Below are 72,089 nucleotides of genomic sequence, written 5' to 3' on the forward strand. Positions count from 1 at the left end.
GCTGTGAATCCATCTGGTCCTGGACTTTTTTTGGTGGGTAGGCTATTATTGTTGCCTCAATTTCAGAGCCTGTTATTGGTCTATTCAGGGATTCAACTTCTTCCTGGTTAGTCTTGGGAGAGTGTAAGTGTCCAGGAAATTATCCATTTCTTCTAGATTTTCTAGTCGATTTGCGTAGAGGCATTTATAGTATTCTCTGATGGTTGTTTGTATTTCTGTGGGGTCGGTGGTGATATCCCCTTTATCATTTTTTATTGCATCTATTTGATTCCTCTCTCTTTTCTTCTTTATTAGTCTTGCTAGCGGTCTGTCAATTTTGTTGATCTTTTCAAAAAACCAACTCCTGGATTCATTGATTTTTTGGAGGGTTTTTTGTGACTCTATCTCCTTCAGTTCTGCTCTGATCTTAGTTATTTCTTGCCTTCTGCTAGCTTTTGAATGTGTTTGCTCTTGCCTCTCTAGTTCTTTTAATTGTGATGTTAAAGTGTCAATTTTAGATCTTTCCTGCTTTCTCTTGTGGGCATTTAGTGCTATAAATTTCCCTCTACACACTGCTTTAAATGTGTCCCAGAGATTCTGGTATGTTGTATCTTTGTTCTCATTGGTTTCAAAGAACATCTTTATTTCTGCTTTCATTTCGTTATGTACCCAGTAGTCATTCAGGAGCAGGTTTTCAGTTTCCATGTAGTTGAGCGGTTTTGATTGAGTTTCTTAGTCCTGAGTTCTAGTTTGATTGCACTGTGGTCTGAGAGACAGTTTGTTATAATTTCTGTTCTTGTACATTTGCTGAGGAGTGCTTTACTTCCAATTATGTGGTCAATTTTGGAATAAGTGCGATGTGGTGCTGAGAAGAATGTATATTCTGTTGATTTGGGGTGGAGAGTTCTATAGATGTCTATTAGGTCCGCTTGGTGCAGAGATGAGTTCAATTCCTGGATATCCTTGTTAACTTTCTGTCTCGTTGATCTGTCTAATGTTGACAGTGGAGTGTTGAAATCTCCCATTATTATTGTATGGGAGTCTAAGTCTCTTTGTAGGTCTCTAAGGACTTGCTTTATGAATCTGGGTGCTCCTGTATTGGGTGCATATATATTTAGGAGAGTTAGCTCTTCCTGTTGAATTGATCCCTTTACCATTATGTAATGGCCTTCTTTGTCTCTTTTGATCTTTGATGGTTTAAAGTCTGTTTTATCAGAGACTAGGATTGCAACCCCTGCTTTTTTTTGTTCTCCATTTGCTTGGTAGATCTTTCTCCATCCCTTTATTTTGAGCCTATGTATGTCTCTGCATGTGAGATGGGTCTCCTGAATACAGCAGACTGATGGGTCTTGACTCTTGATCCAGTTTGCCAGTCTGTGTCTTTTAATTGGAGCATTTAGTCCATTTACATTTAAGGTTAATATTGTTATGTGTGAACTTGATCCTGTCATTATGATATTAACTGGTTATTTTGCTCATTAGTTGATGCAGTTTCTTCCTAGCCTCGATGGTCTTTACATTTTGGCATGTTTTTGCAATGGCTGGTACCGGTTGTTCCTTTCCATGTTTAGGGCTTCCTTCAGGGTCTCTTGTAAGGCAGGCCTGGTGGTGACAAAATCTCTAAGCATTTGCTTATCTGTAAAGGATTTTATTTCTCCTTCACTGATGAAACTTAGTTTGGCTGGATATGAAATTCTGGGTTGAAAATTCTTTTCTTTAAGAACGTTGAATATTGGCCCCCACTCTCTTCTGGCTTGTAGAGTTTCTGCCGAGAGATCTGCTGTTAGTCTGATGGGCTTCCCTTTGTGGGTAACCCGACCTTTCTCTCTGGCTGCCCTTAAGATTTTTTCCTTCATTTCAACTTTGGTGAATCTGGCAATTATGTGTCTTGGAGTTGCTCTTCTGGAGGAGTATCTTTGTGGCGTTCTCTGTATTTCCTGAATTTGAATGTTGGCCTGCCCTACTAGGTTGGGGAAGTTCTCCTGGATGATATCCTGAAGAGTGTTTTCCAACTTGGTTCCATTTTCCCCCTCACTTTCAGGCACCCCAATCAGACGTAGATTTGGTCTTTTTACATAATCCCATACTTCTTGCAGGCTTTGTTCATTTCTTTTTCTTCTTTTTTCTTTTGGTTTCTCTTCTCGCTTCATTTCATTCATTTGATCCTCAATCGCTGATACTCTTTCTTCCAGTTGATCGAGTCGGTTACTGAAGCTTGTGCATTTGTCACGTATTTCTCGTGTCATGGTTTTCATCTCTGTCATTTCGTTTATGATCTTCTCTGCATTAATTAGTCTAGCTGTCAATTCTTCCACTTTTTTTCAAGATTTTTAGTTTCTTTGCGCTGGGTACGTAATTCCTCCTTTAGCTCTGAGAAGTTTGATGGACTGAAGCCTTCTTCTCTCATCTCGTCAAAGTCATTCTCTGACCAGCTTTGATCCGTTGCTGGCGATGGGCTGCGCTCCTTTGCAGGGGGAGATGCGCTCTTATTTTTTGAATTTCCAGCTTTTCTGCCCTGCTTTTTCCCCATCTTTGTGGTTTTATCTGTCTCTGGTCTTTGATGATGGTGACGTACCGATGGGGTTTTGGTATAGGTGTCCTTCCTGTTTGATAGTTTTCCGTCTGACAGTCAGAAGGACTGTCTGTTGGTCTGTTGGAGATTGCTTGAGGTCCACTCCAGACCCTGTTTGCCTGGGTATCAGCAGCAGAGGTTGCCGAAGATAGAATATTGCTGAGCAGCGAGTGTACCTGTCTGATTCTTCCTTTGGAAGTTTCCTCTCAGGGATGACTCCACCTGTGAGGTGTGGGGTGTCAGACTGCCCCTAGTGGGGGATGTCTCCCAGCTAGGCTACTCAGGGGTCAGGGACCCACCTGAGCAGGCAGTCTGTCCGTTCTCGGATCTCAACCTCCGCGTTGGGAGATCCACGGCTCTCCCCAAAGCTGTCAGACAGAGTCGTTCGCCTCTGCACCGCCCCCGCTGCTTTCCCTATTGGACCTCAGCTGTGGGCTGTCCCCAGAGGTGGAGTCTACAGAGACAGGCAGGTTTCCTTGAGCTGCTGTGAGCTCCACCCAGTTCGAGCTTCCCAGCGGCTTTGTTTACCTACTTAAGCCTCAGCAATGGCGGGCGCCCCTCCCCCAGCCTCGCTGCTGCCTTGCGGATAGATCGCCGCAGACGGCTGTGTTAGCAGTGAGGGAGGCTCCGTGGGCGTGGGACCCTCCCGGCCAGGTGTGGGATATATTCCTGGTGTGCCTGTTTCCTTAAAGCGCAGTATTGGGGTGGGAGTTACGCGATTTTCCAGGTGTTATGTGTCTCAGTTCCCCTGGCTAGGAAAACGGATTTCCTTCCCCTTGCGCTTCCAGGTGAGGCGATGCCTCGCCCTGCTTCAGCTCACGCTGGTCAGGCTGCAGCAGCTGACCAGCACCGATTGTCCGGCACTCCCTAGAGAGATGACCCCAGTACCTCAGTTGAAAATGCAGAAATCACCGGTCTTCTGTGTTACTCGCGCTGGGAGTTGGAGACTGGAGCTGTTCCTATTCGGCCATCTTGCTCCGCCGCAATATTTATTTCTTAACCACACATTCTCTTCTTTTGTTTTTGAGAAAATACACATTTTAGCATTTGGTTATAGGTCAAACAATTCAAATGTGCTCAGGAAGTTTTCCTGCACACCAACTCTCTTTTTACTCACCAGAGGGTACATTTTTGTATCTGTTGTTAGTTTTATTGGTTATACCCATAATTTTAAATAACATGGTTATTCTTCTCTCTCTTGATTTTAACATACTACAGTGTCCAGTGATGACCCACTATGAGATAAAAATTTCACTCATATAAACTGTCTACATGGTAAATAGAGTTGGGAGTAATTTGCATTTCTCATACAATGTACTTGATAGTTATGTTACACGAATATTATTTATGGATTGGGAAACATTCCCCCTTTTTCTGTTTTACGATAGAACAACATAACATTATGAAAGACAGTATCTACCTTAAAATGTGGTGGTAGAATTAACTTACACAACTGTCTGTACTTTTATTGTGTGAGGATTTTAAACATCTATTTCAACCTCCTTAATAGTTACAGGATTTTTCAAGCTTTCTCATTCTTTCTAAGTCTTTTTCATATTATATATGTCTAAGTCTTTGTCTATTTCATCAAAAGTTTCAAATTGTGATATGCTGGCAAAAGCACATCATAGTTTTTTCTTACAGATGATTATATTTGCAATTCTTGTCTTATTGGCACCAATTCAATTCTAATATAGTTTCTTCTTTTTTTTTTTTTTTTTTTGAGATGGAGTCTCACTCTGTCACCCAGGCTGGAGTGCACTGGTGCAATCTTGGCTCACTGCAACCTCCACCTCCCAGGCTCAAGTGATTCTTCTGCCCCAGCCTCCCGAGTAGCTGGGACTACTGACATGCACCACCACGCGTGGCTAATTTTTGTATTTTTAATAGAGACGGGGTTTCACCGTATTGACTAGGCTGGTCTCGAACTCCTGACCTCGTGATCTTGCCGCCTTGGCCTCCCAAGCTGCTGGCATTACAGGCGTGAGTCACCATGCCCAGCCTAGTTTATTCATTTATAAAAATCTTTTCTCCCCTTGAACAGTCTAGCTAACATTTTTTTCTACTTTATTAGCACTTAAAAATTTTGTTTTGATTGATTTTTTTTCTAGGGTTTTAAAAATATTTATGGATTAGTACCCTTAATTTTATTTGCCCCTCTTTTTAATTTATCTGAATTTATTTTATGTCTTATAACTTTTAAAATTGGATACCTATTAATTTTTAGCTTTTTCTCTTTTCCAAAGTAAGAATTTTAAAACTCTAAATTTTCCTGTAAATACTGTTTTTACTATCTTGCAAACTTTTCATATTCTTATTATTACCTTTTAGTAATAAAATTTAATTATAGTTTATTATAATTTATGTTTCCATCATTATTTCTTCTTTGACTCCTGAGTTATTTAATGAAGTGCCTGTTTGTCTTTTAATTTCCAAATATATAGTGTTTTAAAATTTACTGACTTAATAAAATTGTGATCAGAATATATGGTTAGTCTGACGATAATTCTGTGATTTTTTTTGTGTGTTGCTTTATAATCTTAATAATAATCAAGTACTGTAAATGCTTTAGATTTTCTTGAGAAAACATGTATGTATTCTCTATTTGTTGTATATAGTTAGATCAAACTTGTTTATTATGTTGACATCTCCCTCTACTCTAGACAAACCAGAATGATTAGACATCTTAGATAAAAGGAAAAACAGCAGTTACATGAAGAAATGAGATGGCCTACAGGGAATAAGCATTCAAGTGCTATTTTTAAAAAAACATGAAATAAAAGGGCATATAGTATTTTATTTAAAAAATAAAATAAGCTTCAGATTGAGTCCTCTGTCTTCAAATTAGAATGCAAATATTTATAATACAAATGTAAGTTATAATGTAAGACAGTCTATGACAAAATAATAATAGCTTCCTACTATTTACCATACTACACTAAACTTTTAAATTTCTAGTTTTTGAGTTATTTTATTCAATTCCCTCAACAAATAACTGAGGTTAGAAAGTACTCTGTCCCTTTTACAGATGAGACTTAACAACTTATACCACATAAACTATCTGGTAAGTGATAAATGATTAGAATAGTATCTGATCCAATCTCTGTGCTCTACTATAAATCATTACACTCTTCTGCCAAGTTCTTACTAGGGTCTTTGCATGATACAAAAGAAGTGTGATTTGTTCTTGCCCTCAATGATGCTGTACTCTTATTAGGGTGACAAGTCTCATGTACTAAAAATAATTAGAAGATGGTACTAGTTAGTGAAATAATAAAATTCTAACATCAAATTAGTATGTCAAGTATATGCTACAATGTATATGGTATTATGAGACTGTCAGGGAGGAGAGGTCATTATCACTTGAGTTTTTAGAAAAACTTTCAAGAAAGAGGTGGGATTTTAGACGGAAATAAAAATACTGATAGGATTCAGATAGAGGAAATATGTTCAACTGCACTGTCTAACTGGAGGAAGAAGCATTGGTTTATATGATATATTCTATATAATGTTAGTATGTAGACTTGCTAAAATATGATGAGATTTGCATAATTAGAGAAAAGAAGAAAGGGCCATCTAAGCTAAAGCTGCAGTGGATAGGAATAGATGCAGTGTCTATGTCAGAGAAAGAGTGGAGGGGGAATAGGAAGGGATGTTCGAATGGGTTAGGTGGCATCAATGCTATAGGACTGGACTTGTTTCAGAGGAAAAATGGAGAACCATTGCGATGTTTCTTTTTTCATAGGGGAGTGATACAAAAACTAATCCCCCTCGTTTCTAAATTCTGATGGAAAGGAAATAATATCAGAAGAAAAAAAATATTTTCTACTATCTCACTCTATCTAATGCATTTCATTATTTCCTAACTCTCAAAGATTGGAAGATTTGGTTTTGATGTGATTTAAATTTATTTTATTAGAATGTAAGTCTATTTCTTCTCTTGTCTTTTCTCCAAGAAAATAGGCAAAAAATTGTGATATTTTTCAATGCAGTCATAGTTTGACTTTTAATCTGTTCTTAATTTCTGAATGGTCTTATTGGAAACTAGTTTTATTTATCACTTGAACAGAAATTTTAGCTCCCTTGTTACCTGAACTCATCCTTCGTTTTGGGACGAGGAGTGACACACATACTACATGTCAATTTAATTAAGAAATCCGTCAAATTGATTTGACTTCTGGTAAATTTATTCATTGTACTGAATTGTATACATTTTTAAAAACCAGTTACACTGGCGGCATGCAAAATCAGTCCAAATTTTGGTCTCAGAACCGTTGAGTTCAGCAAAGTCTTCTGAAAGCTGAGAGGCCTAATCATGAATTTGCTTTCAACTGTTGAACCTGTGAAGATTCATTCCGAATAAAAGTATGTGACATTGTGCTGAGAGTTATATGACAATTAAAATGAAAAAATGATATTGATCTTAAAATTCCTAGCATTGTCCAGAGTTAATTATAGGCTTCTGATTGGTCAGCATTAAACTACTCCAAAATTAAAAAAGAAACAGTGCATTTCTCCACCTCCTCACTTCTTAACACCAAGCTGCACCTCAAGAACACAGAGTTTATGTATAGTTGGGTTTACATTCAGCAAAAATGTTTGCATGTCAGGAGTTGATAAGTACATGAAGTGTTTGTTATTTCTCAACTGACAAAGATACTGAAGGATTTTTGTCTTCCTAAATTTTGTTGGATTTAGAAGAAAATTAAATCAATGTACACTTAAGATATCATATAGCACTTTTATATATGCTGCTTTCGAATTTGAGAAATTTTCTAAACTTTTTTATTGTTTTCTTCAAACTGACAATGAGACAAACTGTCCAGGTTTTGCACCTGATGTCATCTGTAGGGGCTAGGCTGAAATAAACTTGGAAAGCTTTCCCATAGTGCTTCAATAGCAAGGCTTGGTCACTAATATATTTTTTTCTTCAAATGTCAATATTGAACTTTACCTGACATCAAAACTCATATGGCTGGGTATTTTAGGTTGTTTATCCAGAATCTGACATACTTTAACCTACATGGTGCTGGTGATAATTGCTGAATTTCCAAATTAATAGGAAAACTGGCACAATACTAGATAATATCAGAGTTTGTTATTTGTGAAGTGCCAATTTTCTGTAATTAGGGAAAATTGCTAATTATCACTGGAACTATTCATTAATATTTGGAGGAAGATAAAAATTAATAGAAATGCATTTTTAGTGGTTAAAATTTTGAAAGACCACCTGCTATCATCACTTTGATGAATCCAGCTTTTTGTGTCTTATCAAACAGTTGAGCAGTTGTGAGTGAAGTGGAAGTACGATTATTTTCCCAAATGTTATGATGGAATGTTTAAGGTGAAAGAGTTACACGTCACCTTACTAGTACTTCCAGTCTTCAAATGAAGTTGGGAAAGCCCCATATTTAATCATTTAATATCAATATCTTTTTAAAAGGTCAAAGTGGCCTTGGTTTGATTAAATGAAGGGGGCAGAGCTCTACATTTATTTTATATTATAAAAAGAAGCTTTGTCTACAGCAGTGCTAATTATCACCATTATATCACATAATTTTAGGAATATGATAGATTTATAGACAATGGCATTGAGAAATGAACTATCATTTTGAAAGTTTATAGAATGTTTACCCTAGACAGCATTTTAAGCCGGACTTCTAAGCATGTTCTTTGACTCAGAATTAAACAGTACAAATGTAATATTTGAAAGCTCCAAAACTAATACATTTTGCCTTATCAATAAGAGTTTAAAATTACATTCATTAAAATATAGAAAATATCCAAAAGATGATAATTGTTTTAAGCTAATGGATGCTAAAATCTTTATAAGATAGTAAATTATTAATTTATTCAACAAATAGCCCCTGAGCCTTTACCCTAATAAAGGTACTTGGGCAGCCGTAGGAGACTCCTGGGTCACTGTACTAGATGAACTGAAAGGGAAGAAAACAAAGCTGGCAAAGAAAGCTGGTGATCCAGGGTCAGGAGGAAGCTGAAACGAGCTTGTCTGCAGGGGATAGACCAAGAAGACTGAGTGATTAAAGCGGTGCCAGTGAACTTAGGGTCAGGAAGAGAGTGAACACAGAGTCAGGGAACCAGTGAGGGTGATAAACTGAGAAATTGGAAAAGATGGTCTTTCCTGAATGCAGCTGTGGACATGATTCAGTTCAATTCAGTGCAGTATTGATTGAGTTCCTACTGGATGTTCAATGTATTATAGTCCACTCATAACTTTGAAAAATTAAAAAATAAACACTGGTGAATGGACATGAAAATTCACCTGTATTGTCAAATATTCTTCCTCCTTTATAGCAGATAGTAATACTGATGATTAAATGTAATTTCTACTGGGCAGTAGATAGTGTTTTGCAACTTAGGTCTTCCAAAGCACACACAGCCTTTCAGAATGAGAAGGGATCTCAGATGTAACCTAACTTAACTTGCTACTCCACGCTGAAATCTGAGATCATTTGCTCTAGGGAGATGATCTTTTGAAGATTATGTTGTATGATCAAAGAAGGGAGATTTGCAGTTACTCTTTTATTTCAGCCTGGAAACACTGCTCTAGAGAAATATCCTCAGTAGCTTCCTTATCGGTACTGTTTCTAGTACTGTTATTTTAGCTTTGCCCCATTGGTATCAAGTTCTAGCATGATGATATTTTGTGCAAAACCTGACACTCAGGATTAATGCAATTTCCAGATGTGCCCTGATCAGGAAGGGACCAGGGAATGTTGCCGAGGCTTTATGAATGAATGTGTCTGGCTTGAAATAGATCCCATTTGGCCACGTTATCAATCAGAGTCCTTAGCCATAAGTAGCAGAAACTCATTGCGACTGATACATGGAGAAAAAAAAAAAGTTGTTCAAAAGATACTGGGTAGGTTACAAGGGCCAGAGAACTAGGCTCAGAGTTTACATGACCAAGAATGGAGCCCCAGATTGCGTTTCAAGAGGGATTCTGGTGGAGCGACCACTGCCACTGGGCATTGGGTTCCATAGCTTTACTTCCTACACCACAGAACTCGGAACTTGGAGCTTTGCCTGGAGTCATAGCTGCTGCTGTCTGGATGCTGCAGAGCAGCTATCCAATTTTTCCCATTCACGAACTGGGTATGGCTAGGACTCATGCTTATGCTGTGACTGCGAGAATGGCACATTGTGCCAAATAAGGGGAAGATTCTCTAAACACAGGCAGGGATTTCAGAACCTGGAACGATGACAAGATTAGCAAAATGACCCACAGCACATCTTGACCACCTTAATTCATACTTTCTTATTCTTAGACTCATGCAAAGACCAAAAACTCAATAAATGTGTTGCTTTTCTAAGATGTCCTGCGATAGGTAGGAAATTAAGTGTTTTAGTTTCTTAGTAATGCTTTTTATTGCAAGTTTATAGAAAGACTGCATGTAGGAGCAAGACTATCAAGGATGTTATTTTTTAAAGTTATTCACGATGAATAAGTCCTGGAGATCTACAGCATAGTGCCTGAACTTAACAATACTGGATAGTATACTAAAAAATTTGCTAAGAGGGTAGATCTTATATTAAGTACTGTTTTCATAAAAATAATTATAATAAAGGAAGTTTTGGAGGTGATAGGTTTGTGGCATAGATAGTAGTGATAGTTTCATGGGTATATATTCATCTCCAAAATCCCTGAGTTGTATAGGTTAAATATGAACAGCTTTTTGTATGTCAATCATACCTCAATAAAATGGTTTTCAAGAAGTACATAAGTGATAATACAATACAATGTGAAAGATGTACTACCTTTAGCCTATGTGGATAACCAATGATCCTCTTTTGTTCAAGTGCTTGTAAATCATTGGCATTAATAGAAGAGTACGTGGAATTGTCATGGTTTGTACTGTGTTTCATGACAGAACTTCATTTATTTGGGAGTTGAGAGTTCAGAACCTCTTCCTCTCCACCCCCAACTGTGCATTATTAGATTGGATTATGATATGAGGTATGGAATGTGCTTAATCATACAATTTCTTTACACCCCATCACAGTGTCTAATGATGGACCTGGGTAATAATCATAGCACAAAATTCATCGAGTGCTCTCTGTGCTGCTAGACAGCATTCTGAATGCGTTATGTTAGTTATTCATGCAGTCTTTACCACAGTCCTAGGAGGAAGGCACTGTTATTATCCCATTTTGCAGATGAGAACATGAAAGGGGAGAGATTCAGTTTATCTTCCCAGGATTCTGCTTATTCTTCGTGGCCAGAGGCAGGGTTGGAACCCAGATAGTCTGATCCCAAATCCTACAGTCAGACCCAGTTAGTCCGGCTGCTAGCTGGAAAATTAGAGACAGTGATTATATCGTGTTTTTCCATGGTGGGTCAGAAGCAGAATTCCTGCTGTAAAGGTGCTTTTGCTCTGGTAGATGGTACTTCTCAGTTGAAACGAGAAGCCATTTTACTGCCACCGGTACAGAAAAATATGTCGACCTTTTTTTCTTTCAGTTCAATCTCAACTGCAGGGAGTGATGTGATTACCCAGTGTGACAAATATTCCAAGCATCTCAGCTGATAAATTCTAATGGAGCTCTGATGCCTTTTGTGACTTTGTTCAGATTCGTTTAGTGCACCAAGCATAAACTGCTGAAATCTTTTACATACAACCATTGTATTGCCTATTAATTAGAACCGTCTTTTAATTGCACTGGTGCTCCAGAATTAAGTCAATATGGTGCTCCAGAATCAAGTTACAGGGATAGAATCCCCTGGGGGGAAAAATTCTTTATAGGAAGCTAGTGATGTTAAAAACAACAGAAGTAGCAAACAATAAAACTCCCAATAACATGTACAAAACACCCCCACAAAAATCTTCATAAATCATTTATGGGTAAAACTCCCTTTTCCTGGCTGCAGAGTATGATACACTTGGTGCTTAGCTCCTTCCACAACCCCACTGTGAGTCGTGATGCTACTGAAACTTTCATTCTGTGTCTTCGTGTCCCTCTTTTTAAAACCTTATTCCTTCTTCTCCCCTAAATGAGGTAGCTGGTATCCTTCTGTTTCCAGATTCTCTCCTTTAGTCAAAACAGGAAATGATCACACCTCAGTCTTTTCCCTTTGATGGATTTGTTCTATTTTTTATTTCCACTAAGGGACCATTGTCTTTTCCAAGCCTTTGCATCTTAGGCCATTTTAATTCTCAGTATCTAAAGGAATGTCAGCTATTGATAAATGTTGGGGAAATTTGGGGTAAGGGAGGAAGAACTAAAATCATTCAAATGCAGGATCTGAAGGGAAACTTAACATTTTTGGGTGACATCGAAGTTGAGCTGGGGCAGAAGAAAGGTTCATGGTCCTTCTCCCAGACCCTCCAGTCCTCCTCGCAACTCAGACCTGGGCTGTTGGCAGATCCTGGCCTCAGCTCCCCTCCCTCAATGGCCTCCAGAAGTCCTTGCCCTCCACAGCACCCACCCTTCTTTCTTTGAGTCCCTCTCCCTTCCCACACCTCCAACCTCAGCCGTACCTCTACGTCCCTCTCTCTCACCAAAAATGCCCGGAAGTACGTTTGCTAATTGTTATCAGAAGCTATTTTGGTTAATGTCATGGCACATATTCATTAATGGATGTATGACTACGTCGAATGCTGCTTTGAATAATGCTGCCTTGAGAAATAACTCTACAAACGTCGTTATACCACAGTCTATGGCCTATATTTCAAATAGTATTAGCTCCTTACTCTCTAGAGTTCTGAGTCAGACTTTTTATAGTTCACATAACCTAGATTTGTGAGTCACTATGTACAATAAGTAGCATTCCCACGGCAACCACGTGTCTTGGAATCAGTTCCAGGTGTCATCATGGCCATTGACACCACTGCCTTCTGACAGGAAATGTATTGTAGAATTCATGTTGTTCTCAGGCCTCAGTTTCCTCATCTCTAAAATGAGAGGATTGGATAAGTTAGTAGTTCTAATGTTTACTTTTAATCCGTGGCATCTCCCATTTATTTTTCATTTGAAATAAAACTTTTGAATTTTATCTTCTACCTAAATAACATATTTTGTTTTGTGTTTCAAGATGAAGCTCATACTGAGTAGGAAAAAAGGAAAAAGCAAAGGATCAAAGCTGGGGAAAATACTGGACCATGTGCTTCACCTCATGGTGCCAAATAAAGAGAAAATGGGGAGAAGATAGGGACAGATAAATATCAATTTGCTCACATTGTGCTCTCATCCTTGGCAGCATGTTGACAATGCCCTGGAAATAACTTATTTTTCTTGCAACCTTTCTCCAGCCTGATTGGTCAGCCTCCAGAAGATGCGGCATTTTGTAACTACTAGTGTTCTCGTGTGGATTTAGAAGAAATTAAAAATGAAGCCAGTACCCAAGGAACAAATGAAAGCTGGCCATCGGCAGCAGATCTTTCCAGCAGAGTGAGGGCAGCCACTGGGATAATGCATGGTCTAGGATTACACAGGCTGACCTTGCCAGGCCCTTGTTTCTCTGACTCTGTGATAGTCAGCAAAGCACAATCCATATTCATTGGCTGTATTTTCTTGGTTCTGTTTTGTTTAGTCTGGTCTCCTGACCTCTTCTTTCCCCATGTTGTAGCTCCAAGGTTTTGAGGATTACTCTGCTGTGCATGCCTTCTTTCCTATCACCTCTGCTCCCATTCAGTCTCATTTGTTTACCTGTTTCTTTCTTTCTTCTTCTAGCTTTTAAGAAGCCTGTCAAATGTCAATCCCTGGAGTCCCAAGTGGTAGCTTCCTCAATTCATTGACTGACTAATTTTGCTCATTACTTTGGAGATGGGGCTAAGGTTTCTTTTAAAAAGAAACATCAAACTGCCTGTTTATGTCCCTAAGCCTCAAATAATTAAAAAGCATATTGTTTGAGAAAAGATCACTTCTATCGAGCAATCCACAAGCAAGAAAATCCAATTTTCCCAAGTGAAATTTCTGACAAACCACAGATTCTTTCTAAAGAAGCAGAACACCCCTCTCTGGTGACCAGGCTACCATGTTCCTACATTGACATCAAAGAAGAGTCTTTCTGCATAAATAGACTCTGTGTTAATAAAATAATATTTATGATTCAGGTTTTTTTTTTTCTTTCCAATATCAAGCTGTATCCTGCAGGAATAAAAATAAAAGAAGTTGGTGTCTACAATATAACTATTAAGGGGAAATTTGCTCCACTGTTATTTGGATGTAATTGGTACTGAGCACCACAATGCACTTGTAATTGGGTCTGTACTTGTTCACTTCAAGGGTTCCATGCTATTTCTACTTGAACCCATTTTTTTGACACCGTTCAGCTCAGCAGTGCCAGCTAACTCTTGTTATGCAGTTGAAAAACTGTGGCCATTAAAAATAGGATACGGTGTGATTTTGTTTTGCAGCACTGCATGGAAAATCAGTTGCTGTTCATAACAGCTCTGTGGTTGGTTGATTTAAAGCAGGGGGGTGACTTGGAATTGACAAGCAGACAGTTTGTGAAAAGGGATATTGTATCTTTAAGGCTTTCTGACTGATTGTGTTTAACTGCGCCACACAGCAGGCAGTAATTAGGCTGTAGCTTCACCAAGAGACTTAAAGCACTGGCTCTGGTTCTCAGTTCTCCAGACTTTTTTTTTTAAGCACAAACATTTTTTTTTTTATTTGGATTTGAATACATGATAATTTTTTAAAATTGTGAGTGAGTGTGTGAGTGAGCACATTAAAACCCAACCCAGCGGCTTCCTGTGCAGGCCGCCTCAGGGACCACCCTGTGCTGATGGCTCTTGGGCTCTAGGGAGACCAGGCAGCCGCACTGGGAAGTAGTAAGAACTCTGATAGGACAACATGATGCCACTGCTGGAGAAGGTCAAGGTGCTCTTGAAATGAAAGGATGTCAGCTCTTAAAACGCAACACAGTATCTTCTGGCCCAGTTCACAATGTTAATGAGACTCTAGTTGAAGTATGCTACTAAGATTAATAGACAAAATGCCTAATAATTTTTATTTAGGGGAAAGAGGAACTTTCTTTACCTAAAGCTGTTAAGTAGAAAAAGGTGTATTTTAGAAGTAAATTGAGCAAATCATTAGCTTAAGGAGTATTTTCTATCTACCACCCTGCCTTCCTTGCTCCATATCCCCTCCCATTAAAATACCTCATTGCTGTTTTGGAAATCAGTGAACATCATCAATTTGTTATTATTTGTTAAAGATGGAGTTTTAAGCTTTTTATGCATTTGTTATCACAAAGGTGCAGTTGACATATTTTACATTGACTTTATGAAAAATAAACGTTCAATTACAGTTGGGTTGACCACGGTGACTGTCTTCATTATCAATCAGGCAACAGAGGCTGAGTCCCAACTCTGTGCATGACACTAAGTTGGACACTGTGGGAGAGAAACATTGTTCTTAGAACATAGTTGTGATATTTTCCAGAGCTATGTATGAAGTTTTCTGCCTCTTGTTTTTTATATAGGTGAGTTATTCCAATTAGATTTGACTACCACTTAATTCTTAAATTTCTATGTTGTTATTTTTTCTTATTACATGATTTTTTTACCTTTCTTACTTTATTATTTATGTACATAAATATCTTTGCTTATTCATTCTTACACTTCTGTCCATTAAAGATATGTATGGACTATAGATGATGGTGGTTTTAAATTATAATTCCCCATATTTGGGGACGACGTCAGAGTTTTTGATGTTTTACCTCCCAGTATGTCATCTACGTCTTCCTACAACATCCTGAGGGTGACTGGGGAGGTGATATCATTATCTTTTTAAAGGCTTCGGGGCTGGACAGTGAAAGGGACTTTGCTTAGGAATCAGGTTCGCTGACTGTCTGTTCTTGTCATAGTAATAGGATCGTATATTCAACCCCCAAATGAACCATTTTCTAATTCACGAGGTCAGGAGATCGAGACCATCCTGGCAAATACGGTGAAACCCTGTCTCTACTTAAAAATACAAAAAACTAGCCGGGCGAGGTGGCGGGCGCCTGTAGTCCCAGCTACTCGGGAGGCTGAGGCAGGAGAATGGTGTAAACCCGGGAGGCAGAGCTTGCAGTGAGCTGAGATCCGGCCACTGCACTCCAGCCTGGGCGACAGAGCGAGATTCCGTCTCAAAAAAAAAAGAGTAATGAAAACATTTTAGTATGGCTTTACCATTTTAAAACATAGTTTAAAAATCAAACATAGGCTATCATAAGGAGATTCTGATTTTTAGAAGTTGCTTCTACTAATTTTGAGTTGATGTTTGTCCTTTCTCTGTAGAGTTAAAAACTTTTGGAAGCTCTCTATTCTCTTGGTTTTGATATTTTGGGGCTGCCTTGAAGATAAATTACTTTAATCTGTGGGCTAAGTTGCATTGATGTGTTTATCTTTCTCAACATGCTTTGTCCTAAGGTCAGTACTTTGAAAGATTTGATCTAAATAAATTATAAATGTGTATCAAAATCTATTTGCTATTAGAGCAAATTAGAAATATGTCCCACTATTGCTTTGAATGTAACAAAGATGAATTCCATTCTATAGTTCAAATTTCAAATGTGTGTACTTATATATATGCCTACATCTAAATGTCGAGGTCAGTAATTCTATAAATTTCTAAGGTTGGTTTGTTCCATAGTGCTGATAAATGTACCTTGGAATTAGGATGTACAGAAGATCAAAGATTAAATTGCAATTTTTTCCCAAAGTGACAATGAGCCTAATTCACTGTCAGTTAAAGCCAGGTGTTTCTCCCCCTAGTATTAAGTTCTTCAAAACCGTGGCTGCATAGGACACCATTCACAGAGGCTTAGCGCTGGTGAGAAAATGATTACATTAAATCGAATGATATGAATAATTCATGACATCACATTTTGTAATCCTGGTGCTAAGCATAAAACCAGTGGTTTATTTTTTAGCAAAATGTTTTTGTATCATTTTAGATAGTGCATAATGCAAAACAATAACTGCATACATAATGCAAGAAGGATGGTGGTGAATAGGGTCTTTAATAGTGCTTGCAGCATCATCTGGGGTGTGATCACAATAAACATGTTTGGATCCAATGCCCATGGGTGCCCAACGTTTGCTGGAATCTTCTGAGTCCAATAGAATGGCTGCCTTTTAATTTGTTTTTGAATATTACACATGACCTTTACCATGGATCTGAAAGTCAGTCCTTGTATATTGCTAACACTACAAATCCTTTCGTCCCCTCTCCTTTCAGTTTACTTGGTGGGCAATCCTATTGGGGGTAAACTGCTGATTTTTTAAATGGCATTTTATTTTCCAGTATAGAGTTGGAAATACCAGAAAAATCCGTAGAATTTGAACTTTTATTTTTCTATAAAGAACTTAAATGTTCTGGGGTAAAATGTCAGTTACTTAACAATTCATCCAAGTACTTATTAGAAATGTCATTTATATCTCTAAGACTAAATAAATGATGCCTTGTATTTGAATCTTCTCCTTATTTTCTAGAGAAAGCATCTTTTCTTTATAATTATCAAAGGAAATCTAGGATGTCTCTGCAACCTTCATAAAACAGTTTCCAGGTCATGTACACTGTAGCAATACTTTAACACTAGTCTGATTATTCTGCTGCATTTCAGGCTGAAATAATTGTGTACCTGGACCATCTGCGGCTGCCTTTTCCAGCACCTTCCCGTGGACCGCTTCAGGGCACTCTCTGGAAGCCAGAATGGACTCCTGCTGATTCTCCCACATATTTGTCTTGAATGAAGGAATGGCGTATGCCAGTGGATTTCAAAGCTTCTCACAAAACATCTCCACATCTGAAGTCTCAAGAGTTTATGTCAAGCATTTGTATTACTTACAACTAATTAAATATACCATTCCTGTTTTACAACATGAACACATCTGCTGATAATGTTGTAACTTATATTATTATTATTTATTTGAAACAATACATTAATAATTAATGACTAGGTCAGTAATATAAAACTAATATCTTGACCTATTTAGAATAGACATTAATTATCACATGTATAGAAAATAGTGTGATTTTAAATATTTTTTCACAAAAAATAATTTGGAAGCATGTTAAAATACCTCATTTCCATATTATTTATTTACTGTGATTTGGAGACTATTGTTTAAAGTTTTATTTTACAAGACTAAGCAGACTGTCAAAAAAGAATAGGTTATGAATATTAAAGAAAAGGCAAGAGAGTTGGCATTTGGAAGTTAATTGTAGTGATTTGTTGAGGTTATCTAAGGGAAAATACCAGATGACCCCATTATTGGATTTGAATATAAAAATGCTGGATGTATGATACATGGTAGCCTGAGATCTATTGTTCTTATCAGAGAGATATAAAATTACCTAGATTTAACTGAAGGCAGATATCAAACTTGCAAAAGAACTGATATTCTTCAGAAGAGTGCAAATTCTATGTTAAAGACACAAAACAGATTCTTATTGCTTAATACTCTGCCACAGTTCGATAGTGACAGAAATTGGTTTCCTTTTTCCTCCCTACCCCTACTGTCTTATTTCTACAATTCTCTGTAAAGTTACCAGTTTTTGGATGACTGATTCTGGTTTTTACTATATGATCACTTGATCAATGGAGACCTGCCCATCCTGCTTCTGACTATTGTGATGTCATAGTAGAGCTGCTTTAGACAAATCCAAAGTACTCACTTCTTCCTCCAATTTATTCTTACCTGGTTTAAGAAAACAGTAACTTATTTTTGGCAGAGTCGATCAAAAATGAGAGGAACTGTCCATAGTAGTATAATTTTAGTTTGAGTACAGAGAATGATAAAAGATATTGCTAAAATAAAATCCTATGTATCTAAGTAGCAACTCTTTTTACCTTTTTCTTTGATAACATAGCTATTTTATGCTGCATAAAACAGAATACAGGTTTCAGTGCCTGTTTGGCCACTTAGAACCTCCTCTTCTTTATTTATAAAATGGAAGTACAGAAACTGTGCTGGGTTTAATAAGGAAAATAAAATAATGTACAGGAGAATATCTTGTAATAATGTTTTATAGAAAAAATTATTTTATCTGTTAGAAGATTATTTTTTTTCTTGTCAGTTAATGCATTACTAATGATTTACTTTTAAAAAATTAAATGTGCTAAAAAAGCAAGTAAGTCAAAGCCATTGGGAGGTGCACCTATATTTTGAAACACTCTTTTAAGCATGCCAAATTAGTGACATGGGCTTTCATGTGTATCTTGCCTTCACACACTTAAATGCATAACCTTGAAAGTAATAAAATTTGCTGAGTTGGCTATTTCCCTGCCTCCTCAGAACGTATGTCAACGGAGCAACAGAGAATTTGCTGTAGCAAAAAAGAAAGATTGCTCAGTGAAAGCTTGTTTAATAATTAATCCGCTGAGTAAGTGTCTGAATATTTGATAAATATTTAGTCACCATGTGTATCACGCAGCACTGGTTGCATACCAAAGAATTTGCAAAGGTAAAAACTGCCAGTCATAGGCATCAAAGATTAGGAGATTTCATGATCACAAGCCAGAGATGTGCAAATTATTCCACAGAACATAAATCCAGAACTATAAATCCATGACTAGCCACTCAGTGTTATTCAAGGAGAGTAACAAGAGGCCACTGCTTTGTCCCCAAAGTTCTTCTATAGTGTATTTGGTATCACATTTTAATTAATAGCTGCTTGTCTGCCCATGTGTATAAAGTAAATATTCTGGTGCATACACGAAATAGAATGCTCAAATATACACCCCATGTCCTCTTGAAATTCATACTATTGTACTAGGAAAGGAATGGGGAGTGGGGGCAGTGATCCATTGATGTACCCTGAATGGAAACAGACCTTGCTTCAGCATCTAGAAACAAGGAATCGAAACTCATCTTGATAAACATTTATTACCTCCCTAGGATGTTCAATGCACTGTGCAGCAGGAGGGGAGAAGCTAATGTGTGGATCTTTTTAGTTCAGAAAATGTAAAAATTAATTATTGTATAGTGAAAATAAGAAGTTTTGCTATCTACAAGGTAATCACTTATAAATCATGTTCTGACATGAATTCCTAGCAAAATCCTCACAAATTCATGCAAACCTCTCCAGAGAACTCATGGTCTCCTTCTTGCAACAGCACACAGGCCACCTCTCAGTCAGTTTCAGGTCCTGGGCTTTCACCTGGGAATGGGGGGTGTGGGTGTGGGTGTGGGGTGAATAGTCACAAATAGAAGATGGGAGTGACTGCCCTTCTTGGCACCCCCTGCTGGCCAGAGTACCACTAATGATGGCTCCAGAGAGGATTCATCTCTCTTCCAGCCCATGTGAACTGTTGCCATGGCAGCCACAGTAGTAAAAAGGAAGGGAGTCCAGGGGCTGCAGCATGTGGAAAAAAGAGATGACCCCAAATGAGGCACTGGAATGGGGCCTTGAGGATTTCCCCCAAAACAACAAACAAAGATTGATCTTACAGGGAACTGTTCTACTTGAATTTACTCACAGGCACCACGTTCTGTTTTTTAAACTAGGGTTCTGTTCTCCATACCACTATACTTAAATTCTCTATTTCCCTATTATACTCCTCTTTCACACATGACTGATAAAGTGAAAATGGGTTAAATAAAGCAAAGAGGCAGTAAAAATGTATTTTGCAATATTAAAAGCAGTTTATGGATCAGAAGACTTAATATTTTTAAGATAGCAGTGCTCTCCAAATTGACCTACAGATACAAGGCAATGGTTATCAGAATCCCAGCTGTCTTCCTTATAGAAATTGGCAGACCAATTCTAAAACTCATATGTAATTGCAAGGAACTCAAAATCGTGACACAATCTTGAAAAAGATTGTCTGAAAAAGTTGGAGAACTCATACTTTCTGATTTCAAGACTTAACTACAAAGCAATAGTAATCAAGACAGTGTGGAACTGGCACAATGACAGACATAAAGAATGATGAAATAGAATTGTGAGTTTAGAAATAAACTGACATATTTATACGCAACTGATTTTCAAGAAGGGTAGCAAGGCCATTCAATGGGCAAAAAGTAGTGTTTTCAACAAATGGATAGGCACACGAAAATAAAAGACTCTTACCTCACACCACATTCAAAAGTTAATTCAAAATAAATAAAAAACCTAAATGTAAGAGCTAAAATCATAAAACTCTCACAGAATAAAAGATAGTGGTTTATTTGTGGTGGTTTATTTAGATTTGGCAATGCTTTTTTTAGATACGACACCAAAAGTGTGAACAACAAAATGAAAACAATAGACAAAATGAACATCAATAAAATTGAAAAATGTTTGTACTTCAAAGGAAGCTAGAAATAAAGTGAAAAGACAATCCAAAGAATGGGTAAAAATATTTTAAAATCATATATCTAATAAGAGACTTGCAATTATAATATGCAAGAACATTTACAACTTACTAATAAAAAGACAAATAACCCAAATAATAACGGACAAAGGATCTGAATAGACATTTATTCAAAGAATATGTAAAAATGACCAACAAACACATGAAAAGATACTTAACAGCATTAGTAAACAGAAAAATGCAAATGAAAGCCACAGTGAGATATCATTTTACACCCAGTAGGTTGGGTAGAATAAAAAAGTGAGATAACAAGTGTTGGCGAGAATGCAGAGAAATCAGAACTCTTATACATGGCTATGAAAATGTAAAATGGTACAGCCACTGTAGAAAGCACTCTGACAATTTCTGGAATGGTTAACATAAGATTACCAGATGACCTATAAATTCCATTCCTAGATATATTCTCAAGAGAAATAAAAACATATGTCCTCACAAAAACTTGTATGCAAATGTTTATGGCAGCATTATTCACAATAGCCAAAAGGCAGAAACAACCCAAATGTCCATCAACTAATGAACAGATAAACAAAGCATAGGGTATTCATATAATGGAATATTATTCAAACATATAAAGAAATGAAGTAATAATGTGTATTATCTCGTGGATGAACCTTGAAAACGTTGTACCAAATGAAAGAAGTTAGACCCAAAAGGCCACATATTGTATGACTTCATTTATATGAAATGTCCAGAATAAGCAAATTTATAGAGACAGAAAGTAGATTGGTGGGTGCTTAGGACTTTATATCCCCCCCCACCTTAAGAGAGGTTGGGGGGGATATAAAGGCGATAGCTCAAGGGTACAATGTTTCTTTTTGAGATGATGACAATGTTCCAAAATTGGCTGTGGAAATGTTTGCAACATGTCCATGAATATGCTAAAAAATCATTGAAATGCACACTTTAAATATGCGAATTGTATGGTATTTAAATTATCTCAATAAAATCATTACAAGATAAAGTGATTTTTGTCATATTAGAAGTGGTTTTTCATGGAAAGAGGGAAAGCTTCCATCCAAATTGTGTCCTCATGTTTCCACCATCTAGTGGCAGCCCTTTTCTTTGGAGCGCTTTATTTTTGAGCCTCTGCCTCCCTGGCTCCCCATGATAAGAACTGAAATCCTCAAACTTTTTTGGTGCTTCCAGTACCTAGAGCTACTATTGACCTTTGACATTTTGCCTAAAAACTCCTGGTTTCCTTCATTGGGAAGCTCTGTGCTTTCCAAAAAAACATTCAGCTTATTTAATAAACTAATCCAAACAGACAAGGTAAGGCTATAAACCCTTAGGGTTCACCTCCCCTCACAAGTACAGTACATTTTGAACATGGGTTCTAAAGACTGTGTGACTTAGAGCCTATAAGTTGTCTAAGCAAATAACCATTATGAACTTATTCTCTTATGCTTAATTCTAAAGATGCAACAAAAGCTAAAAACACCATTTCTAAGTCTCTCTTGTAGCTAGGGATGACCATGTAGCACAGTTTACATTTGATACAAGCCGAAGTAAACTGGAGTTTCAGGGTACATTTTTCTTTCTTAACACAGCTGGACACTTGTTTTTCTTTTGTCTTGCCTTGGATGCAGATGTAAGTGATGATGCTGCAGCAGCCATTTTATCACTACTCATGAGAATTACAGAGATACTGGCTCTGATATCTGTGAGCCACTGAACCAATGTCAATGGCCACCTCTCTTTAGACTTCTTGGTAGGAAAAAGCTGATTTACTTAAGCTCCTCTTAATAAGCATTCCGTAACTGGTGATAGTAATTCCTGCCAAAGCATCATCATTTTACGTTTGATGTCTATTTTAAAACAGTAGTGGGAATTTCAGGCTTTATATTGGAAGAAAATTAGAATAGATAGATAAGTAGGAAAATGTTTTGGATTAAATGGTGTCATATTGTGCCCTTGAAATCACAAAATACTTACTGTATGTACTTCATGTTTGCCTAGGCAACCTCAGGATTATAGAAACCTTCCTGTAGTAATTTTAGGTTCATAAATATACTTTGTATCAGTGTAAGGGAGCAGAAAGAGGACTGAATCTAGGCTTAAAAGGGTGAATTGAAACCCTGACTTTTTTTTTTTTTTTACATTTTTCAAAATTATTATTATACTTTAAGTTCTAGGGTACATGTGCACAACGTGCAGGTTTGTTACATATGTATACTTGTGCCATTGGTGTGTGCTGCACCATCAACTCGTCAACACCCATCAACTCATCATTTCATCAGGTATAACTCTCAATGCAATCCCTCCCCTCCTCCCCTCTCCCCATAATAGGCCCTGGTGTGTGATGTTCCCCTTCCCAAGTCCAAGTGATCTCATTGTTCAGTCCCCACCTATGAGTGAGAACATGCAGTGTTTGGTTTTCTGTTCTTGCGATAGTTTGCTGAGAATGATGGTTTCCAGCTGCATCCATGTCCCTACAAAGGACACAGACTCATCCTTTTTTATGGCTGTGTAGTATTCCATGGTGTATATGTGCCACATTTTCTTAATCCAGTCTGTCACAGATGGACATTTGGGTTGATTCCAAGTCTTTGCTACTGTAATAGTGCCGCAATGAACATACGTGTGCATGTGTCTTTATAGCAGCATGATTTATAATCATTTGGGTATATACCCGGTAATGGGATGGCTGGGTCATACGGTACTTCTAGTTCTAAATCCTTGAGGAATTGCCATACTGTTTTCCATAATGGTTGAACTAGTTTACAGTCCTACCAACAGTGTAAAAGTGTTCCTATTTCTCCACATCCTCTCCAGCACCTGTTGTTTCCTGACTTTTTAATGATTGCCATTCTAACTGGTGTGAGATGGTATCTTATTGTGCTTTTGATTTGCATTTCTCTGATGGCCAGTGATGACGAGCATTCAGGGGTTGCAATACTACTCTCTGATAAAACAGACTTTAAACCATCAAAGATCAAAAGAGATAAAGAAGGCCATTACATAATGGTAAAGGGATCAATTCAACAAGATGAGCTAACTATCCTAAATATATATGCATCCAATAGAGGAGCACCCAAATTCATAAAGCAAGTCCTTAGAGACCTACAAAGAGACTTAGACTCCCATACAATAATAATGGGAGACTTCAACACCACAGTCAACATTAGACAGATCAATGAGACAGAAAGTTAACAAGGATATCCAGGAATTGAACTCAACTCTACACCAAGTGGACCTAATAGACATCTACAGAACTCTCCACCCCAAATCAACACAGTATACATTCTTCTCAGCACCACATCACACTTCTTCCAAAATTGACCACATAATTGGAAGTAAAGCACTCCTCAGCAAATGTACAAGAACAGAAATTATAACAAACTGTCTCTCAGACCACAGTGCAATCAAACTAGAACTCAGGACTAAGAAACTCAATCAAAACCACTCAACTACATGGAAACTGAACAACCTGCTCCTGAATGACTACTGGGTACATAATGAAATGAAGGCAGAAATAAGATGTTCTTTGAAACCAATGAGAACAAGATACAACATACCAGAACCTCTGGGACACATTTAAAGCAGTGTGTGGAGGGAAATTTATAGCACTAAATGCCCACAAGAGAAAGCTGGAAAGATCTAAAATTGACACTCTAACATCACAATTAGAAGAACCAGAGAAGCAAGAGCAAACACATTCAAAAGCTAGCAGAAGGCAAGAAATAACTAAGATCAGAGCAGAACTGAAGGAGATAGAGACACAGAAAAGCCTCCAAAAAATCAGTGAATCCAGGAGTTGGTTTTTTTGAAAAGATCAATAAAATTGATAGACTGCTAGCAAAAGAAGAGAGAGAAGAATCAAACAGATGCAATAAAAAATGATAAAGGGGATATAACTACTGACCCCACAGAAAGACACACTACCATCAGAGAATACTATAAACACCTCCACGCAAATAAACTAGAAAATCTAGAAGAAATGGATAGTTTCCTGGACACTTACACTCTTCCAAGACTAAACCAGGAAGAAGTTGAATTCCTGAATAGATCACTAGCAGGCTCTGAAATTGAGGCAATAATTAATAGCCTACCAACCAAAAAAAGTCCAGGGCCAGATGGATTCAAAGCTGAATTCTACCAGAGTTACAAGGAGGAGCTGGTACCATTCCTTCTGAAACTATTCCAATCAATAGAAAAAGAGGGAATCCTCCCTAATTCATTTTATGAAGCCCAAATCATCCTGATACCAAAGCCTGGCAGAGACACAACAATAAAAGATAATTTTAGACCAATATCCCTGATGAACATCATTGCAAAAATCCTCAGTAAAATACTGGAAAACCAAATCCAGCAGCACATCAAAAAGCTTATCCACCATGATCAAGTGGGCTTCATCCCTGGGATGCAAGGCTGGTTCAACATACGCAAATCAATAAATGTAGTCCAGCATATAAGCAGAATCAAAGACAAAATCCACTTGATTATCTCAATAGATGCAGAAAAGGCCTTTGACAAAATTCAACAGCCCTTCATGCTAAAAACTCTCAATAAATTCAGTATTGATGGAACATATCTCAAAATAATAAGAGCTATTTATGACAAACCCAAAGCCAATGTGATACTGAATGGGCAAAAACTGGAAGCATTCCCTTTGAAAACTGGCACAAGACAGGAATGCCCTCTCTGAACACTCCTATTCAACATAGTGTTGGAAGTTTTGGCTAGGGCAATCAGGCAAGAGAAAGAAATAAAGGGTATTCAATTAGGAAAAGAAGAAGTCAAATTGTCCCTGTTTGCAGATGACATGATTGAATATTTAGGAAACCTCATTGTCTCAGCCCAAAATCTCCTTAAGCTGATAAGCAACTTCAGCAAAGTCTCAGGATACAAAATTAATGTGCAAAAATCACAAGCATTCTTATACACCAGTAACAGACAAACAGAGAGCCAAATCAGGAATGAACTTCCATTCACAATTGCTTCAAAGAGAATAAAATACCTAGGAATTCAACTTACAAGGGATGTAAAGGACCTCTTCAAGGAGAACTACAAACCACTACTCGGTGAAATAAAAGAGGACACAAACAAATGGAAGAACATACCATGCTCATGGATAGGAAGAATCAATATCATGAAAATGGCCATACTGCCCAAGGTTATTTATAGATTCAATGCCATCCCCATCAAGCTACCAATGACTTTCTTCACAGAATTGGAAAAAAACTGCTTTAAAGTTCCTATGGAACCAAAAAAGAGCCCGCATTGCCAAGATAATCCTAAGAGAAAAGAACAAAGCTGGAGGCATCATACTACCTGACTTCAAACTATACTACAAGGCTACAGTAACCAAAACAGCATGGTACTGGAACCAAAACAGAGATATAGACCAATGGAACAGAACAGAGCCCTCAGAAATAATACCACACATCTACAGTCATCTGATCTTTGATAAACTGACAAAAACAAGAAATGGGGAAGGATTCCCTATTTAATAAACAGTGCTGGGAAAATTGGCTAGCCATAAGTAGAAAGCTGAAACTGGATCCTTTCATTACTCCTTATACGAAAATTAATTCAAGATGGATTAGAGACTTAAATATTAGACCTAATACCACAAAAACCCTAGAAGAAAACCTAGGTAATACCATTCAGGACATAGGCATGGGCAAGGACTTCATGTCTAAAACACCAAAAGCAATGGCAACAAAAGCCAAAATTGACAAATGGGATCTAATTAAACTAAAGAGCTTCTGCACAGCAAAAGAAACTACCATCATAGTGAACAGGAAACCTACAGAATGGGAGAAATTTTTTGTAATCTACTCATCTGACAAAGGGCTAATATCCAGAACCTACAAAGAACTCAAACAAATTTACAAGAAAAAAACAAAAAACCCCATCAAAAAATGGGCAAAGGATGTGAACAGACATTTCTCAAAAGAAGACATGCATACAGCCAACAGACACATGAAATCCTGACTTTTTGATAACCTGTGTTACCTTTTCCCCACCATATCTTTAGCTTCCAAAACAGTGTTTAAAAAATAGTGGGTATATTATCAGTGTTTTCTAAGAATAATGAATATAATGTTTATAATAAACATATATATATAACTCAACTTAGATTTAAAATAAAAGACATCTTGTAAATACTGATCACAGAATCATAAACTCTCAGCTAAAATGGATAATTATGGATGAGAAAATCAGGAATTTAAAAATGTAAGATCCCTAAGAAATACTTTTTGCTCTTCTTGTCCAGAGAAAACATTGGTTAAAAAAAGAAAGAAAGAAAGAAAGAAACAGACTGACTTTGAGGAAGTCAGATAAAAACAGAGGGAAGAAAAGAGGACTGAAATATAGGAGCTTGGTGTAAGAAAGTGAAACTCAGTCATAACTACATATTAGGATCTCTTAGGAAGATTATTAAACATACAGATGCCAGCTCCACATGTACACACATTCTGGTTTAATTGGTCTGTGATGAGGCCCAGGCATTGATACATTTTGAAACTTCTCTACATTATTCTAATATGCAACCAAGATTGAGTGTCACTAGTTTAGGGAGAAAAATTACAGGCTTTGGAAAAAGATGAAGCTGTTTGAATCTGTGCTTGAGCACTTACGGTTTAGTCATCTTAGTGAGTTATATAGCCTTTCTTACCTCAGTTTTTCACCTGTAAAATGGAGATGAGGTTGGGCATGGTGGCTCGTGACTGTAATCCCAGCACCTTGGGAGGCCGAGGCAGGTGGATCACTTGATACCAGAAGTTCAAGACCAGCGTGGACAACATGGAGAAACCCCATCTCTACTAAAAATACAAAACAAAAAAAACAAAACAAAGCAAAAGCCAGGCATAGTAGCACACATGTGTAATCCCAGCTATTTGGGAGGTTGAGGCATAAGAATCTCTTGAAACTGGGAGGGGGAGGTTGCAGTGAGCCAAGATCATGCCACTGGACTGCAGCCTGGGGCAACAGAGCCAGACTGTGTCTCAAAAAAATAATAAAATAAAATAAATGTAAAACATGGAGATGATAGTAATATCTGTCTTGGGTGTTACTGATATAATAGATTAAATGAGATGACCTGAAACTGTTCATAATGCAGTAGGCATTTTATATGTGTTAACTATTGTAGAATAGCATTTCAGTGTGTTCCCTGTTGATGCTTTGTTGCAGGCCATAAGGAAACCTACAGCCACTGGGGTTAGTGAAAGAAGGAAATAGGCCAGTAATAGGCCCACACGATATCACTCTGGCTTTTGGTGACACAATAGCATTATTAGTAGTAGAATCTTAATTTATCTGATCCTCCACTTTTAAATTTTCTTTTTCTTCTTTTTTCTTTGCTGGAAATGTAGAATTCTATCAAAAAGCTAATATAGAAAAAATAAAGGGATCATCTGAGGTCAGGCGCATGCGATCTTGAGTCATCCTTTTTAGAGTGTGTTCATTTTTATAGTTTTAAGAAATTAGCACAAATGTTTTAAAATTTTATTTTTTGCACCCTTCCAGGTTCTAGAAGTCCATTATAATTTCCTTGCTAATAGCTCATATAGTGCCTGGTATGCAATCAACACTCAAGAAATGTATTTTGAATTGAGTTGTAAGATGTTCCTTTTTTTTTTTTTTTTTTTTTTTTTTTTTTTTTTTTTTGGCTGACAGTTCTGTTTGCTTCACTGTTTCTATTTGACAGTCTTCCATGGTTTGTAGATGAAAGCTTAACTAAGGAGTAAAAATCCTGGTGACTATTGTTCACACGAGCAATATTAGGTCCCTGCCACTTCACTTTTCAATCCTAATTTCCCCTTTTGGCCTCGTTTAGTTGGTTCTTTAAAGTCTGCTTTACACACTCATTTTTTTTCCCCCTAGTTTGAAACCATCTGGCATGTATTTCTTCTTCTTCCCTACTTATATATTTGGGTATATACCCTCTTCAAACCTCAAAATATATCTGGATCATCATCTATTTTCTCTTCTTTCCTTTTCAGAAGAAGAAGTTCCCCATTTCCAGGTCTAAAGTCCTTCTGGGACACTCCCGACTTCCCATCCTTATCCCTCTCCTCTGGTGTTTGCTGTATCAACTAATGCTTCTCACAGTAGAACATTTCATCTGTCTTTTGCCAGTGTTGTCCCTTATTCTTTTAAATGTGCATCATTTTTGTTTTATTTTACACATAGACACACAGACACACACCACACACACACACACTCTCTCTCTCTCTCTGTCTCTCTCTCTCTCTTAATGCCACCAGGACTTCTTTCAGCTTTGATACCCATCTTAGGCTATATTCAATTTTTATCTTTCTTTGACATCCTATTGTCTTTGTTCTCCTTTGATTTTTGTGACTCCTCCCATTTCCTTTTTTTCTCTTATTTTACTCCTTCCCTTGTCCATAGATGGATGAAAATCATAAGATTCAATTCTTATTTACACATTTTTCTCTTTTCACATTTTCTTGTAGAATTTATTCATTCTTGTGGTGTCAAATATCATAGCATGTCTACAGTTCAGTCCTTTTCATTCATTCATATCCATTCACCTATTTGCTCATCTGAAAAACAAAACAATAACTACATGTATGACCATGAGAATAAAAATTAATGATTTCTCTCAAGATAGTTTTTGGATCTTCAGTCTTACTACCTGCAGGCTTTTACTATCATCTCAAACAATGTATTGAAAGTCAACCTAGTTCTCTTACCCCCAAAACACATTTCCAGAATGCCTCATCATTCTATTTATGACTTTGCCTTGTTTAGTTAGACCCATCATCTCTCCTCACAAACTGTGTTCAATTTATTTATCTTTCATTATGCTCATTTCTTTTTTCCTTTCACTGTGAACAATGTGGTATAAACCACCTGCCTGTAGTAGTGTAATAGTCTCTAACTACTTTCTTAGCCAAGGACTTCCCTCATTTTAGGCCCTGGCACATGACTTCCAAGTTATTTTTCCTCAAAGTGTAATCTACATCTCCCAATAAAAATATTGTTAATGACTTCCTATTAACAATAGAATAATGGAATAATATTCAAACTCCTTAATCTATCGATCAATACACCTTGTCTCTTTAACGGTTGGGTACCCATGCACTGTCCCTGGAACAGAAGGTAAGCTCCTTGCCAGCAGGGAACACATGTGTGCCATATATGCTGTAGGTGGACTATCCAAGGAATTCTTCCTATCAGCAAGACATAAACAAACATTTGTGTATAATGGCTATTTTTTGTTTTTAAACTCCAAGTAGCATAAAAACTAAAATAAATTGTAAGTATTGCTAATTAGCCTCCTTAAATGACTATTTTTCAGAGTGAATAATAATGAATGCTTTGCTCATGCACTGATACAGTGAGAGAGAGAGAGAGAGAGAGAGAACTATATTCTTTATATGTGTAAATAGGAAAAACTAAGGTGCCTGAATTTTTGTGTTACTCAAGCATAATGAAATGACACACAGGGGCTGTGAAAAATAAACACATTAAAGTGCTTTGATCTCTTCTTGTATAGTAATCATATTTTATCTACTACGGGAGAAGCTCTTTTATCGTCTTAATTTTTGCAGCCCAGTTCTGCCCCGAATCATAGTGCTTATATAGACATGGGAATTGACAGTTAAAAGGCACACATTTGCCTATGTTAAATGTACAAGGAAGAAAATCAGCAAAGAAGGGGATTAGAAGAAATCAAGTAGGTTGAGTTTTTTGTTGTTGTTGTTTGTGGCTGCTGCTAAGGTGAGTCTTCTCTTGTTTCTCTTCCTGTACTTTTCTCCTCAGAATGCCCTCCTTCAGTTGGTGCAGAATCCATTTTCTTTTATCTGACTCTACTCTGTGACCATTAGGCTATTTCCTAACGGGGAAGAAAGCCATCTATCTCCTTTCCTGATTTCCAGTAATTAAACTGGAAAAGGACTCATTGCCCAAGGGTCCCTGAATAACAAACCTCAGAGACAACGTTATCTTCTCACTTCACCCTTGACACTCAAGGAGGGGTAGCCTGGACTGGCCCCTCTGTCCAGGGCCTGGACAGCAGTGGTCTGGAGAAATGACCCGTGGGGTTAGCACCAATGCCCAAGGCCTGCCGTGTGGGTTTGTGAGCCCCCTGTGCCACTGACCAGCCTTCTCAAAGGAACCCGTTCGCTGCTGAGGGAGATCGCAACTCACTGATGTCTTTTCACCTATCCTATAAGAATCAAAAAGCAAGAATTTAGATGTTCTCTAGTTGACTAGACATTTTCCTTAGTGGCAAAGTAGTGCAAATAAATATGAATCCTAAAACATTTCAGTTTGATGGATAGTCATGGTACAGCTACTGGATTTTTGTCACTAGGAGTTGCTTTTATTGGTTCTCTCCTCTGGGATTTTAACATCCAACCGTGAATGATAAGTCATCTTTCCCCCACCACCCAAAAAGAAAATTTGAGCACTTAATGCTCACTGGGTGGGGGCGGAATATAATTAATTCATAGTTTTGCCATGCAGGGACCTAACTTGACTCTATCTCTAGGAAATAAATGAAATCCCAGGTGGTAGTATGCCTGCTGCTTGAACGCCGTACTTTCTCTGCTTTCTTTGCCTAATCACCCTCGTGACCCTAACATATGACCCCCATATAAATCCCTGAGGATTCACTAACCTAACAGTGATCTTTAGGTATTCTCTAAAAGCACACGCCAGGTTCCGCTTGCTTTCAGAATCTTTTATTGTCACTTTTAAGGCTTATTTATCAAGTGTATGAAATTTTGGCCCTAGTAGCATTATTCTCCTCATAGAGTTCTTTTACTCATCAAGAAATGTTAGTGTAGTTTCTGCCTACTTATGTATTTTAGTAGAGTTTATCAATCTATGTATATATTTGCCTAGTTATAAATGTATGAATAGGCTCTAGAGATTTTTTAAAAAGGTTGGTGAATTGAGTTGAAAAACTAATTGATTATTATGGGAGTAAAAGCATAAACAAGGTGAAAAATACAATGTTTATTGTTGAAGTTTAGTTTAATTTTTACAGTTAAGTAAAAAAATGTAGATATAGTTGAATTATTTTGAATAACCAATGTCTGAATATGGGGAGGATACTAATTTTAATGTGAAATAAATATAATTAATTTCCAGACTGTACACATATATGTAATAATATATGCATGTACCGATGAATGGGTTTTTAAAAGTATCTAACTCAATTTACTCCTAATCTACTTTAAATTTCCTATTTAGTAGTAAATCTACTTTTCTCTAATGCTAACAGCTACATAAGAGCTGTGAACAAAAGGCTTTGATCCGTTCTCTGTTTTTTTTTTTTTTTTAAAGAGTTTGAACTTAAACATGCAAATGTCTGTATCTTTTGTTGCTTATACAATTTGATTTATTCCTAATTGGCGGGGAGTTGCTATGGATGTTGGTGGTTTGGGCTTGTAATATGAAAAAAATGGTTACCTAACATGTGCTGTTGTTTTTTAATGTGGGCATACATTTAAAATTCTGTGGCTTTCCCTCTCCTCCCCCAACCTCGAAAAGCAAAATGCATTTAGCTTTGAGCTGAAGAAAGCTGCTGCTGGAGCAAGCATCTCTCAGCTCACACAGGCATTAACATATACGGTCATTGTCTCTGCTGCTTCCCACTGCAGCTTTATATAATAAAACAAGCCGCGTCAAATAGGCTAGGCTGTAATATTAGGTAAAATCTAATTTCAGTTTGGTTATCACATAGCGTTCATTTCCCTAAGGGAGGAAAAAAAATTAAATTTGTAAGCTTAAGATTCCAGCTGAAGTAGTAAGTATGAAAGGCTTTCCTCTGCCTTTTATTATTCACTTTATGAATTAGCCTTAGTTTACTTGTTTCGATCGGTGTCGACATATTTCTGAATACTATTAGCATAGCAATCAGGGCTGTTCTCAGGTTATTGAATGGTGTGTTGACTTCCGAAATAAATAGATATGCAGTGTGAAGGGCGAGCTGTCACTTTAGGAGAGCTTTCCTGATCTAAATTAAAAGGCACTTCTAATTGAAAACTATAATAGCAGGAGGGTTAGAGAGACAATGAAACTGCTTGGTCCCTTTCAATTTTCACAGGATTCTGTTAGTGAATGTAGAAGAAAAAGTAAAATGAAAATATTAAATTACAAATCGCAATTTAAGCAGCAATATTAAATTATACTTAAATAGCCATATTGCTCTGAAGCAATTTTAGATGCTTGATTTAAAGACTCTCAGTGCATTTGAGTTCTCACTATTATATTCTGATTTATCTGTTTTATCAGTTAACATATAATTCTATGTTTACACCAGCAAATGTGTCTTTATCTACGAAATAAAGAATCGGTCCTGAAAGACTTTTCATTTTGCACTTTGTGCTCACTAATTCAGTGTTGCATGAGTTTTTGTGTATCTTTTATCATACTTGAGGGTGTATATCAAGGATAGGGGACCTCAAAGTCAGCGCAATTCTATAAAATCTGAGGTGATTATTCATGAGTTGTCTAAGTGAAAGAGTTTCAGAAATTAATAACAGCAAATCAATTATAAATTTAAGTAATAGGTAAAATTATTAGCTATTTCAGTTTCATGAATAGCTTACCAGCTGTCTGAGTCTATATATTTTGGTTCTTTAAGGGTTAACAATTGAGGCCTGTCTATAGCTCATTTCTATAGTAACAGCAAGACTGAGACTTTTTATGGGCACCTAATAATTAGAAAGTGCTAGAAGGTATAACAATATAATGAATCAAAACTGATAGACTTGTGGGTTTCCATAGAAACATGTATAATTATGATAATCGGTCCCTGGCGTACCCTCAGAATCGTATACATTCAGTTAAATGCAATAAACATTAGGCACTATTTAGTGAGCTGTGATGCAGATTAACAGTGTGAGATACAGGGAACCTATGAATAAAATTGCTGTACAGTTTATCTCAAACTAATTTCCCAGATTGCTTTAATAGATGTAGTGTGTGGATGTGAAAAATTGGAAGTGTATTTTTGTTAGTGGTAAAGCTAACAAAGATAATATTTCATAAAGTGGTGGACTGATTGTTAATTTCAGTGCACATCAAAATGGGCCATGGCACATTATTCAATGTGGAATCCCAGAGCCCTTGGAGTAAATGGCAGATTGGGCCTCCCTTTGCTGATTTATTTCAAAAGTAAATTATAAATCTTTCTATGGTTGTCCATTTTTCTTTAACCTTTTCTTGCCCCTCTTCTACCTCCCCATTTTAGGGATAATTTTCACAGCCCTGTTATGGGGAAGGAATTACATGCTTGTTCTCCCTGACTCTGATCTGGGAAAAGGCAATGGTTCTTTCTGGCTCCTTTGCACACCTAGTATTTATTTTACCCTCAGCTTGTAGATTTCAGATGTACTGGGCCTTAGCATCTGCAAAGGCCTAGGAAACAGCCAGAATTTCATTGTAAGGTGGGGTAAAAATTCGGGTGTGTGCATGTTTATGTGTGTATGGGGGTAAGGAGATATTGTGGGGGAGGCAGTGTGTAACAGGATGTTAAATATTATTTTATTGGATTTTTCCTGTTTCCTTACTGAGGAGGTAACATACCAAGTTGAAAGATGTCAATCTGTTCTCCGGGGCGGGGGTTGGGGCAAGAGGAAGATTAGGGGACCAGGATAAGGTGATGTGGGATTGGAGTTACATGAGATAACAGACAGAGCAAGGGGATGAGAAGCTTCTAAGCTTGTGTATAGAGTGTGTGTGTGTTTGTGTATGTGTGCGCGCCCAAGCAAACTTATAGGTCTGAATTATCTATCAATATTACCCTCGTCTGCCAATGCCCATGATAATCTCTCAAGCACATTTCACAAGAGAAGCGTGAGTCTCCCCTGAAGCGGGTGGGATGAGAACTGAGACATGCACGTGTGAGATCTGAGAGCCCTTAGCGATTGAGAGTGTCAAGCTTCAGGATGAAATTACACAAATGTGCTGCATTATCTCTTGTACTGCCTTTAAAAAGTAAAATAAATAAAAGCCTTTTGGGGGAGGAATGTTTTTTCTCACCAGCTTCAGAGCTGCTCTTAGGCCTGACAGTTGAGCTGGGCAGGCCTTTCCTTCGACTCCGCGCTGCCGCGATATTCCGATATTCGGCACAGGGGGCCTTTTAGAGTCACAAGGCGATGTACATGAAGCCTTTCTTCTCTCCTTCATGGTTATGTTACTTTCTAATACTATAATGGTGTTCTACAAAAGATTCTAGTTCCTGCCTGGCAGGAGTTGAAGTGCTGGGAGTGTCGGGGAGGGAGGTTGGCCATGTTCTCTCTATAAGCAGAACTTCTCACTCTCTGTTTCTAGTCTCCCATTTTCCAAAGATCCATAGCTAAGGGGAGCATGCTCATAGGTTTTCATTTTGAATGACAACACAAATCTATTAAGAATTTTTTTCAGGAAATCTTTTTCATTCCTCCCTGTTTCTCTGCTTCTGTCTCTCTCTTTCTCATACCTATGGCAAAAAATTACATTAATAGGATGATAAATAAAAACATGATAGACAGCCTTTCTTCTTTTAAGCTTATTTCACATGGTTTATCTAATATTTTGATTAAACTTCAGCGTTCTTTTTCCCTCATAATCCATTCCAGTGACATTTGGCATATAACATTTACCCCAGCATTTATGATATTATTCCGTAATGTCTAAACATTTTTATAGCTTGTTTTATATACACATATGTGACTATGTTAATGAATTATTCAACAAATAGATGGCAAGGATCCACTTAACAAGCACATACACATATTCACACATAACACACCTATACATTTACGGCATTATATTTGTGAGTATGTACATGCATGCATGACAACTCAATTTCAGGTTATTGTATTTCACAAGACTCCCGCAGTACATGTTATGGCAAATTATGAATATATGTAATCAGGCAATATATGGTTGTAGTATTTTATCTCCACAAAGAACACTAATTTCTCTGGACAAAAGTGAGGAATGATGCATTTCTGCCATCTCAAGACATGCTCATGCATACATATTGGTTGAATAAGAAGCTTATTATTAATACGTTTCACAAATATTGATTAAATGTTGATTATGTTCAGGGCACTATTAATTTTGTATGGAGCTGTAAAAGCATATATCAGGATAACTATTCATGTACATATTATTTACAAATAGTTGGGTGTATTGTTGTCGACTATTTTAGTAAGAAATGCTTGAAACAGCTTTAAATGAAACAAATTTATAAGCCATTTATTCTTTATTTCAACAAATACCTCTTGAGCACTCACTACGAGATAGGCATATTTTCCGGTGGTGAAGATTCGGCATTGAACAAAGTTCCTGCCCTCTTGTAGCTAGTGTTCTAATGGCAGAAAGTAGAGAACAAACAAGCAAATATATATCAAGTGATGATAAACAGGGTGAAGTACAGGAAAAACATGGATAAACAAAGGGAATTCTTTGAACTTGATAATGCAGAAAATTGAGAAATGCCCAAATCTTAAAGTGTTTTTTAAAAAAGGAAAGGAAAAAAGCTAACATTTGTTGAATATCTAGCAGATACCTAGTGTTGTGCTATGCTTTCCCCCCACTCTTAGTGTATCGTTTACTACTTATATCTGCCCTGAAAGGTGGACAGGCATTACCATTTTTATTTTACAAGGAAAGAAGCTGAAATTCAGAGCTGTAAGCCCAAGTAAGACCACACAGTTGGTATGGGACTTAAATCCGGCTCTCCTAGTTCTGAAGCCCAGGGCTCTTAGCAGCATTGTGCCTCTATATATTAGGAGCAAAGAATAATAAGCATCGTCAGTACTGCACAGAAATATAACCGGCTTGTTTTGTTTTTGTGTGTTTTTTTTTTTTTTTTCCTTGTGCAGCTCAAGAATACTGTTTCTCTGACAGAGGAAACGAACAACAACTTGACTGGACACATCCTAACCCAACCATATGCTGTGTTACTTCCTCCACTGCGCCACACACAGCTATTATTCTAAGGTTTCTTATTCAAACCCTTCAGGATTTGTAAGGTAGAAACTCTTCCACATGGCTGAATCTCTGCTGCTTATTTTTAGTTGACTACTGTTGCTGTGAGGATTCTTCTACACTTTCTCTTTCACTGAATCTTTTGCCTTTAAAATGAAATTGTTTCTGTTCTCTAAAACCTACAAAGGCTTTAGAATGTTGTCCTTTGAAGATTCTAGTTCAATTATTTTGATTCAATTTTTAAATGATTTTGATGGAAGAAAAGGAGTTTGCTTTAGTTGAATGGCCAGTATTAGAAATATTGTCCAGTAGGATTTCTACAGGGAAGACCCCAGACTGTCTGTTCCTCAAGTTTCTGGAAAGAAGAGGTGATAGTCTTACGCAGCATTATAGATAGAGCAGCATTTTTCTTTCAAATGGGAAGATATATGTGAATTTAAAATGGAAAAAGCAATTATATATACACATTCTGCACATACCTATATTTGCACACAGTAGTCCTCATCACTAGGGACTTAAATAAACACTGATGACCATTTGATCATATTGTTTGATTTAACTAGTTTTTTTTGTTTACTTGATTAAAATTATTGATTGGCTTAATCAAAAAGTACAATAAAATGTAAAAATTGTATACTACACATTTACAAGAACACAAGCACATTCCCTTCCTTGGGGGTTTTATATAATGAACACTAATAACCAGTTTGATGATACAGTTAAAATTAACTAATATTTTGATAGATTTGATTAAATATTTAGCTTTGTGTCCTGATTGTCCAGATGCTTTTGAAAAGAGTAAACCTCTGTATAAGAGTAAGCCTCTCTCTATGTTTTCCTCTCAGAAAAATATTCTTAACATGCTTTCTCATTGAAGTTTCTCATTTTAGTTTTAATTCCTTTCTAAATGGGGCAGCAAAAGAAACAGTAGGGGCATTTTACTTGTGATTTCCTCTATTGTTTTATGAAAGTCCCCTTGTCTTACGTCTATTTATGTTTTCCATTTACAGAACTTGGAAAGAGAAAGTGACTTCAGACAGTTGCTGTGAGTAGTAATTAATTCCAGTGATCAGTGTGAGTTTGCATATGGGCATTTATGAAAGGATGTTTGATTATGAAATGCCAAGTACCCCTCCTATTCTCATTGTGAACTTAGTGAGTGCTGTTGTACAGGAGAAAGGGGCTAATACAGACCTTTCTATTTGGGCCAAGGGTGGCTGCTCTGCACAAAAGTTGCTCGTTTTTTTAAGTTGTCGTTTAGCAAGTCCTACTGTTAAAAACTCAGTCGATGGCAGCCAGGCAGGTGTAGCACTGTTGGCATTGAGTTAGATCCAAGCACCAATTGAATCTCTCGGTTCTCTAATTGAAGACTAGATACTCCTATCATGTACTGCTCCCAATCACATGCACACAACCCTCAATGTACAACAACCTATTATTTTAAAAGTGCTAGAAAATGATCATTTACATAATTCAAATATCCTACAGTATGTTGGCTAAATGATTGTATAGCTCTTCAGTAGAATGTTATTTTAGCCATTAACAGACATGTTATAGGAAAATAATTGATGACTTGGTCAAATATACATTACATATTGTTAAACTAAGAGTAGGTTTAGGCTGGGCACGGTGGCTCATGCCTGTAATCCCAGCACTTTGGGAGACGAGCGGACCATGAGGTCAGGAAATCGAGACCATTCTGGCCAACATGGTGAAACCCCGTCTCTACAAAAATATGAAAATTAGCTAGGCATGGTGGCGCATGACTGTAATCCCAGCTACTCGGGAGGCTGAAGCAGGAAATTCGTTTGAACCAGGGAGTCAGAGATTGCAGTCAGCCGAGATTGCGTCACAGCACTCCAGCCTGGCAACAGAGCGAGACTCCATCTCAACATAAATAAATAAATAATAAATAAATAAATAAAAATAAATAAATAAATAAGTAGGTTAAAACAGGATGTACAGTATTAATACCCAAATGGATAGTAGAATTATTAGCAATTTTTCTTTTTAAAAGCTTTTCTCACATTTTCTAGTTTTCCTACAATAACTACCTACTACTTCTGTAATAAAATTGAGTTTTAAAAATAATCAAACTATTTTCTACATTTTTATATTAAGTGTGCATATACATATACATACATGTGTAAGAAAAAAAGGTGAAATGCTAACAAAATTATCTCTAGACTGTGAGATTATGATTGATTTCTTCTTTCTTCATCCTTTTCTGTAAACTCTTAATTTTCTCCAATATGAAAATATGACTTTTGTAATTAGAAAAAAATGCGTATAAAAGTAGAAAGAAAATACTATCTATTCTAATAGTTAGTGTAAACAATTTGTACCAATAAGATCAGGGTATTATGACTAGCCTAAAATATCCTAATAGAAGAGCCTATGATACTCATGCATTAAACCATGCATTACAATAAGACAGCTCTATATAGTGTCCTCATCTTTTTAGCAGTTGTGTTTGCATGAATGCATATTATTCCTCTTTAAAAAAACGATGACATAGTAACTTCATTTTCTCTAACACTGTTAGTACTCTCTTTTTCCCTGTTGCGGGAGGCTCTTCGTTTTTTTTTTTTTTTTTTTGCATGTGCTGTTATTTCTCTTTCCCCTTTGTTATTGCCATTGGTCACTTGGCAGGAGTTTGTTTCTAAGCACAGATGTTGACATGAGATACGGTTACTAATTTGAAGCACTATCTTATCCAAACTGAAAACTCTAGTTTCTCTTCCATGTCATTGAAAGGTTATATGAAAATCACTCCCCCTCAACACAAAAAAGTAAAAATTTAAAATTAGCAGACAGTGCCAATGGAAAAATGGAGACAGAAAAATGGGCCTCATTTTAAAGAGTTGGAGCAAGCCAAATAATGATTCATTGACTAATCCTTGTATTCTGAATGCGGTAAGATCATTAGTCATTTTTTGGTTTCTTCTGAGTTGGGACGTACTCTTCGTGTAGTTTTTTAATGTGGTCTCAAAATAACTTTTTTTAAATCAGGTGATGAATTAGTTTTTGAACCAGCAATTGTTTTGATATTTGGACCCCTTTTCTCAAGCACTGATAAAAGTAAACAAACAACAACAACAACAACAAAAAGAATAGAACACTTGAGAGAAAAGAACTGCCAAATTTGATACTAGTTACAGAAAACAACTAAATGAGCACCCTTGTAGACTATTAGTTTAAACACACACACAAAAACTTTCTTCTAAAATCTATGTGCATGTCTATCTTCCTAAAAAAAACTTCCTTTCTTCCCTGTTTACCCCTGGCAGGACACAAAAACTAGTATTTTTGCATTCCCCTTTTTTCACTGTAACTTCTGACTAAAGCCATTGTATAGAAGAAAATGAATCCAAAGAGGAAGTTAATACCAAAAGCCATAGAAAAACCACTTCTCTCAGCTTTTCAACTTATTTTGTGACTATATTTCTTACAGTCAGACCAGAGCTGATGCTCACTTAACACAATCAAGATAGCAAGCTATACTATATTTACTTTCTTTGAAGTATGGTAATTATTACTATTATCTTGTTCAATAATTAACAACTCGTGGCTGTAAGCTAACTTTCTGCGTTCTCCTACTCTGTGGCTGCAGAGGTGTGGAGAGTATGTTATTTGGTGGACATCTCATATTTTAACCCAGAAAGACATTATTACCCTGAGGAGGGGTATCCAATAGGGACATAATGAAACATAGACTTCCGTTTTACAAAGTTCTTTCTTTATGTATTTATTTAAAAATTTGTTTTGCATATTGACTAAATGTATGAAACTGCTTGAAATGTTTTTTTCTCTAAATTAATTGTCCCAAATTAACATGTTTGTACTTTCAATTACTTGTCCCAATTTGAACAATTGTTTTCTCCTTTCCATTCTTCATTAACTTTTGAGTTAATGCTGAAATGAGTTAAAACTTTGGGGGACTGTTGAGAAGGCATGATTGGTTTTGGAATGTGAGGACATGGGATTTGGGAGGGGCCAAGGGCAGAATGTTATGGTTTGGCTGTGTCTTCACCCAAATCTCATCTTGAATTCCCACGTGTTGTGGAAGGGACTGGTTGGAGGTAACTGAATCATGGGGACAGGTCCCTCCTACGCTGTTCTTGTGATAGTGAATAAGTCTCAAGAGATCTGATTGTTTTATAAATGAGAGTTCCCTTGCACATGCTCTCTTGTCTGCTGTCATGTAAGAAGTTCCTGTGCTCTTCCTTTGTCTTCCACAAGATTGCGAGGCCTCCACCACCATGTGGAACTGTGAGTCCATTAAATCTCTTTCCTTTATAAATTACACAGTCTCAAGTATGTATTTATTAGCAGCATGAGAGCAGACTAATGCACACTCCCAAGCTTGGCCATTGTTTTCTAAGCTCCCACAACTGTACAGAGTGGCTGGGTCAGTAGAAGTTTCCAGAACCTGGCATTTACAGTAGCTACAGTAGCAAAAAACATACAAATACTCTTTTCAAAAAACACTTTATTTAGACTTGTAGAGAGAGCAGGGCATTAATCTAGATTCTTTTGTTTCTAAGGTAGTTTTACTTTAGGAGCATTATTGCTCTTCCTTGACATTGGGCCTTCAGTGGAACATCTATATCCCCCTTAATGGATGTCTGAAAGCTCCTGAGTATCTTATGTAAATTGTTCATGGCATTCTAAAAAACCAAATTTATGAACCTTCTTATTCCATTGTTCTCTTAATACTAGAAGTAGTTATTTGGCCCTTGCATTTACACAATTAATAAAAAAAATTTAAAGGAAACTCCCTCACAAACCTATTTCTAGTGATCAGAGATCACCATTTCTAAAGCCAAGCACCTAGAATCTCAACTATTTAAAGTGGAGTAGAATTGTTTGGTTGAGACATCTTGCCACAAGCCCCTGTGATAAAGTACGAAGTAGTTTGAAGAGCAATACACAATAGATACCCTCATAAAGACAAGTGAAATAACATATATGTTACACTTGATCACTTGCAGGACTTTGCTTTAGGTAATTGACATATGGAGCAGGGGCTGAAGTTTCATGTGTGAGTGCACATGTGCACATGTGTGAGTATTTTGCTATAGCACAAGAAGTCCCCCAAGTAGATCACATTTTGGATGATATCATAAAAAGGACATATATAAACTCCCTGGACAAAAGTGTAGCCACACTTCAGTAGATGTGCTGGCAATTCCTCCATCTAAGGGTGGATGAAAATAAGACTTTTTGCATTAGAGGTTTTAAAAAGATGCCTGCAAATCTGGAGTAAAGGAAAATTGTCAGGACTCTGGACCCACAAGATGGCAGGTGCCTGAACTAGACTTGACTTTACTCTCTGAGGCTATCTTCTTGCCCCAAAGGGGGCTGAGCATAACAAAGAGAAAGATGGGTGCCTCACACCGTGTTCTAGGCTCACTTCTAGAGGCCAGTTGTTAAACTGCCACCAGTTAGCAGTAATGCTCCAAATGTCCTCTTGTTTAGCAAAAAGTTAGTGGCAGAGATTTGAACATAGGCCTTTCTGATCTTAAAGCTCATATTCAGTAATTCTGTAATAAAGATATAGCAAGTAGGTTTTAACTTGAGGTTTAATTCTGATTAGTTGATCACAACTGCATTTAATACTGCAGTAAGGGTTATAAAGTGTCGCTCTCAGGGACCACTTAAAGGATAACCTAGAGTGTTTTCTTCAGGTTAGGGGGAGAGATGTGAAGCAGTGGGCTGGGCTTCCCATGCTTCTGACTTACAAACCAATTAACCAGATGTTAACTGTTATGTTTTATGTTAGCAATATATAAAAAAAAATTAAACTTCATTTAGAGCAAAGCTGGCTTTTAACAGTTTCTGTGAAAAATGTGCTTCTAGATAATTTTGAAAAATAATAACCTAGCCTGATACATACACCTATATTGCACTTGAGGCTTTACTGCTTTTCCTTCTATCAAGGTTTTCCTTGAGAGGAAATTTACTAAAGACAGAATGTCCCTGATACATATTTGTATGTTCTGGATAATACTTTGTAATAGGCTGAAAGAGGTATGGTAAGATGAATTCTATTTAAGAAAACAAAAGCAATGAGACAGTGAGATAACGTATTTCAATTGTGGGAATATTCTGAAACAATTCATATAAAATACAGCAGCTATATAAGGATAGGCAGCTGGATATGTGAATTCTCTTGCAAAAAGAAAAGAGATCATCTTGAACTGCAGAGCCAGAGGTGTGCACAAGAAGCTGAATTGAAGGAGACAATGCAATGCAAGTTCTGAAAACAAGCAATAGGCAGGAAATCACAGGGAAAAAAAAAACCTGTAAACAGAATGAAACATAATTCTTTTTTTCTGCCTTAGGAATTATAGAGCTCGAAATTAAAATCGCTGGTGTTTTTCTCCCTTACTTTAAGTAGTGTTAAATAATGGGAAATTCTCCTTTGCAATACATCCTTAAGCTATTTAGACAGTTTATACGTAAACCTTTTATTGCTTAAATCTCTGTGCTAGATTTGTATAGATATTTGACAGAGGTTCTTTGTAGGTTACAATCAAAACATTATATGTTGTAGTTTACAGTATTATTATAAATACAATTCAAAACACAAGTAATGAGATAGTACTGAGAAGTGAAAGAAAGGAAAAACATGGAGATAAGGGATGAGGGAGAATTGTAGCTCTCTACCTACCCAACTCCATTCACAAGGAAGAAAAACAAATGGGAAGAAGCAAGAAAGAAAGGAAAAGGGGCAAAGATGGAGGGAGAGAGAGAGAGTAAAAAAGGAAGGGAGGAAGGAAAGAGAGAAAAAATAATATAGTAAACTGTTTTCTGTGACTGCTTCTACCAATAGTGTTAAAGCAGAACGTAGAGAGGGCACTGGCATTTGGCTTCTCATATCAAAAAAGGTTAAGTGCTATAACAAACATCGCCAGATTCTCAGTGGTGTAATGCGGTAAGGATTAATTACATGCCCAAGTAACGGCCCATGTGGGTTGGGAAGCACTCCTGTGAGCAGGAGACTTAGAGACTTGGGTACTTTTTATCTCTTAGTGCTACATGTTTACTTACTATAAAAGGAAAACAGCACAGTGAGGATCACAAGTGCATGATCCTGGAAGTGGCAAAACCCAGCTCCACCCATGTTCCCTTGGTCTGGTCCTGTGAACCCCTCCTAATTGTCTACAGTCTGGACAGTAGAGTTTATGTTCAGGAAATGGAAACAGATTTGATGAGCATCAGGCTAGTCTGTGGCACAGTATGAACACTCCAGTTGAAGGACAGAGGGAGAGGAACTTTGCTTTCTGTAGAAGCGGAAGTTTCTTTTGTTAAAACTTTTCAGACCTGAATTCTCATAATAGATATCTATACTTAATGAGCTAAGCTTAGCCATGGCCAAGAAGCTGTTTGGGTTTCTTCCCAGGCTCATTGCTCTTCTGCGGTGTATTACATTCCCCAGAGCACGTTGACGAGCTCCTTTAGGTCAACTTTTTTTCTTACAAATTCCTGGGAAGCCCTCATTCTTCTCTGAGGGCTGGAGAAGCAGGCAGAGTCCAGGTTCATGGGTCCATATCAACACTTGAGGAAAAGCTGGTCTTCTCATGGAGATGACATAAACTGGATTAAATAACTTATTTTCTGTTAAGTGCAGTTATTTCAGGTTATTCTGCATTCTATATATAACTATTATTTTAACTTTATTTTAAATTATACTTTAAGTTATAGGGTACATGTGCACAATGTGCAGGTTTGTTACATATGTATACATGTGCCATGTTGGTGTGCTGCATCCATTAACTCATCATTTACATTACATGTATCTCCTAATGCTATTCCTCCCTTCTGTCCCCTCCCCACAATAGGACCCAGTGTGTGATATTCCCCCTCCTGTGTCCAAGTGATCTCATTGTTCAATTCCCACCTATGAGTGAGAATATGCGGTATTTGGTTTTCTGTTCTTGCAATAATTTGCTGAGAATGATGGCTTCCAGCTGAATCCATGTCCCTACAAAGGACACGAACTCATCCGTTTTTATGGCTGCATAGTATTCCATGGTGTATATGTGCCACATTTTCTAATCCCGTCTGTCACTGCTGGACATTTGGGTTGATTCCAAGTCTTTGCTATTGTGAATAGTGCCACAGTAAACATACGTGTGCAAGTATCTTTATAGCCACATGACTTACAATCCTTTGGGTATATACCCAGCAATGGGATGGCTGGGTCAAATGGTATTTCTAGTTCTAGATCCTTGAGAAATAGCTACACTGTTTTCCACAATGGTTGAACTAGTTGACAGTACCACCAACAGTGTAAAAGTGTTTCTATTTCTCTACATCCTCTCCAGCACCTGTTGTTTCCTGATTTTTTAATGATTGCCATTCTAACTGGTGTGAGATGGTATCTCATTGTGGTTTTGATTTGCATTTCTCTAATAGCGAGTGATGATGAACATTTTTTCACCTGTCTTTTAGCTGTATGAATGTCTTCTTTTGAGAAGTGCTGTTCATATCCTTTGCCAACTTTTTGATAGGGTTGTTTGTTTTTTTCTTGTAAATTTGTTTGAGTTCTTTGTAGGTTCTGGATATTAGCCCTTTGTCAGATGAGTAGGTTGAAAAAATTTTCTCCCATTCTGTATGTTACCTGTTCACTCTGATGGTAGTTTCTTTTGTTATGCAGAAGCTCTTTAGTTTAATTAGATCCCATTTGTCAATTTTGGCTTTTGTTACCATTGCTTTTGGTGTTTTAGACATGAACTTCTTGCCCATGCCTGTATCCTGAATGGTATTACCTAGGTTTTCTTCTAGGGTTTTTATGGTTTTAGGTCTAACATTTAAGTCTCTAATCCATCTTGAATTAATTTTCGTATAAGGAGTAATGAAAGGATCCAGTTTCAGCTTTCTACTTATGGCTAGCCAATTTTCCCAGCACCATTTATTAAATAGGGAATCCTTTCCCCACTTTCTTGTTTTTGTCGGTTTATCAAAGATCAGATGACTGTAGATGTGTGGTGTTATTTCTGAGGACTCTGTTCTGTTGCATTGGTCTATATCTCTGTTGTGGTACCAGTACCATGCTGTTTTGGTTACTGTAGCCTTGTAGTATAGCTTGAGTCAGGTAACGTGATGCCTCCAGCTTCGTTCTTTTGGCTTAAGTGTCTTGGCAATGGGGGTCTTTTTTGGTTCCATAGGAACTTTAAAGCAGTTTTTTTTCCAATTCTGTGAAGAAAGTCATTGGGAGCTTAATGGGGATGGCATTGAATCTATAATTACTTTGGGCAGTATGGCCATTTTCACAATATTGATGCTTCCTATCCACGAACATGGAATGTTCTTCCATTTGTTTGTGTCCTCTTTTATTTCACTGAGCAGTGGTTTGTAGTTCTCCTCTTGAAGAGGTCCTTCACATCCCTTATAAGTTGGGTTCCTAGGTGTTTTATTCTCTTTGAAGCTATTGTGAATGGGAGTTCATTCATGATTTGGCTCTCTGTTTGTCTGTTACTGGTGTATAAGATTGCTTGTGATTTTTGCACATTGATTTTCTATCCTGAGACTTTGCTGAAGTTGCTTATCAGCTTAAGGAGATTTTGGACTGAGATGACGGGGTTTTCTAAATATTCAATCATGTCATCTGCAAACAGGGACAATTTGACTTCTTCTTTTCCTAACTGAATACCCTTGATTTCTTTCTCTTGCCTGATTGCCCTAGTCAGAACTTCCATCACCATGTTGAATAGGAGTGGTGAGAGAGGGCATTCCTGTCTTGTGCCAGTTATCAAGCATTAAGGGAATGCTTCCAGTTTTTGCCCATTCAGTATCACATTGGCTTTGGGTTTGTCATAAATAGCTCTTATTATTTTGAGATACATTCCATCAATACCGAATTTATTGAAAGTTTTTAGCATGAAGGGCTGTTAAATTTTGTCAAAGGCCTTTTCTGCATCTATTGAGATAATCCTGTGGTTTTTGTCTTTGGTTCTGTTTATATGCTGGATTATGTTTATTGATTTGCATATGTTAAACCAGCCTTGCATCCAATGGATGAAGCCCACTTGATCACAGTGGATAAGCTTTTTGATGTGCTGCTGGATTTTGTTTGTCTGTATTTTATTGAGGATTTTTGCATCGATGTTCATCAGGGATATTGGTCTAAAATTCTCTTTTTTGTGTGTGTCTCTGCCAGGCTTTGGCATCAGAATGATGTTGGCCTTGTAAAATGAGGTAGGGAGGATTCCCTCTTTCTCTATTGATTGGAATAGTTTCAGAAGGAATGGTATCAACTACTCCTCGTACCTCTGGTAGAATTCGGCTGTGAATCCATCTGGTCCTGGACTTTTTTTGGTTGGTAAGCTATTAACTATTGCCTCAATTTCAGAACCTACTACTGGTCTATTCAGGGATTCAACTTCTTCCTGGTTTAGTCTTGGGAGAGTGTAGGTGTCCAGGAAATTATCCATTTCTTCTAGGTTTTCTAGTTTATTTGGGTAGAGGTGTTTCTAGTATTCTCTGATGGTAGTTTGTATTTCTCTTTGCTTGGTGGTGATAACCCCTTTATCACTTTTTATTCCGTCTCTTTGATTCTTCTCTCTTTTCTTCTTCATCAGTCTTACTAGTGGTGTATCAATTTTGTTGATCTTTTCAAAAAACCAGCTCCTAGATTCATTGATTTTTTGGAGGGTTTTCTGTGTCTCTATCTCCTTCAGTTCTGCTCTGATCTTAGTTATTTCTTGCCTTCTGCTAGCTTTTGAATGTGTTTGCTCTTGCTTCTCTAGTTCTTCTAATTGTGATGTTAAGGTGTCCAATTTAGATCTTTCCAGCTTTCTCTTGTGGGCATTTAGTGCTATAAATTTCCCTCTACACACTGCTTTAAATGTGTCCCAGAGATTCTGGTATGTTATATCTTTGTTCTCATTGGTTTCAAAGAACATCTTTATTTCTGCCTTCATTTCATTATGTACCAGTAGTCATTCAGGAGCAGGTTGTTCAGTTTCCATGTAGTTGAGTGGTTTTGATTGAGTTTCTTAGTCCTGAGTTCCAGTTTGATTGCACTGTGGTCTGAGAGACAGTTTGTTATAATATTTGTTCTTTTACATTTGCTGAGGAGTGCCTTATTTCCAACTATGTGGTCAATTTTGGAATAAGTGTGATGTGGTGCTGAGAAGAATGTATATTCTGTTGCTTTGGGGTGGAGAGTTTTGTAGATGTCTATTAGGTCCACTTGGTGCAGAGTTGAGTTCAATTCCTAGATATCCTTCTTAACTTTCTGTCTTGTTGATCTGTCTAATGTTGACAGTGGGGTGTGAAAGTCTCCCATTATTATTGCATGGGAGTCTAAGTCTCTTTGTAAGTCTCTAAGGACATGCTTTGTGAATCTTGGTGCTCCTGTATTGGGTGCATAGATATTTATATTTAGGATAGTTAGCTCTTCCTGTTGAATTGATCCCTTTACCATTATGTAATGGCCTTCTTTGTCTCTTTTGATCTTTGATGGTTTAAAGTCTGTTTTATCAGAGACTAGGATTGGAACCCCTGCTTTTTTTTGTTTTCCATTTGCTTGGTAGATCTTTCTCCATCCCTTTATTTTGAGCCTATGTATGTCTCTGCATGTGAGATGGGTCTCCTGAATACAGCAAACTGATGGGTTTTGACTCTTTATCCAATTTGCCAGTCTGTGTCTTTTAATTGGATCATTTAGTCCATTTACATTTAAGGTTAATATTGCTATGTGTGAACTTGATCTTGTCATTATGATAGTAGCTGGTTATTTTGCTCGTAAGTTGATGCAGTTTCTTCCTAGCATCGATGGACTTTACATTTTGGCATGTTCTTGCAATGGCTGGTATCGGTTGTTCCTTTCCATGTTTAGTGCTTCCTTCAGGATCTCTTGTATGGCAGGCCTGATGGTGACAAAATCTCTAAGCATTTGCTTGTCTGTAAAGGATTTTATTTCTCCTTCACTTATGAAACTTAGTTTGGTTGGATATGAAATTCTGGGTTGAAAATTCTTTTCTTTAAGATGTTGAATATTGGCCCCCACTCTCTTCTGGCTTGGAGAGTTTCTGCCGAGAGATCTGCTGTTAGTCTGATGGGCTTCCCTTTGTGTGTAACCCGACCTTTCTCTCTGGCTGCCCTTATCATTTTTTTCCTTCATTTCAACTTTGGTGAATCTGACAATCATGTGTCTGGGAATTGTTCTTCTCGAGGAGTATCTTTGTGGTATTCTCTGTATTTCCTGAATTTGAATGTTGGCCTGCCTTACTAGGTTGGCGAAGTTCTCCTGGATGATATCCTGCAGAGTGTTTCCCACTTGGTTCCTTTTCCCGTCACTTTCAGGCACACCAATCAGACGTAGATTTGGTCTTTTCACATAATCCCATATTTCTTGGAGGCTTTGTTCATTTCTTTTTACTCTTTTTTTTCTGCACTTCTCTTCTTGCTTCATTTCATTCATTTGATCTTCAATCACTGATACTCTTTCTTCCAGTTGATCGAGTCAGTTACTAAAGCTTGTGCATTTGTCACGTACTTCTCGGGTGTTATGGTTTTCATCTCTATCAGTTCTTTTAAGGACCTCTCTACATTGGTTATTCTACTTAGCCATTCATCAAATCTTTTTTCAAGGTTTTTAGTTTCTTTGCACTGGTTACATAGTTCCTCCTTTAGCTCTGAGAAGTTTGATCGACTGAAGCCTTCTTCTCTCAACTCATCAAAGTCATTCTCCACCCAGCTTTGTTCCATTGCTGGCAACAAGCTGCATTCCTTTGGAGGGGGAGATGGGCTCTGATTTTTTGAATTTCCAGCTTTTCTGTACTGCTTTTTCCCCATCTTTGCGGTTTTATCTGCATTTGGTCTTTGATGATAGTGACATACTGATGGGGTTTTGGTGTGGGTGTCCTTTCTGTTTGTTAGTTTTCCTTCTAACAGTCAGGACCCTCAGCTGCAGGGCTGTTGGAGTTTGCTTGAGGTCCACTGCAGACCCTGTTTGCCTGGGTATCAGCAGCGGAGGCTGCAGAATATAGAATATTGCTGAACAGTGAGTGTTGCTGTCTGACTCTTGCTCTAGAAGCTTCGTCTCAGGGGTGTACCCAGCTGTGTGAGGTGTGAGGTGTCGGTCTGCACCTAGTGGGGGATGTCTCCCAGTTAGGCTACTCAGGGGTCAGGGACCCACTTGGGCAGTCAGTCTGTCCATTCTCAGATGTCAGCTTCCATGCTGGAAGATCCACTGCTCTCTTCAAAGCTGTCAGACAGGGACATTTATGTCTGCCGAGATTTCTGCTACTTTTTGTTTAGCTATGCCCTGTCCCCAGAGGTGGAGTCTACAGAGGCAGGCAGGCCTCCTTGAGCTGTGGTGGGCTCCACCCAGTTCGAGCTTCCCAGCAGCTTTGTTTACCTACTTAAGCCTCAGCAATGGCAGGTGCCCCTCTCCCAGCCTGGCTGCCACCTTGCAGTTAGATCCCAGACTGCTGTGCTAGCAATGAGGGAGGCTCCATGGGCGTGGGACCCTCTGGGCCAGGTGTGGGATATAATCTCCTGGTGTGCCCTTTTGCTAAGACCCTTGGTAAAGCGCAGTATTAGCGTGGGAGTTACCCGATTTTCCAGGTGTTGTGTGTCTCAATTTCCTTTGGCTAGGAAAAGGAATTCCCTTCCCACTTGCACTTCCCAGGTGAGGCAATGCCTCGCCCTGCTTCAGCTCTGGCTGGTCAAGCTGCACTCGTGGACCAGCACCAACTGCCAACTGTCTGACATGCCCCAGTGAGATGAACCCAGTACCTCAATTGAAAATGCAGAAATCACCCATCTTCTGTGTCGCTCACACTGGGAGCTGGAGGCTGGAGCTGTTCCTATTTGGCCATCTTGGGTGCACCCCCTTTTTTAACCTTTTTTTAACTTTTAGATTAAGTTCAGAGGTACATGTGCAGGTTTGTTACATAGGTAGACGTGTGTCATTAGGGCATGTTATGCAGATTATTTAATCACCCAGGAATTAAGCTTAGTACCCTTTAGTGATTTTTCCTGATTCTCTTCCTCCTCCCACCCTCCACCCTCTCATAGGACCCAGTGTGTGCTGCTCCCCTTTATATGAAACTATTTTTTATGCTTTAATTTCATCATTAACTCTTTTTTTTTTATTTTGGCCTCCTACAAAAATTTTTCTGTTCTTATGCAGGTAGATATATTTGTTCTGGGAAAATTTTTGTTTTTTGTTTTTTTTTCCAAATAATGATTCTTAATTCTAAATCATTTAATAATGGTAAAAAATAAATTTGAAGCTTTCATACATCACATCAAAAGTTACACTTTTATATTTATAATTATGCAGAAGAAAAAGAAAATGCAATTACTGGAGTAAATTTAGCTTTTGTATAAAAGAAATCTATGGTGGAACTACAATTATTATAATAGTGTAGTAAACATATGTATTGTAACATGCAGCTATTTTTCAGTATGATTATTATGGTATTGCTATTACTAGAACCAATTTACTATAGTTTTACTAGGCAAAATATTACTTTGTTTTTAACATAAGTATGGTTTGTTATGGTTTTATGATGAAACTAGACTGCTATTATAATGAATTTTATTATGTTGTACTTATAAGGGATAGACAGGGACTTTTAGATTATTTCCTAGCTCAGCTTTGCACTTATAATATGGCCTAGAGAGTGTTACTTAAACTTCTTTGTTTTCTACTGTAAAAACAGGGATATTCATTTAAAAATAATAATCTTATTAAAAATATGATCTGAAGTCCAGCCCTAATTAATTGAATTCATGGATTGATTGAAGTGAAATATTAATCTTCTGCCATTGAGTATATGTTGGATATGTTCTTTTGATACAAGTGATTTAAGTACTACTAATAAAGAATAAATTTGCTTTCAACAATTAAATAATGAAAACTGTGCCAAGTCTCAGGGCGTTCTTGTCCTCATTTCTCTTTTGCCACAAACTTTTTGCCTAGTCTGTTCTCTCCAAGATTCAGTTTCTTCCCCTCTCATGTCAGGGATCTGCATTAATCACCTCTTCATGCTGAGTTCATGCTTGTATGCATTCCAAACTAAGACAAAGCTCTTCTTGGTTTTATTTCTGTTACCTACCACCCATTTCAAGGTACTGCTTTATTACTGGTTATATTCAAGGTCAAATAGCACAATTAAAAATAAAACCATTAAGTATGGTGTAATAAATAAAAATTCTCTATTGTTTTAATTATTTTGGACTTACCAATAACTACATTTCCTTATGGGAAAGAGTTAGTCACCTTAGACATACATTCACTTTCATTTTGCACTTTAATAAATTGTTACTCTAGAGAAAAATAAATACAAGAGTAGATGACTATAAGGCTAATAATACTCTATTCTGCCCCCTCAGAAGTTTGGAACTATTAGGGAGAGAAATCAAGATGAAGAGATTAAGATATAAATTATATTACTGAAAATTTTTACTGGGGGAAGTGGTTTGGATTCATGACCTAAAACTTCCCCTTCACTCCCAACCCTAATCTCAGGCAGAGCTGTAAGGTGTTCCCGACTAGGCAGGCACTTCCCATATAGCAGGGAGATGAACAAGAATATTCTGAAACTTGGCTGCTTTAAACAAGTTAGAAGGACTGTGTCAAGCATGTTTGAGTGCTTGTTTCAAAGACATAAATCAAATAAGTTACTAAAAAGAGTGATGGAGTGAGAATAGAGCAGCCAGTGTATCCCCATTATTTTGGAAGGTCTAAGAAAGGAATAATCAACCTGAAACAAACTGTAGAAAGAGAAATGGCTTTAAGGTCAGACAACTGAGGTTTGAATGCTATCATTGTCTCTATTAGCTATGTGATTTTGGACAAGGTACTTAACATCTCTTATTCTCTTTTACAAAATGAGAATAAAAACATTGAGTTCCTCACATGCCACAAATACAGTGTTGTATGCAAAAACCTTTTCTTTTTCCTCCTTGGCATCCAAGAACACTATACTTACAAGATCCTGTAATTGCATGCTGGCCAGCGAAGTATTGGAAGTGAAGTTCACCATTTCCACCATTTATGGCTCATAAAAATTCCTGCACATTTCTTCCCACTCTTAATTTCTTTGTGCTCTAGGCACATGCAAAAGATCTATTGAAGGAGAAAGAAGCCCCAAGGGATGGCAGAACTATCAGGTAGAAAGAACATGGGTTCCTGAATGCTTCAATGGCATTTTAGTTCTTTTATTCTCATCCTTTCGATATATGTTAAATAACAACGTGAGTGAGAAATAATTATTAATTATAGTAAAGCCAGTGAGATTTTGGGACTACTTCTTACAGATATTAATGTATCCTGACTAGTACACGAAGAGTATTCATGGAGACAAATTGGAAAAAAACTCAGAAAATACTGGGCAGAGTGATACTTGGCCCTCAGAAGGGCTCTATGAGAGTTTCTTCTTTCTAACTTTCTGCTATCAGCTAGTTTATCAGATCAGCATCAATCATAATAAAAGGCCAAATATAACATAAATAGGATCAGAAAGAGTTTTTTTATCATAGTATTTTGGTTTGCTTAATTAAATAATGATTATGTAGGCAATGACAAAAAAAGAAAAAGGAATAACAGTAACAACAAGAAGAAAGCATCGCAGTATTGTTTCAACTAGAATTCTGTTAAACAAAACTAATTGTTAGCTATAACTAGTTTTAATCTAAAACTAGACAATCCTTTTTTTTTTTTTTTTCTTTCTGAGGCAGAGTCTCTCTCTGTTGCCAGGCTGGAGTGCAGCGGTGCAATCTTGGCTCACTACAATCTCCACCTCCCGGGTTCAAGCGATTCTCCTGCCTCAGCCTCCCGAATAACCGGGATTACAGGCACATGCCACCACACCCAGCTAATTTTTTTTTGTATTTTTAGTAGAGACGGAGTTTCACCAAGTTGGCCAGGATGGTCTCGATCACCTGACCTCGTGATCCTCCCTCTTTGGTTTCCCAAGGTGCTGAGGTGCTGGGATTACAGGCATGAGCCACCGTGCCTGGCTGGTAATCATATTTTTTGAGGTAAAGATAAATTTAAATGCCTTTATACGCAATTTATTCATCTTATTCCAATACATTCGGATTTTCTGAAATGCTTCTCATTTATGTTCTTTGAATAAGCCCATACATAAGGTAGTGGTACATTTTACTCTATAACAAAGTGCCTTAAGAGTTATCCAACTTTGCAGTGAGAATCACATGGATTTTATTGAGTGGAATATGTACCCCAAAAGATATATTATTTCTCATAATCCAGAGGTTTTTATTTTGTAGATTTCTATAGGAGTAAAAACAAGCAAAAAAACAATAAACATGGATGAGAACCGGGCAGAAATGAGGGAATTGAAACAAATAAACAAGGTAGAAGATAAATTTAAGAGTATAATATGTATAAGAGACTACAGTCCAATATTATTATGGTTGATACATAAATGTAATCAGAAAATAGTATTTAACATTCTTATTTAAAATTAGAACCATTTCTCTTCCCTTTAAAGATTTATGTACAAAATCTTAGCTTTGTACCATAACAAACTACAGTATTCATCACTTACCTAAGAAAAAAGCTTGATGTGCCTTGAAATCAATGACTTCGTGTCTAGTGATTTTGATGAAAATATGTGTTGAAAGTCTTAGATCACTAAAGATGATGACTTGGGGTTTGGTTGCTCAACCTAGTAAAGTGTCTACTTGAACAGGGGAACTGGAAATATAGTCTGGGCTCATATTTAAAAAAACTTTTTGAGTGGGCGTGCCATAGACACTATACTTTGAGCTGCTTGAAAACAGGAAGAAAATTGTACTGTTTGCTGCTATATCTCTAACAATTAATACATAGAGAAAATACAACATGTTTTTTAAATAAAATATATAGCTAAAATAATCTGTGGGACACATTTAAGAAAGTAGTAAAATTAAATTTTAATTTTTTTTTTTTTTGAAATGGAGTCTTGCTTTTGCCCAGACTGGAGTACAATGGTGCAAGACTCACTGCAACCTCCACCTCCCAGGTTCAGGCGATTCTCCTGCCTCAGCCTCCTGAGTAGCTGGGATTACACAGGCATACGCCACCACACCCAGCTAATTTTTGTATTTTTAGTAGAGATGGGATTTCACCATGTTGGCCAGGCTGGTATTGAACTCCTAACCTCAGGAGATCCACCTGCCTTGGCCTGCCAAAGTGCTGGGATTACAGGTGTGAGTCACTGCACTCGGCCTCAATTTTAATTTTTTAATTTTTTAAAGCTAATAGCACATTTGTTCAAGGGACCAGTTTCCCTTCAGTGTAGAGCGTGATCTGAAGAATTTAGGATGGATGGATCATAGCAAGATGAACTGAGAAGTCTTCAAGAATTTAGATATCTATGTTTAAGATTTTAGCAACTTAAAGACAATGGGAAAACACAAGAGGGTGCAAATTCAGTTATGTCTTTGATGTACATTAAACTGAAGATACATGAGGGAGAAGGAAAAGTTGAGAACATCCTTCAGATTTTTAATTTGTACAATTATGTGAGTGTGGTTAGTAATGTTGTTAACCAAAATCAGGGAATATAAGAGGTGAAGCAATTAATTTGGAGAGGGAGGACAAAAATAGTACTATCAGCCATAGTATATTTGTGTAGTTGGAGATGAATGGTAGCAGTTGGGAATATGAGTAAGAAAATTAGGAGATAGATTAAGAAAAAGGTGTTGATTTGGAAATCAACACTAGTCTTCAAAGGACTACACCTCATGTGGCTCCTGAAAACTTGAAATAAATCTAGTTCAAAGTGAGATGTACTGTAAGAGTAATTTACATGCTGGATTCCGAAAGCTAATCTGAAAGAACACAAAAGATGGTTCAATAATTTTTATATTGACTGTACATTGAAATGAATATATTTTGTCTATCTTGAGCTAAATAAAATTTATTATTAATATGTTTCACTTTTTTCTTTTTCATATTTGTTTTTTAATGTGGTTACTAGAAAATTTAAAATTACATACGTGGTTCACGTTATATTTTTATTGAAAAGTGCTGGGGTAATACACTGGCAGAAACAATAATGTATTCTTTTTCAATTCTATTGGAATTTTCCTTTTTTACTTATATTAAATATTCTAGATATTAGGTTTAAAAACCTGAAAGTACATTTTAGTTAACTGAATAACCACAAAAACATGATACACAATTCACTTTATAGAGTAACAATTGTGTGTTTTGTAACTTTGTAAGGGAGGTATAAGTTCTGTGCTGCCCTGGATGTTCCAACAGTGAAAAGATAAGGCTCCATGCTGTATTTACATCAAATGGAGGATGTGTGAGTGTGTGTTTATGTATACATGTACTTGCATGTATGTGTTTGTGTGCACATAGACATGAAATCTGCTACCCTCTTCTCATACTTACTATGTAAAATATTGATTTTTGATCCCCCAAGTTTGAATGTATTCTTTTTAAGAAAATGAACCCAAGTTACTACAGCAATTTTTTCTTCTAGCTTTTAACCAATAGAATGAGGAAGTGATTGTTCAAAGTACATTACCGGGGAAAACTGATCATTTAAAATGTAAGAGTTAAATTATATAGTATCTATAGCAAATGACAGAAGTGTAATTGTTACTTAGTCTATTGGTTTAACTATCTCCTTTAATGTTAAGTATATGATAAAGTATTCAAATATTTTTTCTCTTTCTTATCAGACAAGATGTAGCTGGAATGTCACAGCATGGGTAAAATTCATTTCATCTCATATAACTTCTTTACCGTTTCATTCCAGGTGTCCTTGGCAAAAGCCATTGTTTCACTCTATTGCCAAAACTGCCTTATGCCAAATTATTTCTTGTTCTAATATGTTCTCGCTAGCATATAGAATCTCATGGAATAAAGATTGGAAAGCTACTTATAAGCTTCCTATAATATGATCTTTGGGACAGGAATCATTCTTATCTAATTTCTTTGTTTAAAAAGAAAATAATCGTTGTTCTTTTTATTCAACATGTAGATTTTCTATATTGCTGACAAAATGAAGGGACAATTGTAAAATATACAACTAGCAAGAGATATCAAATGGTGACCCAACATTTTCAATAATAGGTTTGATTGTGATAGATATAAACAAAACCCAACACAAACCAAATTTATTAAAATTTTTGCCCTCTAGGATTTTAGTATTGAACTGATCATGTTAGCAAATAATTCCCAAACCTGATAGCTAATGTGGCTATCCCTTTAAATATTAGTTATGCATCTAAAATTAACATTATAGATTGTTGTAAGAAGAAAAAATACTTGTTCATTTACTTTCAGTTTCAGTGAATTTGTTTTCCAGGGAGACATCATCTATTGATTTTTGTTTATTTTTTAAATTTAAATGAGAGACATTGACTATGAACAGATTTAACATCAGTATATCACTCTTTTTTGGCCTGTTTCCTAAATTACAGAAGTTGGAAAAGTGGAAGGAAAATTCAATGTTTATTTTTTGGGAAAAGAAGAAGTAGTTATGGTTGTTCTACGACACAGATAAGTACCTATGGAATCCCACATTAAAAACACTAATTTAACAAGCAATAATTATTGATATATAATATTTTACATATTTATAGGGTGTAAGTCATATTTTGTTATATGCATAGAATGTGTAACAATCAAGTCAGAATATCTGGAATATCCATCACCTTGAGTATTTATCATTTCTATGTGTCAGGAACATTTCAAGTTCTCTCTTCTAACTGCTTTATAAGTCTTTCGTTTTACCATGATCTCCTCTAGGCATCAGTTACCCTCTTATCTATTCTGCACTTTTGAAAGAGGGAGCATAATAGTAATGAAGAGATTGAGTACTATTTTTCTGGAGTATTTTATATCCTTTAGTTTCTTAAATATATCTATATAAACTAAAGTGATAAAAGGTACTTCTACTCTCAGATGTTGAATCAGTGGAAGGATCAGCAGTATAGTTTCATGGTAATGCTGGAAATAGCTTTGGAAAATTAAACTTTCAGTCTTTTGATGCCTATGCTGTCTGAGCTAATTGTGGGTAAGAAATGTGTTTCAAGATGTAATACACTTGTACTACTGATGTAACTTAGACAAAATATTCCTCTTGATCTCTAAAGATGGGAAAATTCCATTCAGATGACCCTCCACAAACCTTTTAGAAGGTTACTGTTAGAGAAAATGTTATACAAGATCCTGTGGATTTGTGTTTGTAAAAATAAAAAGACACAAATAACTTCACAGTGCTGTCAACTCAAATTTGCAGTCACTCATTATCCTTTGATACTTCTTGAGATGGTACCTATAGGTCAGATACATTTCCAGGGCTTAAGGAGTCCATGGTAGATGCTGCTTAGGATCTTCAGCTTGGCACTTTCTCATTCTCTAATTGCATGTTTTGAGTACCTGTCAGCTAAAGTCTGAATCACAATTCTTCTCTTTATTCCCAGTCTTAGAGTGTATTTCTCTCCCTTCTACATCATACATGGAGTAACAACTAATACAGCAGAAGTTACTTTGAGAAGACATGAGAGATGTCCTCTCAGGCAGGAATATATATTAGATAGATAATGTCAATGGTGCTACAATCTGAGTCATGGTAATTGTTAGATTAAGAACTCTTACAAGTTTCAGGTAAAGATGGTTTACCCATGATTGCACTGTGAGTATATATACATTGTCTTAGTAGATAGGATGCTAGAGTCATGTTATTGCTGCTGTGTATTTGTATGGTAAATAATATGTATCATAATCCTCTCAACACTTAACAGGTTTACAATAACATTCTTGATACTCATTCACCAAGTGCATTCTTCCGTTATTCCTATTTATCTCAGTCTATGGTATTCAATTACTCATGTCAGAAACTGAGGGAATATTGTTTTTACTTCTTTCAAGATCCAATTCACCAGCAAATCTTCTTGTTTTAATCTATGAAATATATTTTCAACATAACCACTACCTACTAGTTCTACTGTTACCAACATCCTTGTCCAAGATCTTTTTTTAAACTTGATCTCTTGCTATATTGTTCAGCCTTTAGATTGAAAACCAAAGGTCAGTATTCAAGAGTAAGATTAAGGCAGAAATAAACTTTCTTTTACAGGGACCGAAAGTCAGCTTTAAGTTATCTCAGCCTCGGTTTATATTTAGATTATCTAAGATTGCGAAAGTCCCTAGCCACCTGTTGGAAATAAAGATAAATTTGCCCTGGTGCATAGGAAAATAATTTCAGGCTTTAAATTATTTCTACTGTTTTTCATAGATGATGATCAGCACCCAATCAAAAATATTCAGGCAAATGAAGAAACAAAACAAGTTGATAAAAATTAAAAGAAAAAGAAACATAATAGAAAATGATTCACAAGAGATCATGATAATGAGATTACCTGACAAAGATTTTAAACTAATTATGCCTCATATGATCATGGAAGTGAAAAAAGTTTGACAATTTTACATAGAACTGAAAATGATAAGTAAGAAACAAATTAAAACTCTCAAACTGAAAATTTCCTTCATCAAAATTAATTCAATAGTTGGGAATAACAGCAGAAGAGATATAGTTGAAAGGAGGACTGGAGAACTAGAAGACAGAACAGAAGAAAACAGTCACAAGGAAACAGAGACATACAAAAGGATGGAAAGATAAAAAAAAAAAGAGAGAAAACACAAAAGACGGGATATACAGTAAAAATACATGCAATTGAAGTCTCAAAAAAGAGGAACTAGTTAGTAATAACTGGGGATTTTCTAAAGCTGAGCAAAGAAATAAAACACAAATTCAAGAAGCACTGTGAACCCTACTGATCTAAGCTGGATCAACACAAGGAAAATCACAAGTAGGCACACATAGAAAAACTAATGAAAAAAATGCAAAGACAAATATGATAAAAAAATGCAGAGATGAAAAGACACATTAGTTTGAAAGGAGCCACTATCAGGAAAACAGTCCATTTGCCAACATACCAAAAGGAAACTAAAATACAAAGAAATGCTGTCTTTAATGTGCTAGGAGATAATAATTGCCAGCATCAAATTCTATATGCAATGCATATGTCCTTAAAAAATAAAGGTGATATTAAAACCTTTTCAGATGAAGAAAACGTGAGCAAAATTGCCACAAAGATGCAATCAAAAGAGAATTCTTTAGGCACAAGACAAATAATCTAAGATGAATATTTGGAGATACAGGAAGAAATAAAAGCCAAAAATCAGAAGTATTTGAGTAATAAAAATAATTATAATGGCATAAAATAATCGTAATGTCTTGTCATCTTTTCTAATAACAAAAAATTCAATTCACTGGAAATATACATAATATTAAATTAACATTCAACTAATAATGTGGCCTCAAATTATATGCACAAAAAATTAACAGAACTACAAATGAAATAGGCAAATTGGCAATTATAGAAAGAGGTTTTAATACATTTCTCTCTCAAACTGACAGAGCAATCGGAAAAAATATTAATATGACTATAGATTTAAATAACATACTTAACAAAGTTGACCTAAATGACATAGATAGAATATTGCTTTCAAAAACTGAAGAACTCGTATTTTTTCCAAATGTACACAAAACTTTTACAAATATTAACCATATCTTGCACTAAACAGTAAATCTTTACATATATCTTAACAGTTTAAATTATACTTAATATGATCTCTGATCCTCGTACAATTTAAAAATAAATAATAAGATAACTAGAAAACTGCTATTTGGAAAACTTAAACACTTCTATATTGATAATTGGTTAAAAGAGAAAATAGAATGAAAATTTTAAACAGATTTTGAATTATTTCATATAAAAACCAATGAGAAGTAGCTAAAACCGTAAATTTATTAATTAGAAAGAGGAAAGGTTAAAAATCCATAATATAAACAGAACTAATGGGGAAACACTTAAGGGTTTCCACCTGAAGTCAGGACCAAAGGAAGTATAACTGTTACCATCCGTCTTTTCAACATTGTAGGGAAGTTTCAGAGAGTTTGAAAAGCAAGGAACGACATTATAGAGTAAAGATTAGAAGCAAAGAAAGAAAATTCTCATCATTTTTTTTCTTTTTTTGAGACGGAGTCTCGCTCTGTGGCCCAGGCTGGAGTGCAGTGACGCGATCTGGGCTCACTGCAAGCTCCGCCTCCCGGGTTCACGCCATTCTCCTGCCTCAGCCTCCCGAGTAGCTGGGACTACAAGCGCCCGAAACCACGGCCGGCTAATTTTTTCTTTTTCACCGTTTTGGCCAGGATGGTCTCGATCTCCTGACCTCGTGATCTGCCCGCCTCGGCCTCTCAAAGTGTTGGGATTACAGGCGTTAGCCACCGTGCCCGGCCACTCCTATCATTTTTAAATGACTTGAATGTTTATGCAGAAAATATTCAAATTTACAAATGAATTATTAAGATTAATAGGCAACTTTACCAAGGGTTCGATTAACAACTAGAAAATAACATTTAAAAACTTACACAATTTATAGGAGCATCAAAATATACCAGTTTTTTTTAGAATAAATCTAACAAAATTTTGAAAGAGCTCTGCATAGATAGCTACAAAATATATTGAGAGAAAGTAATACAGACCTAAATAGATGGAGGTGTATGTTTGTAGACTAGAAGACTTAGTGTTAAAAATAGGTGAATTCTCAAATTGATCCATAAATTCTATAAAATTCTCATAAAAATGACAGTTGGTTTTATTTGCGTGTGTGTGCATGCATGCATGCTCATGTATGTCAGTGTGTAAGTTGATAATTAAGTTATAAAGTTTATATTGGAATGCAATGGCCAAGAATAGTAAAGACATACTTGGAAAAGAAAAGCAGGGTAGAAAAAGGAAACTAATAGGCATCAAGACTTACTATACTGATGGGGTTTTGGTGTTGGTGTCCTTTCTGTTTGTTAGTTTTCCTTCTAACAGTCAGGACCCTCAGCTACATTCTTCTCACCACATCGCACTTATTCCAAAATTGACCACATAGTTGGAAGAAAAGCATTCCTCAGCAAATGTAAGAGAACAAAAATTACAACAAACTGTCTCTCAGACCACAGTGCAATCAAACTAGAACTCAGGACTAAGAAATTCAATCAAAACCGCTCAACTACATGGAAACTGAACAACCTGCTCCTGAATGACTACTGGGTACATAATGAAATGAAGGCAGAAATAAAGATGCTCTTTGAAACCAATAAGAACAAAGATACAACATACCAGAATCTCTGGGACACATTTAAAGCAATGTGTAGAGGGAAATTTATAGCACTAATTGCCCACAAGAGAAAGCAGGAAAGATCTAAAATTGACACACTAACATCACAATTAGAAGAACTAGAGAAGCAAGAGCAAACACATTCAAAAGCTAGCAGAAGGCAAGAAATAACTAAGATCAGAGCAGAACTGAAGGAGATAGAGACACAAAAAAACCCTTCAAAAAATCAATGAATCCAGGAGCTGGTTTTTTGAAGAGATCAACAAAATAGATAGACTGCTAGCAAGACGAATAAAGAAGAAAGGAGAGAAGAATCAAATAGACACAATAAAAAATTATAAAGGGGATATCACCACTGATCCCACAGAAATACAAACTACTATCAGAGAATACTATAAACACTTCTACGCAAATAAATTAAAAAATCTAGAAGAAATGGATACATTCCTGGACACATACACCCTCCAAGACTAAACCAGGAAGAAGTTGAATCTCTCAAGAGACAAATAATAGGTTCTGAAATTGGGGCAATAATTAATGGCCTACCAACCAAAAAAAGCCCAGGACCAGAAGGACTCACAGCCAAATTCTACCAGAGGTTCAAAGAGAAGCTGATACCATTCCTTCTGAAACTATTCCAATCAATAGAAAAAGAGGGAATCCTCCCTAACTCATTTTATGAAGCCAACATCATCCTGATACCAAAGCCTGGCAGAGACGCAACAAAAAAAGAGAATTTTAGACCAATAACCCTGATGAACACAGATGCAAAAGTCCTCAATAAAATACTGGCAAACCGAATCCAGCAGCACATCAAAAAGCTTATCCATCACGATCAAGTGGGCTTCATCCCTGGGATGCAAGGCTGGTTCAACATATGCAAATCAATAAATGTAATCCAGCATATAAACAGAACCAAAGACAAAAACCACATGATTATCTCAATAGATGCAGAAAAGGCCTTTGACAAAATTCAACAGCCCTTCATGCTAAAAACTTTCAATAAATTCGGTATTGATGGAACATATCAAAATAATAAGAGCTATTTATGACAAACCCAAAGTCAATGTGATACTGAATGGGCAAAAACTGGAAGCATTCCCTTTGAAAACTGGCACAAGACAGGGATGCCCTCTCTCAACACTCCTATTCAACATAGTGTTGGAAGTTCTGGCTAGGGCAATCAGGCAAGAGAAAGAAATAAAGGATATTCAATTAGGAAAAGAAGAAGTCAAATTGTCCCTGTTTGCAGATGACATGATTGAATATTTAGAAAACCCCATTGTCTCAGCCCAAAATCTCCTTAAGCCGATAAGCAACTTCAGAAAAGTCTCAGGATACAAAATTAATGTGCAAAAATCACAATCATTCTTATACACCAGTAACAGTCAAACAGAGAACCAAATCATGAATGAACTCCCATTCACAATAGCTTCAAAGAGAATAAAATACCTAGCAATAAAACTTACAAAGGATGTGAAGGACCTCTTCAAGGAGAACTACAAACCACTGCTCAGTGAAATAAGAGAGGACACAAACAAATGGAAGAACATACGATGGTCATGGATAGGAAGAATCAATATCGTGAAAATGGCCATACTGCCCAAAGTAATTTATAGATTCAATGCCGTCCCCTTTAAGCTACCAGTGACTTTCTTCACAGAATTGGAAAAAACTGCTTTAAAGCTCATATGGAACCAAAAAGACCCCGCATTGCCAAGACAATCTTAAGCCAAAAGAACAAAGCTGGAGGCGTCACGCTACCAGACTTCAAACAATACTACAAGGCTACAGTAACCAAAACAGCAGGGTACTGGTACCAAAACAGAGATATAGACCAATGGAACAGAACAGAGCCCTCAGAAATAATACTGCACATCTACAGTCATCTGATCTTTGACAAACCTGACAAAAACAAGAAATGGGGAAAGGATTCCCTATTTAATAAAAGGTGCTAGGAAAATTGGCTAGCCATAAGTAGAAAGCTGAAACTGGATCTTTTCCTTACTCCTTATAGGAAAATTAATTCAAGATAGATTAGAGACTTAAATGTTAGACCTAAAACCATAAAAGTCCTAGAAGAAAACCTAGGTAATACCATTCAGGACATAGGCATGGGCGAGGACTTCATGTCTGAAACACCAAAAGCAATGGCAACAAAAGCCAAAATTGACAAACGGGATCTAATTAAACTAAAGAGCTTCTGCACAGCAAAAGTAACTACCATCAGAGTGAACAGGCAACATACAGAATGGGAGAAAATTTTTACAATCTACTCATCTGACAAAGGGCTAATATCCAGAACCTACAAAGAACTCAAACAAATTTACAAGAAAAAATCAAACAACTTCATCAAAAAGTGGGCAAAGGATATGAACAGACACTTCTCAACAGAAGACATTTATACATCCAGAAGACATTTATACACATGAAAAAATGCTCATCACCACTGGCCATCAGAGAAATGCAAATCAAAAGCACAATAAGATACCATCTCACACCAGTTAGAATGGCAATCATTAAAAAATCAGGAAACAACAGGTGCTGGAGACGATATGGAGAGATAGGAACAGTTTTACACTGTTGGTGGTACTGTCAACTAGTTCAACCATTGTGGAAAACAGTGTGGCGATTCCTCAAGGATCTAGAACTAGAAATACCATTTGACCCATCCATCCCATTACTGGGTATATACCAAAAGGATTATAAATCATGCTGCTATAAAGACACATGCACATGTATGTTTATTGTGGCACTATTCACAATAGCAAAGACTTGGAATCAACCCAAATGTCCACCAGTGACAGACTGGATTAAGAAAATGTGGCACATATACACCATGGAATACTATGTAGCCATAAAAAAGGATGAGTTCGTATCATTTGTAGGGACATGGATGCAGCTGGAAACCATCATTCTCAGCAATCTATTGCAAGAACAGAAAACCAAACACCGCATGTTCTTACTCATAGTTGGGAATTCAACAATGAGATCACTTGGACACAGGAATGGGAACATGAAATACGAGGGCCTATTGTCGGGAGGGGGGAGGGGGGATGGAGGAGGGATAGCATTAAGAGATATACCTATTGTAAATGATGTGTTAATAGGTGCAGCACACCAACATGGCACATGTATACACATGTAACAAACCTGCATGTTGTGCACATGTACCCTGGAACTTAAAGTATAATAATAATAATAATAATAGAAAAAGACTTACTATAAGAGCTATAGGATTTATGGCACTAAACGTAAAGAAAAGATTGACAAATTTCACTGTGTTAAATTAAGATCTTTTGTTCATCACAAGGCACCAATAAGGGTGAAAATAAATGTTCAGAGTGGTAGAAAATATTTGTAGCACATGTAACTAAAAAGGGACCCTTGTATCCTTTAGTAATTTGAAGAACATATAAAGAAATCCTCTTTAATTCAATAATAATTCAGATCACTCAATAGAAAAAAAATGGGCAAAGGCTTGAGTTGGGTAGGCACTTTAGTAAAGAGAAGATAACTAACTGGCCAGCAAACATATGCAAAGTGGCCTGACTTGACTGATCATCAAGAAAATGCAAAAAGTCACAATGAAATAACATTATATATCACCAAGTAACTAATATTAAGAAAGATAATACTAAATACTGCAAGAATAAGGAGCAATAGGCTCTCTTATATGCTGATGATGAGAATGCAGGTATAAATATAAATTGTATAATTACTTGAAAAATGGAAAAGTGTTTATTCATTTGAACATGTGCTTACCTTATGACCTAGCAATTCCACTCATAGGCATATAATCAGGAGAATGGCATGCATATGTGTGTAAAGTCATACTAAGTGTATATAGCAGCACTACTAACAATCGGGAAAAGGAGAAATCAATCCCAAATGCCAAATACATTGTAATTTATCCATATTATATAGCAATGGAAATAAATGAACCCTAGATATATGCAATAATGTGGATGAATCTTATGAACATTATTGTGAGTTACATAAATGGACACAAAGGATTGCATACTCTATGATTTCATTTGCACAAAGTTTACAAAAGGCAATACTAATCTGTGACATTAAAGATCAGGAGAGCAATTTCTGGTGGTGATGAAGAACAGAATCATGACAGAGAGGGTGTGAGGAGGGATTCTGTGATGCTGGTGACATTCTGATCTGTGTCTTAACCTTTGTTAAAGAGTTGTCTGCTTTGGGAGAATTCACTGAGGTATACACTGGGGATTTGCTCAGATGTCTATGGTGTATTTCAATAGTTACAAAAGCAGCTTTGTTTGTACTGCTCCACTCATCCAATGTCCTGCATTATCTCCCTCCTTAATGTCACTGCCAAATGTTTGGAAAGAATAATCTAGACTTGATATTTCTTTCTCTGTTTTAATCTCACTCATCCTCAGCCCATTACACTCTGGCTTCTGCCCTATAACTTGGAAAGTGCTGTCCCCAAAGTCACCAATGACCTCCTAATTGCCAATTGTCTATTTTCAGTCTTCATCCTACTTGACCCCTTCCTGCCACCTGACACTGCTGACCATCCCTCATTTGTAATCCTCTCTTCTCTTGACCTCTTTCCATACTTCTCCTTCCTTCTGGACTGTTTCAATTAAGTGTCCCTCCTTCCTTGCTTGGTCCTCAAATACTTTTGTTTTCTGGTTACACTCGATTATAGTGCTCTAAAATCAGAATTACAGTCTGGCTGGAGACATGTTTACTTCATAGAGTTTTTTAAGAAAATTGTGAACAATATGCCATTGAATGGAAATAGTCAGATTTCACATAGAAATTCAGGTTGCTGGCTTCAGGATATTAAAAGGTTTAGCAATTCTGAATCCATCTTATTGAGGAGCCAACAGTCTTCCAGACCCAAATACTTGGAGCTTTTTTGTCAACCCAGAAGCCACCCTTACTTCTACATTTTTATAGCCTGCCTGGATCTCCTAAAGCACTTACTTTCTCACCACTGCTATACATGTGTCTTGAGAGAAAAGCTTCCCAAACAGTGCATAAGAACCACCTAGGGAACTTGCCACATATTTCTGTCTCAGCCCCATGACAGCAATATGATGGATATTGGGTAGGGTCCAGGAAAGGGCATTTAAAAATAATCCAAGGTGAATTTGAAGCAGGTTGTCCACAGAAGATACTTGTGATGGTTAATACCGAGTGTCAACTTGATTGGATTGAGGGACGTAAAGTATTGATCCTGGGTGTGCCTGTGAGGGTGTTGCCAAAGGAGATTAACATTTGAGTCAGTGGGCTGGGGAAGGCCGACTCACCCTTAATATGGTGGGCACAGTGTAATCAGCTGCCAGCAAATATAAAGCCGGCAGAAAAATCTGAAAAGGCGAGATTGGCCCAGCCTCCCAGACTACATCTTTCTTCTGTGCTGGATGCTTCCTGCCCTCGAACATCAGACTTCAAGTTCTTCAGTTTTGAGACTTGGACTGACTCTCCTTGCTCCTCAAACTTGCAGATAGCCTATCGTGGGACCTTGTGATCATGTAAATTAATACTTATTAAACTCCTGTATACATAGGAGTTATAGATATATATGAGTTATATATATATATAGGAGTTTAATAAGTATATATATATATATATATATATATATAATATACTTATTAACCAATTAGTTCTGTCCCTTTAGGGAACCCTGAATAATACAACCTTATTTTATGGAGTTTAATGCCTATGTTTTAGACTTCAACTGTAGTTGTTGATCTCAAGTGTCTCAATGTCTTGTAGGAGATACAGATATATAAACAGGTAATTGTAATAAATATGTCCAATCACCATTCCCAGGCAGGCTGAGGCTTGGTGTTCTGATCTGTGTGAAAGTCTTAATTGGGGAGGGATATCAGCCTTTTGGATGTAGGGTCAAGGAACTGTTTTGTTGACAGAAAAAGATGTTCAATAAACAGAGAGAGTGATGTTAAGCCAAAGGGACAGAGACTGAAGAAACCAAGGACAGTGGGAAGTTTTGGAAGAGAAGTATGAGGACAGGGATGTGTGGTAACTCTTTGAGGTACATGGAGGTAGCTGCCTTTGAAATGAAGCTTTTGGCATTAGCAAAGAGGGAGTAGGTAAAAGTGCTATCTTTGTGTGGATCATAATATGACACGTTATAATAGAGTAATACATAGTGAACATAAAATGAGGTTCAATCAGCTTCAGAGTCTAAAAACAGTCTTGCTTAATTCAGTGTACCACTTTGGTTGAAAAACTGTAATTTGTTTGTGTCATCAGTCTGTGTGACAATGCTGTCCAGCAGCTGTCCAGGTATAGTGATGTATGGGTATAATGTTTGCCTGAGGGCTAGCCCTGCATACCTGTTGGGATTCAACTCTGGGAACGAGCTGGATCAGTAGAGTAAAATGAAAAGGGAGTAAGAAAAGTAAGAGTAATGATGAGTGATTCTAAGGATAGACCATGGTTTAATTGCTCAATAGTGGAGCAAGAAGACTTGATCAAACAGCAATGAAAAGGTCAAGGAACTGGTGGCCTTGAAGAATAGGTGGGTAGAGATGAGAGAAACTGAGGACTAGAAAAAGGGAAGTTATGGTAGAACAGGGAACTTTGGAAGATTGAAACCTCAAAGGCCAATTGAAAAATATTTCAGACTTGTCCATGGGTGTATGATGCTGAACTTGTGTCGAGTCGAAAGTTGTTAGAATTAAGACAACTAAGAAACTATAAAAGCAAAGAACACTGCCGGGCATGATGGCTCACGCCTGTAATCCCAGCACTTTGGGAGGCCGAGGCGGGTGGATCACGATGTCAGGAGATCGAGACCATCCTGACTAACATGGTGAAAACCCATCTTTACTAAAGATACAAAAAAATTAGCTGGGTGTGGTGGCGGGTGCCTGTAATCCCAGCTACTGGGGAGGCTGAGGCAGGAGAATGACGTGAACTTGGGAGGCGGAGCTTGCAATGAGCCGAGATCGTGCCACTGCACTCCAGCCTGGATGACAGAGTGAGACTCCGTCTCAAAAAAAAAAAAAAAAAGTATGGGAAATGAACATATTTTCATACATAATTGTCAGAAACAAGAAGTTGTTGCTCCTAATTTTTCAATTGCTTATCTCTGCTTTTGAATTAATGCACTTATACCCATGAAGTCTTTCTCAATGTAATGAAAATACTATGCATTGTCAAATGTTTAACCTTTGAGAAGATCACGTTGAGCAAAAATTAGTTCACTCTAAATAAGTAAACAGCAGCAATAATAACAACATATTATAGGGCGGCATTTCATAGATTTCAAGACTTTTTTAGATACATCATATTGTTTGTCAAAAAAAAAAAAACTTAAGGGATACATTTGTAAGAAATTATCATTTCTTTTTAATAGACAAGTAATATTGAGAAGACTAGCCTAAGGTAACAAATTAAGAGTGACAGAAACAGAACTAGAACTCATGCATGTCCATTTTATTTTAATATTGTAGATATCTTATAAACTGATAAAGTTATTGTGGAAGCACTAGTTGATACCTTTAATATTGTTACAGGGATTTTTGTTGTTATTGTTTTCTAATTGTCATTTCAACTTAAAATCCATTTTCCCATTAATGTTTGCTAGAAAATACAGTCATTTAAAGTCATCAAATAATTGACTAAATTTGTTTAGTCATTAGGGGAAAAAAACCCAGAAAACTTAAGACTTTTATTTCTTAGCATTGCATAGCTTATGTTTACAGGGTATGATTATTTAACAGAATTTATAGAAATCTTCATTCTTCACATCTTTTTGGAGTTGTAGAAGAAATAACAGAAGGTACACATGGTGTGTGTGTGTATGTGTGTGAATTCACATATGAGTATGAAGCTCTAATTTTTATATAAAATGCAAATACTGAGAGCCACTTTTAAAATTTTTTACCTGTATTCAATGGTTCTACTTTCGTTTTTCTGTAGTTTAATAAAAGAGGGCTCTTCATTGACTGTTTGTAGAAGGAAGCTTTTATGTAGGGTTGCACATCTCAAGAATAAATCACAATGGCAGAAAAGTCACAATACCTGAGACCTCTGTCTTTCCCTTTCTCTGAGTATACTTTCATGTAATTTCTTGTCTTTATTTTCTATAAATATATTCCAGAGGTATAGAATGTAGGGGGAAGGAGGCAAAATCTCTATTCTGAAAATGGGATTTCAGTGCCGTGCTCAGTACTTCTTGCCTTTATACCTGTAGTTATATCCAAGTGATGTAATATTTTTATAGCTACTGTATTCAACTTTCTCACCTACAGAATGGACCAAATAAGAAAATGTATATGAAAGCATTTTGTAGAATACAAAGCACTTTACAAATAATATGTTTGATGTGGAAGCAAGTATATAGACAAGAGTCAGGTTTATTATTTCCTTGCTGTGTTACCCTTGGAAAATTACTTACTCTTTCTGAATCTTAATTGCTCTTCTGCAAAATGTAGATAACGTATTATGTCAGACATTGCCCTAATTAACTTGAGTTCAAAAATCAGACCATGTATAGAATCTATATTTCCATTTATAAATGACAAATTTTAACCTAGAGAACAAAATACTTTATACAGTGTCTGGACTTCATTACAGTCTGGAACACATTTTTTTCCATATAAAATTTTGCTCGAATTCTATGACCACTAGGTTTTCTTTTTTAAGAGAAGGAGTCTCGCTTTGTCACTCAAGCTGGAGTGCAGTGGTAGCATCATAGCTAACTTCAGCCTTGAACTACTGGGCTCAAGTGATCCTTCCGCTTCAATGTCCTACATAGCTGGGACTGCAGGTGTGAGCCATCATGCTTGGCTTAGATTTTTAAAAAATATATACAACAATATGCAAATAATGTTCAATATCTGGCTGAATATGTGCAAGGTATATAATGACGTTCCTATCAGATTTCTCCCTTTATATGAGTTGCTGGGTTTTGTCTCTACTTACAAGTCAGGTGGCCGGGCGCGGTGGCTCAAGCCTGTAATCCCAGCACTTTGGGAGGCCGAGACGGGTGGATCACCGAGACGGGTGGAGGTCAGGAGATCGAGACCATCCTGGCTAACACGGTGAAACCCCGTCTCTACTAAAAATACAAAAACTAGCTGGGCGAGGTGGCGGGCGCCTGTAGTCCCAGCTACTCGGGAGGCTGAGGCAGGAGAATGGCGTAAACCCGGGAGGCGGAGCTTGCAGTGAGCTGAGATCCGGCCACTGCACTCCAGTCCGGGAGACAGAGCGAGACTCCGCCTCAAAAAACAAACAAACAAACAAAAAAAAAAACAAAAAACAAGTCAGGTGTTTTTTCAAAGACAACATATACTTCTTGGTAAACATATAAATACCATTAAGAGTTAAATACAAGGAGATTGAGAAGCCAGAGTGTATTCAAACTTTGAAGTAACATTTGACCTGCAGAAAACATATGACATTAAGTATGATCAGATATGACTGAAATATATAGCTCATTTATCAACATTGGTTTGCATAGTTCTTAAAAGGGCAGAAGAATCACTTTTTCTAGCTTACAAATAACTTTCATGTTCAATTGTTCAATGGTAGTGACTTTACGTTTCTAAGTCTATCATAGTTGTGTCAGTTACTCCTTAATATATGAGGTCTCCTTCTTCCAACTCATTCTTCACATTGCTGTCAGAACGATCTGTATCAAATGTATCTCCCCTTTTAAATCCTTCAATGGCTCTCCACTGCCCTCAGGATAAAATTCATATTTCATATCAGGGCTCCTGTCTTTCTCTCTACTTTCATCTTCTCTCGGGATTCTATATATGTTCACTAGTCATAATAACATCCCAGGAACTTACCTACAGCTTTGTTCTTTTACCAATTCTCCTTCCTCACCCTTCAAAATTCTTGAAAGTATTTCTCTGACCTTTTTCTATTTTAGCTTCATTTCTTCACATTCTCATGGATATCTTGTACTTATCTTGATTATGCAGTTTACCTTATTGCACCATATCTATTACTTATTTCATTTCATGGAAAATCAATGTCGTAAGTGCAGGAAGCTTTTCTTTTTTAGATCCCTGATGTGAGAAATAATGTAGGAAGCACGGTAGGTGCTGGGTAAAGATTTGCCAAATGAATGGAAAAACAAGAACAAAAACAAAAACAAAACAAAACAAAACAAA

At 36.8% G+C, this 72,089-nt stretch overlaps 1 long non-coding RNA gene across 2 annotated transcripts; it reads right to left on the minus strand.

Annotated features, from left to right (window-relative positions):
- Positions 1–14,795: 14,795 nt before the first annotated feature.
- Positions 14,796–18,367, minus strand: LOC117079209. Of its 2 annotated transcripts, none has more exons than XR_004435316.1 (3): positions 17,864–18,367; positions 17,148–17,319; positions 14,796–14,913 (listed from the first exon to the last, which is right to left on the minus strand). It is a non-coding gene; the product is annotated as an uncharacterized LOC117079209 (long non-coding RNA). The 2 variants fall into 2 exon arrangements; XR_004435317.1 differs by lacking the exon at positions 14,796–14,913 and adding an exon at positions 16,178–16,333.
- Positions 18,368–72,089: the final 53,722 nt, after the last annotated feature.

This window comes from Trachypithecus francoisi, unplaced genomic scaffold (assembly GCF_009764315.1).
Source record: "Trachypithecus francoisi isolate TF-2019V2 unplaced genomic scaffold, Tfra_2.0 Lachesis_group7, whole genome shotgun sequence".
Classification (NCBI taxonomy): Eukaryota; Metazoa; Chordata; class Mammalia; order Primates; family Cercopithecidae; genus Trachypithecus; species Trachypithecus francoisi.